Source organism: Patella vulgata, chromosome 6, assembly GCF_932274485.2.
Source record: "Patella vulgata chromosome 6, xgPatVulg1.2, whole genome shotgun sequence".
Classification (NCBI taxonomy): domain Eukaryota; kingdom Metazoa; phylum Mollusca; class Gastropoda; family Patellidae; genus Patella; species Patella vulgata.
This window is the reverse complement of record NC_065884.2, coordinates 55,520,887-55,581,834: the sequence shown is the minus strand read 5'-3', so window position 1 is coordinate 55,581,834 and position 60,948 is coordinate 55,520,887. Positions and strand designations below refer to the sequence as shown.

The following is a 60,948-nucleotide window of genomic DNA, read 5'->3' as shown; positions in this document are numbered from 1 at the left end:
AGGTTGTCAACTCACTATTATACGATCATAGGTGTCATTCTCACGCTTAAAACTCATTTACACCGGAAATAATAACACAATTACCTCCCTTGTTTTCTATTCTCCACCATGGAGTAGGCCTAGTTATCTTCAAACGTTGGAATTTGAAGATGAAAATGATATTTTTGCCAATTTCTCAACTGGCAATAGTGAATTATAGGATTAATAGGATTATTCTTTAACAAGGTAGGACTGTTTATAGATACCATCTATTTTAAGGCTTTATTTTAATAAATTTTAAAAATATAACTTAAAAATATGAAATTGCAACTTTAAATGTTGTATATCAGAAGTCCATCTTTTCCGGGTAAGATTACAACATCAATGTTGATTTAAATTGACAAAATGATCTGTGTTTTCAGTGTCCAAGACTTTGGATGATACTGAGTTGGATACGTAGCTACTTTAATTATCAGTAAAAATACGCCTCATAGCACACTGTATGGCGTATGCACGTCTTCAGTAGCCCATTTCGAAGCAGAATAGTACGGCGTTAAACTCCATTTCATTTCAGAGAGAGAGAGAGAGAGAGAAATGTGGTTTAACGTCCACTCGACACAAACTAGGTCATTTCGGGACTAACACATGGTTTAATTTTATTTCAATAATTCGCTTGCGCGTGGGGGTCTTTAGCTGTGAGAGGAAACCGGAGGACCCGGAGAAAACCCACGAGGTTGGACAGGCGACCCTACTCCTTGTCACGTACAACCGGGGAATCGAAACCCCGCCAGTTGACTCAATATCTTGTAATCTCATTAAAATTTCAAAACAACAAACATACAAAACATTGATTCATTATTGAAAGCTACCTGTTATACTATATTTTTATAATCCATTTAGTAGAACAAACAGAAACACAAAAAAGACTAAAAGCAAAAAAAAAAAACCAAACAAAAAAACATAAACAAAACAAAACACAAAGATAGCTATAGAGGTATGAAAGGAATACTAGAGGTATGCATAATAATAATCATATTGTATAATCCCATTTATATATTAAGGTTTCGTTTAATTCATTTTCTATCTGTTGTTTACTTTTCACGTAGTTTCGATATTAATAATTGTGGGTCTAATATTTTCGATTTGTATAGGTAATATTTTGTTAAAAATATTAAATGATTTACAAATAAGAATTCACGATATGATTTAAAACCTGTTTCTTTCAAAAAACCAAAATAATTTTTTTAACATTGATTTGGTCAAATTTGTTATTTTCGGAACATTTCGTCTCTATTACCACTTTGTATTGTAAAATTTTAATAAAAATCTATTTATTGTCCCACCAATGAAACGCACTGGTTACGAGATATATATCACACCTGGAGACCGCCATAAGTCATTGAATTATGTAAATTAAGTCACTTCGCCTTCGCAGTCTTCTGCGAATTTGAGTATGATGTTGTCAGATATAAGTATATGCTTTAACCAAACTAGATTGGTTTCTTTTGCAATTTATTTGGGGTCACGTTTGAGATTAACTTGCTCCGCCCATTGTCTATTTTTAGAACTATTATAGCAAGAACGACCAGCTCTTTTCCTATATCTTACATGATTCATCTTTTAAAAAAATATGTACAGCTGTAACAATTCCAAGCTATGCGTATATTTAAAAAAAAACCCAGAACATTGTGTTTTGATGTTTTATTTATCATTTTATGCAATTTTCCCGTCTAGATAAGTATCTGAAATTTGCAAAGAAATGACATGAAATGGAGTCAGTTTAACGTCCCGCTTTTCGACTGGGATAATGAAGATGGGCTTAAGCCATGCAATCAGTGCCGGATTAAGGCTCTGCTGGCCTTAAGGCACATTTTGATAGGTGGCCTGAAAATACAGATATGTTGGGCTCTGACACTCAACATAATCACTGTTCATAATCATTAATCATAACAGAGTATTTAACACTGGAAATATTACCCACACTTCTACTGCTGACTAGAGATTTACGAACGGCTGACCAGGCTGAGGATTATCTTTTCACAGAACCGCCATCGGAATTTTCACCTTGGCTTCCCTAGTCATATCAGCTTGTTTTCGACAATGTTTCACTCGTTATGTTGGTCTATGCATGTTTATAATTAGACCTACGTGAAATAGGCTACATCTAATGTCAATTGCGAAATCAATGAAAATTTTTAAAAAATATGAAATTACTTACGGATTCCTTCCCGCACAACAAATGTAAACAAACATCACGTGTGTAAAGGGACGAAACATCATGTCAACCCTTTGCCAGAGTATGGAAAGCTTTTAAGAACAAACGCGTAGACGAAGAAGGATGCAATTTATTTACATAAAAATAAAGGCAAGCATTTTTGTCACCACCTGATAATATTATCAAAAACGTTTTACTTTATTATTTTGTGGCCTGGATTTTTGGCTGGCCCTAAGGCACGTGCCTTATTTGCCTTATGGTTAATCCAGCACTGCATGCAATGTGCTGTAATTGAAATTTGACCGGACAGCGGCGCCACGGCCTGCTCTTATTTCGAATTCCAACTATCAAGGGTTCTTTTACGTACACGCCGATGTGTACACGGGACCTTGCATTTTTGTGCCATCCGAACGACTAGACACTGTACGTCCTTGACCAAATAACCCCTAAAACATATCGAGTGTTAATGATTTCAGGATCACAAAAGTGCAGCGATCCTTGTTAACAAAAAAAAAACCCAACCCAAAACATACTCAACATTAATATTTTTCTAGGTCTACTTTGCAAGAAGTCTATAATTATAATTGTGACGTCATAATACATGTGTTCTTCACTTTATAATATTTCTACTTATATTCGAGACAGATATTAAGCTGTCAAGATGTGATTCAGACATTTTCTAATAATTTTACTGATTCTAGCCTTACATTATGGAAACACAATTTGTAAGTAGACCCTACTGTATTTCAAATTTATTGTTTTCAATTTATTCTATGCGCAATAGGCTACTAATGAACTTCGAGTTAATTCAATGAATATCGGTAGTCTACTTGTATTGGATAGAATAAAAATCAACTCACTAAATCTAAGTTTTTCAATTTTATTATACATATAAAGCATACAGATCTAGATCTTTTATATATTTAAAGAAGTGAGGATGGGATACTTAGAACAGACATAGTTCAGCTGAAATATAGCCTATTAGTAGGCCTATTACGGAAATGAAAATGTGGTTCGGAGTCCTACTGTTCTGCACGATTGCGATGATGGATCTGTGAATCTATGTTGTTTTTTGGGTTTTTTTTGTTTTGTTTTTTTTTTTTTGGGGGGGGGTAGTAATTTCTTGGAGTAGGCCTAGTCTATAGAATTCTGTAGGAAATTGCACTCGGAACCAACTCAACTATCGGTAGCGATTCTATAATACTTTTAATAATATTAATAGTCGCGAAAAAATCTACAGAATGCATTCTTTTTCCTGTATTCAATAGAATCCAACAAAATTCTATAGGAAAATAAACTTTTTCCATAGGACTTTTTCATCTGAAGGGAACTGAATGATATGACAACAGTGCAGTGGGGGGTATGATAACGCGTGTCCTTTTATCAGTCACTGATCAAGGATTCATAAACTGCGGCTGTATTTTGAAGATCACATGGCTCGTGAACGAAACGCATGCGTAGAAACCTCTTGTTATCTCGACATGAGCACCGGTGTTTGCGATAAGCTCATTAACCTAGGCGATTTAACAGTGTGCAATAGTATACCTTTAGGTAATAGTGGTTCGCAGATAAGCAGCATGGAGACTCTACCTACACAAGACCTAGTCGATGGAGACCTAAGCGAGGAGGATGTCGATAGTAACGCATGGGGGAGACTATTCCCCCTTGGTTCCAGTTTTATGACATTCGGTATGCAACTCTTTGACGAACCGAACTTGATTAATGAATTGATGTGACAGTTCGTCCGATGTATCAATGGGCCTTCGACATGTCCAGGCTTGTCCAAAACTTTAACCTACTAATTTTAATTGACATACTTATTGTCGTTGCGAAATATGTCTGTATTTGAATGAAATAGTTTCTGAAGAAAATGGCTTCCTCAGCAATGTTTTGATTGGAGGATGTCGGTTGTTTAATGGTCGGTGGGGTGGGGAGTCGTCATGACCTGATCAAGTAGGGGGAGTAATAATGATATATATTATTCGATATTGACATAAATACATCAACAAGGCCTAGCTATGTGCATGTACCAAATGACTTGTTAGTGACAGTTATGGACTTGTAAATAAACTCTTATTCCCCAACATTCAATGCAAGCACGAAGCAAAGTATATGGCTAAATTACTGAGTTGAAAGACCATAGCACCAATACTGTGTATAACTCTTGATTAATAAACATTTTGAGCCAAAAATTTTTCAAATCCACCAGTTCTTATATATAAGTTATGACCGTCTGTTGATTAATTTTAATAATATTTGGATAATTTTATATGTTTTAGTTTGGTAAAAGTAGGCTATTGGTAGGCCTACTGCAGATTGTGCATTTATAAATTCTTGACTATTATTCTGGCATGTTCAAGCTTTAAAAATTCTACATACATGCCCCTGTATATGCACTGTGCAATATTAAACTTTTACTTAGCATAAACCAAACATAGCATAATTCTTTTGTTTAAAATTATTCTGTTATTGCAGATTTAGAAAAAGATGAATATACATTTGGCAGGGGAGATAACTGTGATATTATATTTAATGGAAATGCTGCCAAGAAAAATCAATGTTTTCAAGCCTACAGTAAAGTTCATTTTAAACTAATTAGGGTAAGTTTAATTGCATAGTTAAAGATACATTATGGAAGATTTTTATAGAGAATTGACCATTCTTGCTATAACAGTGAGTTCAAAAGTAGATGATGAAAGAAGAATATATTGAAAATTTCAGTCAAATTACTTTATTCTGAACATAGTTATCATCGTTGAAATATTTGACTAGAAATGGTAGTGAAATGTGCCATCACCTTGGCCGATCGTTTGATTAACAGGCGTTAACTCCACCTACATATCTCGATTATCAAGTAAAGTTTTCAATGGCATGCGGAAACACTCTACAGCGGCCTTGCCAAGTACACTCTATCATTTTGCCTCGATCTAACTGACGTATTCTCATCAGGATGCGCCTTATTTGAATTAATTAATAAGTGAAATCCTATTTAAATCCGAGCTGTAGCCGAGCCATCCGTGGGTCTACAGAGTTGATTTTGGGCTTGTTGTTTAAATAAAGATCTAATTTATAATCTCTATAACATCTGAAGCCTAAATTAAGACTTGCAATAATCAGATTTTGCTCTTGCATAATGTATGTTTAATCACTAGATCTGGCAAGACTTTCAGTAAAACCTGTCTTAACTAAGCACAACATAACTAAAAGGATTCGGAAATCCTGAACTCACAATAATTCCCCGTGAATACAAATAGGAAATAGAAACAATTTTGCACTTGAAGTGATTTAAGCCAAGATTGCTTACTATATTACATGTATATATATATATATATTCAAATATCTAGAAGAAATGATACACTCCATTGTTATTAATTTGATTGGACTGCAAATTGTATTATGATCACTGTGTCCTATCGCTTGAAAATGGTGGGAATATAACTGCAATTCTGTTGTGATTTTACTCCCCCCCCCCTCCCCCTGGAACTTGAATACCAGTTACCAGTATATTTTTAGATATTAAAACTGTTCCTTGTTTTTGTATTTTTTACTTACCAGCAAAGAACAACATCAGGAGTTCATGTATTTATAGAAGATACCAGTAGTAATGGTACATTTGTTAATGGCGAAAAAGTTGGTATGATGTTTTCCTGTTTTGAAGATAGAAATAGAAATAAATACATGAAAATGTGCATTTGCGAAAAGAAATAGTTCTAGTTTAGATTAAGGATCATAAAATTGAGCACCCTTGAGATGAAATGAAATGGGGTTTAACGTCCTACTGTTCTGCTCCGACTGGGCTAATGAAGACAGGCATATGCCATGCAGTGTGCAATAAGGTAAATTTTGCCCAGACAGCAGCACTATGTCCCACTCTTATATTGAATTCCTACTACCATAGGTTTATTTACGTGCATACCTTTTTGTCTCGTCCAAGTAACTAGAGCACACTTGAACTTTTGAATTGTCATTTGCTTATTTTGGTGGCTAAATTGGGGGTCTCTACTTTCCATATATACCAAAATGGCTCTACTTTGTGGGAAAAACTACCTGATAAATACTTTTGTGGGAATGTATCTTTAAATATTGTGTAATCATATTTTTTTTTCTGTAGGTAAAGGTAATAAACAAGTATTGAGTAATAATGATGAAATAGCACTGGCCATGAAAAAAAATAAAGGTGTGGATTAATTTATACTGAGCGCCATGGAAAACGCATCACTTAGTTTTTCGTATAACAAAATGATCCTGTAAACATATCTTATTTATTTTGCTTCTTATTGTGAACAATATTCAAATGGGAACACATCAGTAACAACACATTTGTATACTTATGGATGTTTAATCCGTAATCAAGGGTACAAAGTCAGAGGGGTCAAAACCAAAAGTACGACACAGATGTCAGTAGCACGTGTGTCCTCCACGGGCCATCATCAAGGTAGGCTACAGCATTAACGCGACCCCTGCAAATGTGTAGGGCGGTCCGGTGATGAAATGTGAAGCCTCTCCACACCATTACACTTCCCCCACCCCATCGATTCGTTTCGAAGACGCAGCAGTCCCCAAGATGTCTCCACACACGTTGACGGCCATCAGCGTGATAAAGATTAAAGCGACTCTCATCACTGAAGAGCACACTTTGCCAGTCTACTCTTCTATATGTCTGGTGTCCTTGAGCCCATATCAAACGCCACTGACGGTGATGATCCCTGAGGATAGCTCCAACATAAGGTCTTCGTGCACAGAGTCCTACTTCTCTTAGACGACGTCTTACGGTGTTGACACTTATTGGTCCTTGTCTTCTGACGACTGCTGCACCTGTTCGAGTCGCTGGGCGGAATCTGCCACGCAGATGAGTGACCCGGATGTAGCGGTCTTGAGCCTGGGTTGTAACGCGTTGTGGACCAGGACGTTGACGGTCACGCATTGATCCAGTAACTCGAACACGTTCCACCAACCTTACAATAGTGGACTGATGACCATTGAAGTGTCTGGCAATAGCATGTGTAGACATGCCAGCCCTGGACATTCCCATGGCTTCATTCCGTTGAATTTTCAGTAAGTCTCGGGATCTCTAGCTCGATTCCTTCACACGTCCAACAACAAATTACGACAGATTGACGGTTCACAGTTCATGTACTGCACATTAAGTTGAAAACATGCTTTTAAAGGGCTCACACACAATGCTGCACGTGAATATTGGGTTTTTCACGTGCATCTCGTGCAATTTTTTTTTTGTGCACACGGGCCGATATTTTTTGCGTTTGGGAGCATTGTGTGAAACAATAGTTCATAGTATTGCATAATATTATACATACAAAACCACCTAGTAATAAAATATTTGGGGAAAAAAACTGATGCGTTTTCCATGGCGCTCAGTATATAACAATAGAGTATAGTCTCTAGGATTAACTAAATTAAGGCATTTATAGCCTACACAGGACACAATTCTATTGAATACAATGACATGTCTCGTTCAGTAATTGTATTCCATAGAACTGTCTCCTATATGTATTTCCCATTCATTTACTAAATGCCTTTGAATGCATTTAAAAAGTTTATATTGGTAATGTTAGGAAAAGCATTTTGAATGAATTAGTAACTTTCACAAGCATAGTATTTTCTTAATGCCAGGTTTCCACTCTCGTGCAATGAGTTATGATAGGATTGTCCATATTGGATCCACGATCTGCTATGTACAGATACATTCGGATATGTTTCGGTACAATCAACACGATTGATACGACTGACCTCAATATATGGTAAGACCTGATAGGATCACCACAATTAAAACCACAATTTTTATCGTAGCGCAAATCATGATGGTGAGAACCTAGCATAATGCAGTTCATTAATGCTTAAAATGTTATAGATCTAGCATAATGTGTTTTTATACGCCCACATTTTTATGTGGACGTATATTGTCGTCGCCCCTTTCCGTCCGGATGTCTGTCCGTCCACAATTGTTTGTGGACACTCTACAGGTCACAATTTTTATCCGATTTCAATGAAACTTGAAATATATGTTTATCTCCCTAAGATCTTGGTTCCTTTCGATATTGGCATGTATCGGAACTTCATGGATTATGGCCCCTGATTGTACGAAAAATCACGTTTTTAGCTTGTGGACCCCTATAGAGGTCACAATTTTTATCTGATTTTGTTGATATTTGAAATGTAAGTTTATAATCCAAAGATCTTGGTTCCTTTCGATATTGGCGCATATCGGAATGTAACTTTCTGAATTATGGCCCCTGATTGTACGAAAAATCTTGTTTTTAGCTTGTGGAACCTATAGAGGTCATAATTTTTATCCGATTTAAAAATACGCTTGAATATATCACCGTTACACCCTAAGGATGGTTGAGTTCGAATTTCGTAAAAATCGGACCAAAACTGACAGACAAAATGGCCGCCCCTTGTACTCAAACAGCGTAAAAATATGGTATATTAATGTTGTAAACCCGCTAGAGGTCACAATTTTGATCTGATTTTGATGAAACTTGAAATACATCTTAATAACCCAAAGATATTGGTTCCTTTCGATATTCGCGCATATCGGATCATAACTTCCTGAATTATGGCCCTTGATTGTACGAAAAATCACGTTTTTAGCTTGTGATCCCTCTAGTCAAGGTCACAACTATTATTCGATTTAAAAAAACATTTGAATATATCACCGTTATACCATAATTTTGATTGAGTTTGGATTTTAAAAACCGTTTAAATATATCACCATACCACCATAATGAAGGTTGGATTTAAATTTCGGGAAAATCGAAATGAAACTGCCCGAGAAAATGGCCGCTCTTTATACGAAAATTGTGTAAAAGTATGCAATACGAAGGTTGTGGACCCTCTAGAGGTCACAATTTTTATCCGATTTTGATGAAACTTAAAACATATCTTTATATCCCAAAGATCTCAGTCCCTTTTGATATTTGTGCATTTCAGACCATAACTTTCTGGATTATTGCCCCTGATTGTACAAAAAATCCTGTTTGTTTTTAGCTTGTTCTCTATCCATCTCTTGCAAAATGTGGGCGTATCCTGCCTGGCAGCCGCTGGTTCAGATAAAATTTTGAATTAATATGCAGGTTTTTAAAATTTCTCTTGCAAGCAGTCTTCTAGTTCTTTTTTCCACTCTCACAGATTTTCTAATTACAAGTAGATAATTTTAAGTTTAATTGATATTTTATATTATTATTTTTCAGCTTATGTTTTTATGGATTTAGACTGTAATGAGGATAAAGATTTACCTTCAGAGCTAACAGATAAATATACACTAACTAAAGTTTTAGGCAGGTACGAACCAACAGTTTTATAATGTAAAATCTATATATAATAGTACATGTTATAAAGGGTGCAGTACAAGACTAAATTGAACGTTGTCCCCATTTTAGTAAGGACTTGAAAAGTGTTCCTTTAGGTGTTCATTTACTTTGAATATTAAGTATGGGTTAAATACTATTTGTCCTTTATTGATAGAAATGAGTTACTTATGATTTTTATAGATACAAGATTGGAAGGATAAGGTTTTAATAGTGACTTCATGTATACGCAGAGGTGCAATCCTTGAGAAATCTATCAGATTTATATTAGCTGGTAGATAGCACTAGAAGGTTTCTGTGGCTACTCCTACTTTGATTTTATTTATAGAGGTGCTTGTGGAGAAGTCAGGTTGGCATTTACAAAAGGTTCGTGTGAAAAATATGCCTGTAAAATTATCTCGAAAAAGAAGTTTTCAGTGGGAGGAAATTCACAAATTGTAAGTAAATTAATTTTGTTATAGTAGTTAAAAAGGATTTTATTCAGAACTTTTCAGTTGTAATGTGTGGTTTAATGGGTGAGAGCAAGACATTAAGTAATATATTGAAACAACATGAGAGACATTAGTTCCAAGTGTTGTTTCAATATATTACACAATGTCTTAATCTCGAGACCATTAAACAGCTTCAAATACAGACACTCGCACATGCTTTGCAATGAAATATGTCATGCGGGTCCAAAATTTCAACTAGTATATATGATATATGCTTGGAACATTGTCTGTACCATTATTTGATATAATGATATAATGATAAGCCATCATCAATGGATGATGTCACATCTGTATTTTAATTCATATTATTAGATGAATTCCAATAGTGGAACCTGTTTTGAGAAATAGTTCCCATTAATGCTCTTCTTATTATGAACAATTATGAATGTTTTCTACAAAAGGTCTAGTACTGTAAAAGTGAACAATTTATATAGATATAAACTGTATTTTTCAGAGTTTAGCATCCCAAGTAATGACAGAAGTCAAGATTCTTAAGGCATTAAAACATGTAAGTATACTATGGGTAATCAGATTTTATTTATATGATTGAATTTTTGTTTTGCATAGATATATTTTTGGCAAAAAACAAAGATAAAAGATTAATAAGACCTCATATATTTCGATACCATGTACCCCAATCTATATGCTACACTGTACTTACGCCCAATTAACATTTTATTTTGTTCCAGCCATGTATTATACGAATAGAAGATGTTATAGATACGCCAGATGTATTGTATATAGTATTAGAGCTGTAAGTTAAATATATATCATTTATACTTCCTGTCTATGTATGGGATAGTTAGTAGCTTAAAGAACATTATCAACAACTCTTTCTGTGTCTCATACCAGAAACAGGAAGTCCTTCTTTTAAACTTTGATTGTTCCGTAATGCAATAAATGTTTAACAAGGACTCCATAATCCTGTATAATATAATATTTCATACATGAGATCCTATTTGGATTATTTTGCCAATCATTGTTTGTAATTTAAAATGTCCAATTAACAAATCTAATATTTATTTGATAGCTTAAAAATAATGTGTTTTAACAAATTTAAATGTTAGAGATCTAGGCTCTTAATTTATTAATATTTAAACTAAAATATCTTTAAGGATGCAGCCTCATCATTTCAACTAGGATTTTAACTCTTACGTCAATGAAAAAGCTGCACCCTTAAAAATATATGTTATATGTTTATGTACATAAGGCATATTCATATACAGATTTCAATGATTAGAGATGTATAATTATATTATTTTACAGTGTTGAAGGAGGTGAATTATTTGATCGTGTTGTCAGTGTTAGTCAGTTCAGTGAACCTGTAGCTAAATTATTATTTTATCAGATGGTTGTGGCTATCAAGGTAAAGCTACTCTTCTCATATACAACAATCTTGATTAAAATAAAGATCTATATTTCGTTTCATTTTTTTTATAGTTTCGATGGCCTCTACTACATAAAGATCCGACCGGTTGTAGGGGAAGGTCGCATCAGTTGTCATACAATCGACTTTTTACCTTATCACGTCAGTCATTTGATTAACCAATCAGTGTTGATGTTTCTAGTGGGTTACCCACAGTTCCGTTTTATTTGCTAATCCCTCACATCATCCAGAACGCAGGTTAAATAACAACTCTTCTAGATCCCAGTGTAGTAAAGACAAGTAAAACAAAATTTTGAATTATTAAAAATGAAACGAAATAGGATCTGTGTTTTAATCAGATTACATACACAAGCAACTACATAACTATAGTATTCTTATGATGATGGGGATAAAAGGAACTATTTAATATAATGATGATAATGATGAATGTAAATAAAAAGCAAAGACAAATATATGCATTAAAGTAAAAATCGACACAGATAGTTAATCATAAGGTGAATTATACTTTACACCATTTTCTTATTTCAGTATTTACATGATCAAGGAATCACACACAGAGACTTAAAAGTAAGATTTATATATTTTTATTATTTTTTTTTTTAAAACTACCCTTTAAACATAGAAACGTTTTGTTTTTGTCTTGTATAAATCTTATTTGAATTATGTCATTACGTTTTTGACAAATATATATTATTGCATCAACACAGAATTGATGTAAATGTCAAATTGATGACATCTAGCTTATATAAGTTTTTATTGTACTGTTTTTCCACAGCCAGAAAATATTCTTCTGAGTGGAGAAAATAACGAAACTTTAATCAAAGTAAGTGTATTATAATTTCTGGTTGAGTATCAGTAAGTTTGTGTCCATACTCAGTTCAAGGCAGTTGCTGTATTTAATTTAGTAAAGACGGTTGTTTGAAACTGTGTTTCTGTCAATATCAGAAAGTTTTGAATAGGAAATGGAATACTATTTACCTCAAATTATTGAAATAAAATTGAACGTTAAACCCAATTTCATTCATTCCAATTGAATTTTTAGGTGACAGATTTTGGTTTGTCTAAGTTTGTTGATGGTGGAACTTTAATGAAGACATTTTGTGGAACACCAACTTATTTAGCTCCAGAAATTTTGGTGACTGCTGGCAGTGGAACCTACACTAAAGCTATAGATTGCTGGAGTTTAGGTGTTATTTTATTTATCTGGTAAATACTTCATTGATAGTAGGTCAGACCTGGTTTATTAGACATAAAATTACAGTTGTCAGATTGTACTGTTGTATAACTGTCAGCAAAATAAAAACATGAGTCTAAATTAATCAGTATTATTAAAATGCTCTTGATCTAAAGACATTTCTGTATAACATGTCATCCTTACAATCAAAACCTGTGAATTGTTTTGAAAGGCTTTGTTTATCGATATATTTGACTTGCTATCTATCAAGGGCAGTTCCAGAATGTGCTTTTCCTTAACATGTCTTTAGATCTACCCTTGTCAGTGGTGCAGGGCCTAGCAAGGACAGTGTCCAGTCTTTCGGATGGGACGTAAAACCAAGGTCCTGCGTGCATGTAAAAGAACCCTTGACAGTTGAAATTCAAAATGAAAGTAGGCTGTAGTGCTGCTGAACAGACAAAAGTTCCCTCATAGCACTGACTGTATGTCGGTGCAGAAAAGTAAGATGTTAAACCCCATTTCATTTCCAGACATTTTATAAAATGATTGCTAATAAGTGCCCTCTTCTTTAATGTTTTCGTGGAGACATTCATATTTTATTGATATATATTTTATGTAATATATATTTCAGTCTCTCTGGATATCCACCATTTTCTGATGAAATAAAAGATATTGATTTACCTAAACAGATTATGGGTGGCCATTACAGTTTCCCTAAAAAATATTGGGATAATATCTCAGAACAGGGTAATGAAACTTCTCATAAGACAATTCATTTTGAGATTAATATCACAACATTTTCCATTTGGGATTTTGAGATTAATAGAATCAGAGAAAAATGTTTTATTTGTTATCAGAACATTTTCCATTTGAGTGCAAATACATTACTGGTACCTGCTTTATAGATTTATATTCTTTGTACTAGAATATAGTAGAGTATAAAAAAAAACGGACTCGATACCTTTTCCACCAAATTACTTTGAGTTACTCCTAATTGCATCAAAGTGTCAAACTGACTCTTTACCACCAAATTAATTTAATTTAACTAGGCCCATTACATAAAAGAATCATGAAATGCCTAAAATCCAACTTATTTTGTATGCTGTTCATGTACTTTATTTCAGCTATTGATTTGATAAAAAAATTGATGACAGTTGATCCTAAAAAACGTATAACTATTGGTGACGCTCTACAACATCCCTGGTTTAAGGTAATTATTAATTTGAGTATCAAAAAAAAAAAAAATTGTAAAGATGGGCACTGAAATTTATTCTTTATGGAGGCTAAAATCACTGAATTCAAGTAGAAATTCTCCGTCTTTTCCATACAGTTGTAAAGGGCAAACAGATGAGAGAGAGCACTTATCACCTGAGGGTCAAAATCTTTAGAGTTCACAATCTTGGCCAGTCAAGGCTTCCCTGCGCATCTCCTCATGGTCCAGAAAATAGGTTAGAATGGATGTCAGTTCAATTTTGGCAAGACTGTGGACCCATTCCTGTCCCTCTATCATATCAAACTTAGCCATGAATTTGGTTGTGATTTTGTGGTTGAAACACAAAGTAGAAGCTAACTTAATCCCCTATTGTAGTAGCACTAGTGTTGCTTGTCATTACAAATTGTGTAATCTATTTGAAACATTGTATATACTTATACAGAAAAGTACCCTATTAGATGTCAGTTCCTGTTTGCGCTCGTTTTATTGAGATTCTATAAGAAAACTGATCGACCTGTGATCAGGATGCTTGTAGAATTTGTTTGTACTAATTATTTATTGAAGTACTTTAATCAATTTTATATCTTCAGGATGATGAAATGAAGACCAAAGCGAATAAATTGATGTACCCACAAGCAGATGGCATGGTACCACCGAGTTTATCTCATGTAGTAAGTTGACTTTTATTGTTTCAAGAAGGTGATATATATTAACACATCCAGGCCCTGGGAATCTAAAAATAAAAATTCAAGTTTATAAATCAGTGATTTAGTGAAGTGACTGGCATGATGTCTCATTCAGAGAAGATTTTTTATACTAAACATTCTTTGTACCATACCGTGACGTTTTTGTACGGTTACTTTTATTAAAAAATAAATTTTAACAATTTTATTTCCTAGATTGGAAGTTCTCCAACGAAAAAGGTGACACGATATAGAATTAATATTTCATGAATATGTTTATTTTTCACTTTTCACAAATTCTTTTTATCCAAAAATACTTAAAGTATTGTACTTATTGTTGCATTCTTTCAGCACAGAATTGCACTTTGTTAAATTTCTAACACAAATCAGGGCGCTCACAGGTTATTAAAATAACTTAATATGGTTATTGTTGTTAGTATTGAACACTGATGAAGTCTGTTTTACCCAAGGCTTTTTAATGATCACAATGAAGTCTAAAGATTTTAAAGTTCCCAGGCAATGGAGGCCAAATCACAACTCATACATGACAAGGAGTAGGGTTGCCTATGTCAATCCTCGTGGGTTTTCTCCAGGTAGTCTGGTATCCTCCCACAGCTAAAGAGCCCTTCATGCAAGTGAATTATTGATATAAAAAATGGATTCAGAATTTTGGTTAAGAGAAACATTATATGTTGTTAAATACTATGACATGGTTCATGGGAGATTTATGAAGATAAAACCCACTGTTTGTTACATTTCAGTAAAATAATTTAAAGCAAGATAACATTTAATGATTTTCTAAAATATTTGTAAATCAAGACTCCCAGACCCAGGAAAGTTAAATGCCCTCATAAAAAGTTTTAGGCTGGAAACCGATTAATAAAATTCTGTCAAAAGTCCAATAATTAACACTTCACAGTTTAATGAATTTTTATCAACACATAAATTTACTATGTGAAACTGGTCTTGAACTATATAATAATTAGCTACTGTTGTATTCAAATATGGCATCCAAGGTGATAGCTTGTTCATTATCAAGTAATCGTGGGGTTTTTTTCTTTCAAAAAGTCTTTCTGTATCTTTAGATAACAATAATTACTACTTAATTTTAGGAGCTCAAATTTTCAGTTTATTATTTATAAATGCCATAAAAATTGCCTGCATTTATTGCCTTATGTTCCTTTTATGAAACAGACAAAAATTGTCCCTTATAATACAAAAATATCAAACTTTACTACTCTTGCCAGAAATATGCCCATGTTCAACAATAAGAGAAACAATTCTTGATATTATTTTAATATATTTTCAGCCTGGTAAGAAGAGAGCATTAGACATAAATGAAGAATCTCCAAGTAAAATGCGCCGTGAATCCGACGAAACAGTTTCACCACCAGACACGCCTACTTTATAAATATTTAATGCAATATTCACGGTTATGTTGGATAAATGTGTAGATTGGCATTTCGATACAGTTTCAAAGTCGTATCAATGTTTATTTTGGATATTTTAACAACAATGATGTGCATAAAAGTTTCCTGTTACGAAATGGTTGAAAATAAGTACCTCGGCACTCAAACTGTAAATAACAGGGTTTAACACATATAGGAGTATGAACAGTAGAACTTGATTAGTATATAGTGGTCTGAACAAAATGATGTAACTTAACTTTCCACTATACCAGTCCAGCAGAACATCAATGGCCTCATTGTGAATGGAGCTTGTCTCATTTTTAATCGTAATTAATTCCAGAATAGCAGAATTTAAAAACTTAATTGGTATAGTTTTATTGATTTTGAACAAAAATGCAAAAAAGCTCAATTTACCTCTGTGATCCCTTGGTGCATGGACACAACTAAGAATAAGATGTTAAGAAGAGTAATACAGAGTGATAAAAGTAGCTGACCATCAATTCATTATATTATAATGACCATAAATTTATTATTATATTATGTTCAATTTGATAAATGAATACATTGAATTTTATATGTAGACTTAGAGCATGGGTGAGGATAATTAAAAGTCTTGTCATAATGTACCAAAAATACAATTGTATATATGAAGTAATATCATTCAGTATACTAAATTATAACCGGTTGTTGTGTCATTATACCATTTATACTATCTCTTGTTCATAAGGGGGGGTTGGATGGCTGAATGGTTAGCACTGCGCGCTGTGTCATAAAGTCTGTCATTGAGTCAACTGGCATTGTTTTGAATCCCCGGTTGTACGTGACAAGGAGTAGGGTCGCCTGTCCAACCTTGTGGTTTTTCTCGTCCGGTGTCCTCCCACTGCTAAAGACCCCTACGCGCATGCAAATTATGGAAATAAAATTGAACCATATGTTAGTCTCGAAATGACATAGTTTGTGTCGAGTGGACGTTAAACCCCATTTCTCTCTCTCTCTTGTTCATATGTCATTTAAAACAATTGATCATCATCTAGGATTTTGAATCCCTTGCTAGCTACAAAAGATGTATTATAAAGACATTTTGCAACAATCACCACCCTCTGCAGAAGGTATAAACAAACCAGCATCATCTAGTGTTGGGTTCAATCTTTTGATCAGCCACTTTTTAATCTGATTGTCTATCATAAATATTTTTCCTTTGTTTTGATTATTTTTTAGCGTATAATATGCCATGAAAAGATAGATCAGCTGCTTTATATATTATTTAGTATATGACAAACAAATCAAGCTTTATCATTTGCTTGATAAAGACGATTAATTCATTGTTGAAATATCACTTTAAGTAAATTCAGTAGTTATCCATAGAATTGTGTACAAGGTTAGTTCTAAGGTGTTTTTACGAGAAAAGTAATCGGTTTCGATTACCTATCTTGTTGTGTACATGTAGGTTTGGTGTTGGTATTCGAATCAGTTCTCATAAATACGATGAGTTTCCTCACACGATAGCTGAAAACTGAAGAATTGATGAAAAATCTGAAAAAAAATTTTTTTCTGTTCTTGAAGACGCCGACCAAAAATAAAAGCCAAAAGTTGTATCAGTTGACTGTTCCCACCTTATTCATATTAGGAATGTCCATAGTGTGTCTATTTTAACATGAAGTTCAAAAGAAAATGTACTAACATGGGGGACGCCATCACCGAAATCGAATCATCAATCCAGCAGGCGAGCTATTGGAAAGATTTGCATAATCGAGTTGTTAAATCGTTGTCGTAAATATGATGGTTATGTGAAACCAAATAGACTAATGTTTGCAGTGAATGGGATTTGCAAATCAATTAGCCATAATCGGTATCTTGTAAAAACACCTAAAATCTTGTTTATAACCATAATGACAATCTTCGCTAAACACTAATTAAAAGACTCCTTATCTAGAATTATGCTGTAAGTTGTGTTGATTAATCATTCCATATTTTTGTAGTTCTAACAGTTTTTAAGATTAATTTTAAACGGAACTTTATCAGTACTAGTATGGCATTAGTATGGCATTTATAATTTAGTCAACAATTTATTTGTAAATATTATGCATGTTTTATTTTGTATCACTTATATATAGAAGCCATTAGCTGATTCGTCACTTGTAAATATATTAGATATGGAATAGTCATTTATATTCTTTACTTATATAAAACAACTGAAATCTTTTTTTCAGTGGGTCAATCAATGACTGCAATTCACGGTATACTTATTTTATTATTATTTAGAAACCTTTTGGTTCTATATCTGCTAGTTAACAAGAGTTACTATACAAATTGGTTTGCACAAGGGGCTTTTATGTTGACAAAATTCGTTGGTAATTGAAAAATACTAGGGCCTGTTTCATGGAGTGTACATAAAGCTTCCATACATGTAAGTACATACATAGAATTACCGGAAGAAATCTTTTCAGGAAAGTGGGATCCCCCAGCCTCCAAAATTCTTCCCCATTCACATGTGGCTGTGATTATGTTATGCTTTTTACTGTATTATGTATGTAAAAGAAATAAAACACAAAGAGATGTAAATAGTGAAACTTATTGAAAAAATGTGTCTATTTATAATCAATTTTTATTGTTGACTGGTTTAAAATAGGATATATGATTGAAAGAGAATTGAAATAAGGTCAAATATGTCAGTCAGTTTTACTTTGTAAATAAAGCTTTATATGTAAACAGAATATTATTTTCTATATAGAAACAGTTTAAACAGAATCTAATTGATACAAAGATGGATGTATTTTTTAGCAATACAATTGTGAAATATTGTAGAGGACATAATTTCCATCTTTACTACCACATAACTACCTTTCATTACTTTACTGGATCCTGGCCCCATCCATTTTACAGTTTTGTCCTCTTATTATTTGTTATTCACAATTTATTGAAACAGGTACACAAAATAACAATTTTTTGCAACAGGTACCCAAAATAACAATTTTTTTAACGTTTTAAGGTATATGTATTTTAATATTAAGTGCAGGAGATCCGTACTACACGCAAGATAAACCCGATAAAACACACCCGTGGAAAGGACAAAACTACACATACTTTGCAAGAATTAGACAACAAATATCAATTCAAGTGAATGGATCCGGGGACCAGCCATAAATGTCCACTGCACCCTTCAATCCCGGGCCTGTATATACAGACTTCACTCAAAGATATAATGCGAATGGTCTTGATGGTGGTTGTTTTCTGTAAGGCGAGTCTGCCAGTTGATGTGAGTGATGATGTCAATTTTTTTTTTTTTAAAGTTAATAAGGGCGATAACCTGGATAGAATTAATAAATAAAGTATAAAGTTAGAATTGGCGAGTTATAAGCTGTATAAATTGCTGGACCTCAGGTTTACAGCCCATCCAAACCAGGCATACCCAGAGCCATATTAGAGTCAACAAAATCAACACATAAAAATTTAGTGAAATTAACATTTTTATTTTTGACCCAGGTCAAAGAGGGTGTGCTATTTTAGAAAGGAAAATAAACTGAAATCTGAGTGAAGATTCAAGAGATATCGTAGAGTATCATTTCATACCAAACACACAACATCTTATTATTCAATCTTCTCACAATATCAGTATGGTAATTCATTAATTAATATCTTAAATATATTTTTAAAAAATATGCAATAACAACTGACTATGTGAACATATGGAAAAGTTTCTGTCAGATAATGACAGACATAAAAATATCACAATAATTGAAAAACAACTCGCTTGGTTATTTACAGATCACTGTTAAAATACATCTCCACTAAATTCAAATTGATTTGGTAACTCGATAAAAAGGTCTATTATTATTAGCCCTTCGATGTCTTAAAAAATAAATTTGAGTTTCCCCAAAAAATAGGACACGAAATATTATTAGGTGTTCCAAAAATGTTTCAGTCGATGTGGCCTAAATTTTTCGGATTGTCCATTTTGAAAAGTTAGCTTTCTGTTCATATTTTTACTTTTAAAGCTTGGGACAGTTAATAGTGTCTCTTGTTTGGATATGGCTGAAATTAGAAACAAATTTTTGATTTACTTTTGAATTTGATCTTGTTTTTTAATGCTAAATGTTTACGAAAGGTAAGGTTAAAATATAAAAAAAAGTGATACGCCTTCGAAAAAGTCAATCTTGTGATTTTTTTACACATTTAAATCATATAACGGGAAGACGAAAATAAAATTCAAAACTAGAACTTCTGCATTTTGTGCACAATTAAGGATGCTTCCAAAAATATATCAATTACATTTACATAAAAAGTGCTTTTTTTGTCAGAAATTGGTGCCGACTGAAGACATTTTTGGCAATAAATTTTTTTTTTAATTTAACCTTTGCACCATAGAGCATATAAAATTCATTTTAGACACACAAGATAAGAAACAATGTAGCAAAAGCCCCAAACTCTTTACGAACTACAGATTGATATGTTTGGAACCTTCAGGCCATCTTATAACCTGATATAAAATGTTGTACAAAAATATTCATAAATAAAAGTTTTTGTAAAATTTCAAAATTTAATGCCAAATAACTAAAAAGATATGTTGAATATCCAAAAGATGCAAAAACTAAAGTTGTGTGCGTGGAGCCTGACTATGCAAAGGTGCAACAATATTTGAAATCAGACATTTTTTCCAAATTACAGCAATTTCGATTACAACACAAATTCCTCTTAAATAAAAGTTGTCATTGATCTTGAATAAAACATGTCGCTGATCTTGAATAAAACATGTCGCTGATCTTAAATCAAATATGTAGTTCATCTAAAATAAACCAAAAAAACTTTGCATTGATCTAAAAAATGTCATTTAATGTACAATAAATATAATAAGTTCTTAATGTAAAATAAATAAAATATGTCACTGGTGTAAAATAAAACATGCCATTGATCTCCATAAAACAATTTAAAATATAAGGCCACACAAAATAAATGTCTTGTTTCTCGGGCAACTGACAGCTGAAACTGTAGGGAGGGAGGGCGGTTTCTTTTTTTTTTTTACTCATTGATGGTGCAAAATAAAATTTGGCTTTTGCTGAAAATTGTTGGGGCGGGAGGGCGGTCTTTCTTTTTTTTTTTTAAAATGAGAAAGTCATTACTTGTTTACGTTTTTGCTTTCCGTTATATTCAACTTTATTGTACATACTTAAAACATAAACCCAAAATCAAGTCTACTAAAACACTGAGACTGAACACTGACTGAAAGGAAAATAATTTTCCATATTTAATTCACATAATTGAAATTGGTTTAAAATAAAATTCCATACGACTATGTAATAGCCCTCCATAAAGACAACAATATTTTTAAAAACTAAGCCTCTTTCACCAGGTGTATCAAAAATAATAATCATGGTAAACAGTATTTAAAACTAAATCTAGTGTCGCCGGGTTATTTATAATTATTTACCGAATTCCAACCAATGCATGTCACACCGTGTCATCGGTATTGGAGATTGCCGGAAATACTGTTTCTTGGGATATTCGGTGTGTTTCTCAGGATATTCGGTGTTCTATCCGGTGTTTATATTGAATGACTATTTAAATCTAACTAACAACTGGTCAGTAAAACCATCAAATCGGTAAACCAATTATTATTTTCCGGATTATCGAAACTACCGTAAATGTGCTTATAATGACCCAGATTCTAAGGTATGCATTATGACGACTATCGTCATCGTATCGTATTCTTAGCTATAATTAATTAACCTGTTCTACGGTTCATTATTTTATCAATAGGATTTTCCAAACAAGGACCGACTGAAGCCGGCAATAATGAGCCGATTACGATCGAATGATTGAAATATTTGTGTGAGTTAGTTTTATTTAACGTCCGCTTCCACCGAGGTGATATCGCAGACAATTTGAAATATTGTCGCCAATGACTTTTAACACGAATCAAATTCTAGTTTATCAGGGGAGGTAATTAATATCACGTGATACAAAATGGAGGTTCTTTCGATATCAATAAAAAAGGCAAATCTGCCAAACTTCGCCATTGTTCGGATAAAAAAGACAGCATGTTCATCTGAATCAGTTTTAATACATTTGAATAGATATACATGTATGGCGGATGTAGGTACATGCGGGATATTTTTTTTACGACTTGCTTGTCGATGTGCGGGCGGGCGTTACATATTTATTTTTTTTCATCAAGACTAATAAATAGACTGCACGCGCAACCAATTTTGCGTGCGGGCGGTGCCCGAGAAACAAGTTATTTTATTTGTGTTGCCTAAATTACAAACAACAAAATATTGCACGATATATCAAAAATAAATAAAAACAACTGTTAATTGCACAAGTAGTAAACTTTGAGAAACTAATGAACCTTGAATTCAGCTGAATGAATAATGGTTCAGAAAGATACCCTCGACTACAATGCCCTATATCAAGTAAAGATGGTATGTAAAGTTTTAAATTTATATTGTGAGTGGTGCTAATGTAACAATCAGATCAAATCTAATAATATATTTCAATAACAACTTTGTGAAATGCGATAAGATTAAATAAACAGTCGTGGATTTGAAAAAATTACAAGAACTGTAGTGTGTAGAGCATTTATTAAGAAAAATTGTGGTGTAAGAACAACTTAGTATGTTCTGTGCCTGGAAATATGGGTATAGTACTGTGCAATGTTAGTCAATTAATAGGTCCAAGAGACATGACCTGCAAAGGGAGGTAACAACATCACAGTATCTTCCGTGTCTGGATACTGAGGTAATGTATGCCATCTAGAGACTTCCAGAACTGGACCAAAAAATGTTAAATTGTCTTCATCACTCAGTATTATTGATTCTCTAAGCTCTGATACATGTATTTGATGTGCTTGATATTTAAATGTGTTAACATAGTGGATATGAATATAATATATGATATGACAAATCATCTATTATATTGAGAAGATTGGAAACCCGTGTCACAAAGTTGAAAGGAGATCACACAATGTGAATTATCTTTCAGTTACACTAACTCGGAATGGTTTGGGACGGATAAGAAAATCGAATTCTGGTTCAAGAATAAGAGGTGACTGTTCTGCTGTGAAGGTCAACTGTTGCATTATTGTGGTGAAGAATAAGAAGAGTTCAATCTCTGCTAAACTTTCACCAGCACATTGTCGTAAACCAGCACCATAAGGCATATAATAATCTGGAATCACTAAATCCTTGTCTTCATTTAGAAACCTGAAATACACAAATACAAAAGACAGGTTTAAATTATACTCCCAAAGCAGCTAAAAGTCATCCAAGATTCCATAAGGATTTTCACATTGTGATTCTTTAGGTGACTAAAAAGCTAAATTTTTGTACTGTAAAAGGGGCAATAACTCCATAACTAATTACCGAAAGCGAGATAGAAATGGTGTTTAACGTCCACTCGACACAAACTAGGTCATTTCGGGACAAACATATGGTTTAATTTTATTTCAATAATTCGCTTGCGCGTAGGGGTCTTTAGCGGTGGGAGGAAACCGGAGGACCCGGAGAAAACCCACGAGGTTGGACAGGCAACCCTACTCCTTGTCACGTACAACCGGGGATTCGAAACCACGCCAGTCGACTCAATGACAGACTTTATGATACAGCATGCGCACGCTAACCATTCAGCCATCCAACCCCCCACTAATTACCGGAAATTGTTGTAATTTAATTGACTGTAGAATGTTCAGAAGAATGTAGAATGTTCAGAAGAATGTGTTGATGATGGATGTATGGACTGACGGATAGGGCCAATGCCCATATACCAAAATATTTCAATATGGGTGTATAAAAATTAACAAAAGCTTCACCAAATGACATTTTCAATCCAAAAAAAATTACGTAGAATGTAAAGAAACAATCCAACCGAGTTTTAAAAACTCATATCCTGTATTTAGATTTCATGAAATTGAACATAAAATGGAAAGGCGGTTGATAATTGACAAAAATAAATGCAGTTCTTCATACCACAGTCCTATTGTTTTTAAAGACAGCTTGCCAGTCATATGCCTCAAAGCAACATTTGCATTAAAACCAGTGACAAAATAATGAATAATCAATGGAATTTTCATTATTATACACCCACAACCACAATTTCATGTGGACGTATTATGCTTATTTTCAAATTCGATGTGAAGTATTGGGATAAGGAGAGAGGATGAGGCCTTTTGATTTTCCCTGTTCTCCATCCATCTCTTGAAAATGTGGGCACATCTTGCATGGCAACCGCTTGTTAAAATGTTTTATTTACCTATTAGGATTAAATTTCATGGGATTTTTCCAATATCTTGTATCATGATGTAAACTCCATATATGGAATAAAACAGTTGTACCAGTTTTAATTGGATAACCTGGAAAAAAAAATCACAAACAACATCAAAAGAAGTTACAGATCTTTTACCAGCACTGGATACAGGATCTTAGTTTTCTATCCCTTCTGACTGATCAGATTCACTTACTTGTCAACCATCCACACAAAAACTTTCAATGAGAAATATCCTTGAAAAATCCTTTTTAGTAGCAATATCAGTCTTTACAGTGGAAAAGGGGGATAACTCTGCAAATGATGAAATATTCTGATGTTCCATAGTGAAAAAAAAAGCCACATGATTCAAGTGGGACATTCAAGTCTTCTTCTAAAACCACATACCCAACATGGCGCTGATAACCTTCAGCTTCACCAGATCTCTTGTGCCTTGCATGAGAATAAATAAAATTCTACAAAAAATGGAATGAATGATTATACACTAACAAGAGGAAACACAATGGAAAATCACGACAAACTTTCTCGGCCAACACCAAGATCGAACGCGGGACCACCAGGTTAGCTAGCATACATCTCACTCACTGAGCCACCACAGTTCCCTTCTTGTATATAAGAAGATATTGCACAGTACTTATAGAAACAATTACCTTGTAGAATTCTATTTTCTGTAACCACATGTGGAATAAGAAATGGAAAGACAGATGCCATTCTTTGTGTTTCTAGTATAACAGCTGTAGTGTATGGTAGAAATGGATGATCTCTTAAAGATGGTGGTCGATCTCTCTCCACGACCGAATCAATCTCCTCCTGAACATTGACCTGTATGTCGGGATTTGCTGCCATATAACCGATTAACCATGTGACTAGCACCGAAATGGCCTCGTAGCCATAGTTGACTAAGTCCAACAATAAATAATCCATGTCATCTTTATTTAATAACGCCAAATCTTGTCCACATTCAATAAATAGTAACAAATGATCCACCATATCGCGTAATTTGGATGGATCATAAGTGTCTTTATGCAAATTAATTAATTTACTCTGGTTTTCTATTTGTTTCGAAGTGATTGCTTTAATGTAATCTAGATGATCGTCAGTTTTGAAAGCTTTTAAGAGTGGAATATAATCATCTGGAGTGAAGGCTTTCAACAATGACCTCTCGTGAAATATTGTTAACAAATCGCTTGTTATCTTCTTCCGGGGATCCAACCTTTCGCCAAAGACTAACATCATGGTGATATTGAGACAGCTAGCTTCCAGCATGAAAAAAGGATCAATGGGTTCGTTCTTTTCCAAAAAGCTATCCATGACCTCAAGAACTTCGATGGTTATTTTATCTTCGATGGTTTCTATGTTCGAGCAATAGGCATCAAAACTGGCGTCAATAAAACTTCTCTTGATTTTCAACATTTCATGAAAATCTGCAGTGTCCACCCCTTAAAAATATAGAACAAATTTTCTTTCTACAAGTTTCATTTCAAGATCATATAATAACAAAGAGGCAATATTATTTTTATCAAGAAATATATTAAATGAAATGATCTGAGGTTTAACGTCCTACTCTTTTGCTCCATCTGGACTAATGAAGAGGAGCATACATGCATGCAGTATGCTATGGGGGAAATTTTGCTCTGACAGCAGTGCTATGGCCTAATCTTATTTCGAATTCCGAGTGTCAAGGGTCATTTTACATTCACGTCAATATGTGCACAGAACCTTGATTTTCCATATTTTCTGAATGATTAGCCACTGTTTCCTGTCAGGCTCTCCGTCATTCACTACGATTTAACATCCACTCGCACTGGACACAAACTAGGTCATTTCAGGACTATGGTTCAATTTTATTTCAATAATTTGCTTGTGTGTAGTGGTCTTTATTAGTGGGAGAAAACCAGAGGACCAGGAGGAAACCCACGAGGTTGGATTGGCGACCCTACTCTTTGTCACGTACAACTGGGGAATCAAAACCACGCCAGTTGACTCAATGACAGGACTTTATGATACAGCGCACACATGCTAACCATTCGGCCATCCACCAACCCTCCTATTTCACTACACACCACCAAGATAATTTTAAATAGAATAGTCCTAAACACATCTTACCTCTCTGTCGTCCACCTTTGTATAATATATCATAAGATATTATATCTGGTCTACCACAGTATGCCTTACCACTCCCAACTAACGCCTCTAATATACCTTCTAACGAACATACTACTATAAACTCTTGACTACCCAGTCTTAATTTATATACATCACCATATTTATCTTTTAAACGGAACAATCCGATATAATATTTATCTTTAAAATATTTGAGATGACCAATAAATGGCCATCCCCAAGGACCTGGAGGCTGCTTTCTTGATCTAGTCTTTAGTAAAACACCAATACTTGCAACGATTGTGATGACAGCTATAGCTCGAGGATATTTCCAAAGAAATATTTTAGTGTATGTCATCAAATCTTCAAAAATTGAAAAGTGAAGTATGTCCATTAGGCATTCCATTGTTCTAAAAGAAGAAAAAAAATAAACCATTATGTTATAGTTGAAACAAACAGAAACAAACATTTGACTTACTGTGCATGTGAAGCACTGTTACATTTACATGATAAATAAAGAATATACACAAGACACAATGCTTTGGATATATAATTAAGTACTGTTTATTACTGAACATTTGGCTAAATTTAAACAATGAATGGTTGACTTTTAACCAACGTATAGTTATCCATAGTTAAGCTATGTACAAAACAGACCTTCAATGTTGCCTTCCACCAATTATACATTATGTGACAGTGATTGATTAGATTAAATAGATTCCAGACATAATTTTATAGTAAAATCTACACGCAAGTTCTGGATGTGACTCAAATTTAAGTTATTGTTACTGACTGAAGTAGAAATCAGAAACCGGTACGTACATGTAATCCTGAATTGAGAAGTATTAAAATGAGACTGCACTGGATATCAGCTCAAAGCTGAATACCCACAAACTAATTTAATACTAGTAATAAACACTTGGGCTGTTCATGATAACCCCTTTTGAAGAGTGCTTCACTTCATGCAACAATATAAAAAAATAAAAATGAAACATCAAGCTCAATCAATTCTCAAACATTAGGTTCCATAAACCAAATACCGGTATGAAGCTGGGCGATGATTTTCACTCAAGTCTAATCTAACGCAAAGGAACCATGCCAAACACAATAATAGAAATGGCAACAATTAAAGCTGATTAGCCTAACCGATAATCCTGATGTTATTGTAGTATGTGCAAAAAAAACTTGGTACAGTTCTTTGTTGGATGAGGAAAAACATGAGTTGTCAATCATAACTAAAACAAAAAACAACTAACTATCAGCCTCACATAAAACGAACCCCCCCCCCCCCAAAAACAGCTGTTATATTTATATATTATATCACACAAATTTTCAACAGTCTTTTAATTATCAATCTGAGTCCGAAACATAGCCAGATTTTGTCCGAAAAGTCATCAAGTAAGTCTGAACCATCGTCAAACTGACGTGGGACCGAAATGTCGTGCTACCACACATCTTTCTTATGATCATCAATCAATATGACAATCAATACTATAATATAAGCAATCTGATTGTATTATCTATAGGTCTACCAGATCTAAATAAAAATTAATTTATATATTTAATATAATTATATAAATTTATTAATTTTATTATTAATAATGTACTGGTGTAGATCTACTTCATTATTTTTAATTTATTTAAAATTATTTTTTTATTAGCAATTTTCCTAATAAATTATAGGGCAATAGGCCTAAATGATTAGGAAAATTGCTAATAAAAAAATAATTCTAACCATTTATACTTTAAAGGTAACCTTTTCTTTGTGTTGAGTAATTATAATAATGTACTACATTACTCTCTAAATTTCAAAGCAAACAAAAAATCAATTGGCGAATGGAGTTTTGAATTGAAAATATTATTATCCAAAATAACATCGTCGTAGGTCAGCCATATTGTAAACAATGATAATAGTCGAGGTTGTCCAGATACGCAAGTTTTCTAAAAATGGAAAAAATTCAAAACAAAAAAATCACATTCGGAAATCTTCGGCTACAGGGTTTATCGATCGCAATCAATTTCATTTTATTTTTAATTTCCATTCATGGGTTTATAACATCCATTTTTTATAAACATTGTTATGCATAGATAACATTTAGAAATGTTCTTCATCTTGTAATTAAGCTCTCTTTGTGGAAATAATTTGGGTGAAACACACATTATGAATGGTGAACCGTTTAGGATTGCCACTGGTACACGGGGAGGCTACTCTATTTAACAAAGCTTGTCCAAATTTCCTGCTTGATCTACCAGTAGCTTCGCGTATTATAAATAAAAGAAAGATGGCGTCAAGAGGAAAAAATGGAAAACTTCCAAATCTTAAAATTTGTGTGGATAACACGGAAGATTTAGAGAGTGAAGACGACATATCAGAAGAAGAAGAAGTCCCGGGAGCCAGAGAAACGATATGTGAAAAAATCATTGTCACAAGAGAAGTGGTTTCTTCGTCATCAAGCAGCAGTAGTGGAAGCGACAGCGAGTCGTCGAGTGATAGTGAACAAGAAAGCGAAAGAAGTGACACAGAAAGTGTAGAATTTAATGTCAAAATTACTGGGTTAACAAAGAAAGACAGTGAATCTAAAAAACACGAGGTCAATAGTTCTAATATGTGTTATTCTACAAATTTACTAGATTATAGTGACTATTTCAATATTTATATTCAAGCTCATTGATAATAGTCACTATAAGTTAAAGTTATAACGGTCATGATATGACCATTTAATCATCCATAAATAATAGACTGAAAAATGCATGATACTGGATCTTGGTCGATTTGGAAAATATCCTTCCATGTTTATACCCACAATTCTAACCCTAACCCTTCAGTATAGTTTTACCGACAATTCCACCGTTTTTACAGAGCTTCAATTTTAAAACGTTTGACATGTAATAATCATGTAAATTGTAAACCTAACCCAAGAATTGTAGAAAGATATCTTCCAGATCGGCCAAGATCTAGTATTGTGCCTGAAAAATGGCTACGAGTGTTGGCCATAACATCCAGGCACTTTTGAGTTAAAAATAGGTTAGATGCCCTTGTTTTGAAATTAGTCTCGCTTAACCAGTCTACCAACCATTATATGTCTGATTGACAGGCCATGATAATCAAGACTACTTTTTTTACGAAACATAACAGAAAGCTGGAAGAAGAAATTGAATTTAGAAACACACATGTTAATTAGGCAACTCAACAATTGTTTTAAGAACCTTGTAAAAGTAAAATGAAACTACTGCTAGTATCATGTTCTTGCCTAACCTGAGTGTTTCAGAGGTATTATTTGTACTAAAACAAAAAATGACGTTCCTAACGGTAAAGCTGCTGTAATGACAAAAAGTTAATTACTGCTATTCAGAATCGTCAATAATAGATTTTTTACAACTGTAATATTTGAAAGATCTAATGATATTATTAGGTACATTTATACAGCTACGGCATGTATTAATAATATACATATCCAGGTCTATGGTTTCACTCAAATCCCATGTGCAAGGTACATGTATCAAGCCAAGCCGCGACACCCGTAACATGTACTCATAGAATTATTAACTATACTCACAGTAAAGTCTGAAAACTCAGCTGGTTTTATGGGAATTAACACATTGATTTAAAGAATTGAAATACATGTACATGTATTCTGTCAGATTATTATCTTGTGAACTCTACCATTCTACATTATTAGATTGACAATTACAATAGTCTTTTATATATTTTTTCAGGTTACGAAAAGATATGAAAATAAAACTGGTAATTTTGTAACAGGACTTGATTTAACATCTAAGGTAATGGCTAATCCCCACTTTTATCTGAAATGTAATTTTTTAATCGAATGGTGATTAACTCATTCTTTTGATAATTTCATTTAATGACTTATGGATCCAGGGGGGTTGGATGGCTGAATGGTTAGCGTGCGCGCGCTGTATCATAAAGCCTGTCATTGAGTCAACTGGCGTGGTTTCGAATCCCCCTGTTGTACGTGGCAAGGAGTAGGGTCGCCTGTCAAACCTCGTGGGTTTTCTCTGGGTCCTCCAGTTTCCTCCCACAGCTAAAGACCCCTACACGCATGTGAATTCTTGAAATAAAATTAAACCATATGTTAGTCCCGAAATGACCTAGTTTGTGTCGAGTGGACGTTAAACCCCATTTCTCTCTCTCTCTCTCTTATGGATCCAAATCGATCCAAACAAAACTCAATCTGATTAAAATACAGATCTATATTTCGTTTTGTTTTTTTATACTTTCGATGGCCTCTACTACGTGAAGATCTGACCGGTTGTATTGGAAGTTTGCATCAGGGGTCATACGAGCGACTTTTGAAACTATGACTTCAGACATTTGATTAATCATTCAGCTTTGATGTTTCTAGTGAAATATCCATAGTTCTGTGCACACCACACCAAGAATTCACCGTAACAGACCCATTTCATTTGGCAATCGGTCACATCAAACAGAAAGCAGGTTAAATACGGCGTAACAACTCTTCCAGATCATAGCTAGTGTAGTAAAGACAAGAAAAACAAAATTTTGATCCATAAAAAAATGAAACGAAATAGGATCTTTGTTTTAATCAGATTGAACAAAACTATAATTAGTTGATTCAGTGTTTTCTTTTTTGAAACGATATTATTTATTAGGTGTACTGAGTAGGCAGGCCTGTCATTTTATTTGTAGAAATGTCAGGATTTACATCACTTATTTTGTAACTAAAAACAGTAAAGTATCGAGCCAATCTGGGTGCACAATTAAACTTGAGACAGCATAAAATTATTATTTATAGTTTATGATTATAGAATACATGTATATAGTTTATGGGGAGTGTGGATGTAGGCTTTTAGAAACTTTCCTATTTGCATAAAAGTTATCAAAATGTATTTGTGTTTTACAGGAGGCTATAGAGAAGAAAGATGAAAGAGCTAAGAGGTTTGGTTTGCCTGTTGTTGAAAATAAACCGTTAGATCAGTCAGCTCTTCTGAAAAGGTATGTACATGTAGCAGGGGACACACTTTGTAATATTCCAACTGGACATTTTTCTGTGTACTGAAAAACAAGAAATAGATAAAGAAATTATTGTGAATTGAAGAAATGCCCATTGAAAGTAATGTGATCTGAAGAAATGCCTTTTTGAGGCTGAGTGGCTTCTTAAAATTTAAACAACAGAAATAGAAAATCGATTTCTTCTATTAATCACAGCATGTTAACGACACTGCTGACCTAAAAGGTGCACTATTATTTTTAACAGACTAATATATGGTGGAATAAAAGTTCTGTTTAAAAAATACTAAAAAAATTAAGTTAATATATTTACTCAGAAATCAGTTTCATTGTATACCATGGTACAGGAAAAATATATAACAGTATCATGTATGATTCCAAGTTGTGGTTCACATCTGTTGAAAATAGCGTCAATTTATTTGGGCAACTAACTGATACTTTATTTTATAGATTACAAAATAGAATGGGGTTAAACTTCCTACTTTTCTGCACCTACTTTTCTAATTAAGACGTGCATACTTCATGCAGTGTGCTATGGGGGAAATTTTGCCAGGACAGCACCATCAAGACCTACTTTTTTTTTTTTTCAAATTCCAACTGTGATGGTTTTATTACTTGTACACCAGTTACAAAGAAGAAAAAAATGTTGTCATACAATGAATAGAACCATTGTATCAAATAGAACCATTGTATTGTGTAAACAGTCGTCCAGTTATGTGTTGAATTCGATGGTTGTATGGATTGGTTGTAAAAGCCGCTTTACTCTAATTATGTATGTTACAATTGATATTTTTCAGCCTTGGTTTAAAACAAGAAGATGTTGATAAAGGTGAAAGAGGAATACGACTTGAAGCTATACACATCCGAGGAACAGACGAAATGAGCACCCAAGATCTCTATAAATATTTTGGTGAATTTGCTCCAGGGGGAATAGAATGGATAGATGATTCATCCTGTAAGACTTTCACATTCAAACTTTTGTTTTATATATCAAGTTAGAAATGGAAAGCTACCAAATAATTATTCTACTGTGTCAACCTAAAACAGTCATTGACACTTTAAGTTGATGATCCATCTTTTTCTATATTCTGATGTAACATTAATCAAAAAGGGCATTCATATTGAGGAAGATGCCATAATATCTAGACAATGACTTCAGCTACATAGGTTAACTTTTAGACGAATTCTACATGTAGGTACCAGAGCTATCCTTAATTAAAGAATGCATTAGTGATGTTTACAATGCTATCATATCTTTTAGTATGGCATCTCTTTTTCTCAAAGACTGTGGGCAAAGTTCAAATAAAAAATTGATCTTATTTATTTTACTTGTTAATAATTACTAGGTAACGTTGTTTGGTTTGATCCTGTGACGGCTGCTAGAGCCATGTCATCGTTAAGTCGGGATTATGATACTGTCATGGCTGAAGAAGAAGAAAAAATAAATGAAAAAGAAAAGAAAAAAAAATCAAATGTTGAAGGTAATTTTTTTTATTCAAAATATAAAATGTCACATAAGGTGAAACATGATATTATTACACCCAGAAAATATTGTAATGTAACTATGGTGGATTGGCATATGGTCATCATTTAAAAATTAAGTATTTAGTTTTTCATCTAAAAATCTTCAAGAGAAGTGAGTGGGCAAAATTTTAGGATGTTATATCTTTTTCATCATTTATTATTTACTGATTACCAAAAAATAAATGAATACAGCACTGTATTGGCAGTTGTAGTGTTCAGTCGATTATTGGTTCCATGTAGGTAATCGGCCTACAAATGCCCTGTCAACCTATAACTGGCTATTTTACCTGGCTACATTTTCAGTTGTTATCAGCACTGAATTCTTAGGGATTTATATATTATGTTTCATCGTCAGCAGTGATGTTGATCAATATCTGGCGGCATTGCATAGATATTTACATAAACACTTTTTTGCGTCATATCAATATTTTTAAATCCCTAAATGTTATGGAAGCCGAGAAATGTCAAGTCATTCATAATTTTGGTATTAATTTGGTTTTATATTTTCCATTTTGGAAAGTATGAACAGGCACAAAAGGACTGTCTTAATAAAAGGAGATGGTCCGACTGTTTCCATATTTTAATAACAGATAATACTTACTAGAATCAGCTTTTTAGTTAAAAAATAGATGATGTAAATAGAATATGCTGAAAATGTCTGTCAAATTGCTTCACTCTGAACCGAGATATTAGCAATTGAATTTTAGGCCTAGCCTCGATTATCATTATTAAAGTCGGTACAATAAAAAACAAAGTCTTGATTATCCATTTTGACGTTAAATTATCCGTCACAAAATGTATTCAAATCCAGTAAATATCTCCGGCTAATGATGGCGTCTAGAGTTGATTATGGTCTGGATAAGTTAATTAATGTCTGATTAATAATTTATATAACATTTCAGGCCTAAAGAAAGACCTGCAAGTGGCAGTTTTAGCGCTTGCATAATGTATGTTTTAATACCACACTAAATTGAAGATTGTGTTTGCCATGTCATTGGCATTTGACATTAGAAAGAGTAGAAACTTAAGTAAAAGATAATTTGGAAATAACACAATGATAGATCAGAAATTGTTGATGATGTCACTAGCACACCTAGACATTTTTGTTAAAGGTTGTCCATGGAGCCCTTGTCTACATTTTTGTTAGAATATAAAAACTGTTTTCTTCAAATCAGCTAAATAATGTTGGATTATTTATTATACTTTTTTATACTCTACTAGAGAAAGTTAAAACAGATACTGAAATGGTTGAGAAGGAAAGTGAAACTGTTGATACTGATGTGAAAAAAGAAGTAAAAATGGAAGTTGACGACGATGATTTAGATTTAGATGCTGCTAGCGATGACGAGTCACCAATAACGCAGAAAGATAAAGAAGATAAAGACTCTGAAATAAAGCTCGACAAAACTGATGAGGAAACAAAATCTGTATCTATGGATCATGGTTCTTCATCAAATGAAGTAAGATATGTAATGTAATAATGAAATAAGATATGTAATGTAATAATGAAGTAAGATATGTAATGTAATAATGAAGGAAGGTTGCTTTCTATATAATATCTACAGATAGAGATTCGTATGATGAATTATTTGTCCCAGAATTTTGTAATCTTGCTTAGAAACATGACGTAATAGTACTAGAGTTTAGACATAATACTTAGCCGCAGCTTTATGTTATTTTTTTTTTGAAAAAGATTTTTCATGTTACTACTGATACCTGTGTTGGGATAGCTAGTATCTCATTGTATTTTGCCCATTGTTATAAACAGATTACAAAAATTGTGATCCAAAATCTTGATAATTTGCATAATGCTTTTGCTACGCAAGTCCCACGACTGCATAGCAATTTTGTATACAGATTGTATTAAAAACTGTAAAAATTAAACCATAAATGTTTATTAAACATTAATAGACAGCGATATGCTTACAATGGTACGGAAGATATATATCTCAGCTCATCTCAAATATTAGGATTGAGGGGCATACGCCATACAGTGTGCTATGAGGGAAATTTTTCCCGGGCACCGGCCTACTCTTATATCAAATTCCAACTGCCAAGGGATCTTTTACGTGCACGCCAATGTGTACATGGGACCTCGGTTTTTCGTCCCATTCGAACAACTAGACAGCTGTCCTTGTCAGGCCCTCCGTCCTGCATCACTGACAAGGGGACGACGGGTTATCAAGTAATCATTCAAAATTTCAAATTGCACTGAATATACATCTTGTTTGTTGGATAGGATGGAGAACTATCCCATTGCATGTTTAGAAAGATATATATCTCAGCTCATCTCAATTATTAGGATTAATGAGTTATCAAGTAATCATTTAAAATTTCAAATTGTACTGAATATGTATCTAGTTTCTTGGATAGGATGGAAAACTGAGGTTCCATTGCATGTTAAGAATCTCCCGACAATTAGAAATCGATTTATTGGTCAGCCATAGTGCCTCTGTTAGTCCAGTTCGTGCAGAAAAGTAAGACATTGAACCCAATTTCAATTCACTTTATTCAATTCAGTCCAGAAATATTTGCCATCAGTTAATTATAAGCAATAAATTAAGGTACTGGAATTGTTTTAAATAGGAAAATATAAAAGAGGAAGAAATAAAGAAAGAGGAGAAAAATCACAGAAAAAGAAATGAAATAAGATGGCCTCCTGGAAAATGGCGGTTTGGTAATCCACATCCGAAATCAAAATTTATCTTTCTAAGATATGCCACCAAAGGTATGTTGGATTGTCTGATGTAATTGTTGTACCATCTTGTAAATTTGCAATCTGATTAAAACACAGATCCTATTTTGTTTCGTTTTTATTGTTCAAAATTTTGTTTCACTTGTCTTTACTACACTAGGATCTGGAAGAGTTATTATCATTGACATGTTCTGAATGGTGTGAGGAATTAACCAATGAAACTGTCTGTTACTGCGAGATTTAGGCGTGTTTTGCACAGTACTGTGGGTAATCCACTAGTAACATCAATGCTGATTCGTTAATCAAATGTCTGACTTCATAGGGTCAAAAGTCGCTCGTATGACGTCTGACGCGAACTATCGCTACAACTGGTCAGATCTTCATGTAGTCTAGGCCATCAAAAGTATAAAAAAACGAAACGAAATAGAGATCTGTAGTTTAATCAGATTGGTAAATTTGCCTACCTACATCATCCCATTGTTAGGATTAAACTGGCACTCGTATGAATTATAGTTCTACCACTAGATCATTAGAGTAATATTTTCAGGTAAATTATTTAGATAACAGTTTTAAATGATGGCTCCACTAATCTCTAGTGTTTCTACAATGGTATTGTCACATGAAGTTGTGATGTTATCATGGTTGATAAAGTTAGTTGTTAGGCGATTTTGTTGATTAGATTTTCCGGCGTGGTTTCCCCTTGTTAGTGGTGCAGGACAGAGGGCTATTGTTGTAATAACTGGCTTTTTCTATTACAGCTGATAAGAAAGTTATTGGTGCTGAGAATAAAAGTAAATATTATGTCAAATATGGAAACCCCAATTATGGTGGTAAGTATGGTACTTGACTGTTTAAAATTGATGAATGTTTTTTTTTTATATATTTGTCAAATGATAATGTCGTTAAATGACTTTATAACAAACATCACATATCAAGGTGTTACATTTATCTCACCAACTGTTCATTCAGCGAAAAACTGAGGTCCCATGTATGCTTTGGAGTGCACATAAAAGAACCCTTGACAGTTGGAATTTAAAATAAGAGTAGCATCGCTGTCCTGGCAAAATTTCCCTTATTTTATTGCACACTGCATGGTTACGCATGTCTTCATTTACCCACTCGGTGCAGAAAAGTAGGACGGTAAACTAATTGTGACCACATAACTCCAGTTTTATATAATTTACACTGGTTTCTGGTTAAATACTTACTATTAAATGTTTAAATAATTTAGCTCCTGTTTACCTCTCATATCTTTTCGAACTTTCTATATCTGGTTGAACATTACATACATCAGATCAACTATTTTTAAACCCTAAAACTGTTCATTGAATGTTCAATTATTCTCTTATGGTCAGCATTCTTTTAGTTTTCAGGGGGGTTGGATGGCCGAATGGTTAGCATGTGCACGCTGTATTATAAGGTCTGTCATTGAGTCAACTGGCGTGGTTTCGATTCCTCAGTTGTACGTGACAAGGAGTAGGGTCGCCTGTCCAACCTCGTGGGTTACCTCCGGGTTCTCTGGTTTCCTCCCACTGATAAAGCCCCTTATGCCAAGCGAATTATTGAAATAAAATTAAACCATATGTTAGTCCCGAAATGACCTAGTTTGTGTCGTGTGGACATTAATCTCCATTTCTCTGTCTCTCTTTTAGTTTTCAAGCCCCTGTTCTATGGAATAATCTACCATTAAGTTTGTGATGTTGCACATCTCTATATTCTTTTAAAAAACAACTTAAAACACAATTATTTAATCAGGCTTTTAACTGACTCTGTATACAATCGTTAACATGTCCATAATCATGTTGTTTATTTATGAAAGGGCACACTATAAATAATAATAATAATTGTTTCGTTTCATTTTCATTTTCATTTCATTTCCATTTCATTTCCATTTCATTTCCATTTCCATTTCCATTTTCATATCATATTGTAAAACAAATGTAAAGAGTAATAATTTATTTCAGGTCAGAAAGGTTTAATAAGTGGATCAAGGTGAGGAATGTATTATTGTTACTTTTATCCTTAACACAGAAATGACAAAATTTGTCAATCTAGTAAAAACTTAGACATGTTTTTTTTCGTTTCATTTATTCAGTTTATCACTCACAAAAAAAACCCACTGTAACATCAGTATTGACTAATCAAATCTCTAAAAAAAATGTCTTTCAAAAAATTTTGTAGAATTTCTCTGTATCACAGTTGATTGGTCGGTTGATCTGAAGTCTACCAATCACAGTCTTAGGGGTGATGATTTTCCGTTTCAGAAAATAGCAAATTCCGTTTTAAGTATTTTGAATTCCGTTATTTTCCGCTTCAGAGCTGAGCATATTCCGTTTTTTCGAGATAAAATGTTATTTTATGAATAAATGAATAAAACATCTTAAAATGCCTTTTATTACAAAACGGATCATTTTGAACCAATGATAACAAATGTTGAATTGGGAATGACTAGTTATTCTTTAAACCTGTTTCCCGAATTAAATAACAGAAAATTACATCTTGTGAGCTTGTTTCATCTTTTTAGCAGACAAAGCCATTTTTCTCAGCTGCTAGTTGTAGTCGCGATTTATACAGAAATCTTCGTAGTTACCGTTTCTTCTAGAATAAGGGCTGGATTCACAAGGCTACGGCATATTTGTGATGTCACATGGTTAATGCGGATAAACACGAGTCACGAGCCCGGCAGGAAAATAAGAAGTAAATGAAACAATTTTTACTTTTATGAAGTGACAGAAGTTTTTTTTAAGACAGATATATACATTACAATGTTTAATTCAAGTTCAACTACAGAGTAATTGTATACAGGGATACCTGAAAGCAGGGTTTTCGTTTCGAGTAAAATTATGATTCCTAAATGATGAAATGATAGTAGCTAAATACTAAAATAGACAGTAACAAAACCATGCGATATCATTCAATATTTCCGATTTTTATGAATAAAAAGATGAAATACTTGGATAACTGCAAAATTGTTTTGAGTTTGTGGTTAGTATCAACAAATATCAGCTTTTCCGTCTTTTTCCGTGTGAGATTTCAAATTCCGTGATTTCTGCGTTTTTTCTGTGATCACGGAAAATCATCACCCCTACAGTCTGCACAAATTTAGACCAATGTGACTTGAAGTAAACAGCCGTATATTATAACAAAAAGAACTGTTGATTATATAGCCACATTTAATATGAATATATTGTTGTCACTTGTCCAGCTACAATTTTCTGTGAACACTATAGGTCTCTTTCAAATTCACACAGATTTTTCATTTGGTCATAAGATTTCTGTATTTGTGAATTGGTGTATTAAAGATCATTTATCAAACATGCAGGCATTAAATTGTCAAAATTAGAGGGGTTTTTTGCAATCTGATTAAAATACAGATCACTACTACATAAATATCTGACCAGATGTAGTGGAAGGTTGTGTCACTCAGGGGTCATGTGAGTGGCTTTTGACCCTGTGAACTCGAACATTTGATAAACCAGTCAGCGTTGATGTTTCTAGTAGGTTATGCACAGTTCCGTGCATCGCACACCATGAACTCGCTGCAACAGACCTTTTCATTGGCTAATCCCTCCCATCAACCAGAACGCGGATGATATAACAACTCTTCCAGATCCAACGTGTAGTAAAGACAAATAAAACTAAAATTTTAACTATAAAAAACGAAACGAAATAGAATCTGTGTTTTAATCAGATTGTTTTTTTTGCTACATTTTTGTCTTCCTCTCCCGAACAATGTGATCGATTTCAACTCAATTTTAGTAGATATGGTTTACTGAGGCTATTTGGCATCAAAGTAATGTAAACATTGTAATTTATTAGTTTAAAGTTTTTGAATTTAAAATGTATTTTAGGAAGAGACGCTATCGAGCTGTCAAGAGAAATGAAGAATATGAACAAGTGAAGAATTCAAAGAGTAGTCGCGTGGAGGAGGAGGCAGAGGACGGGGAAATAATGGATGATGATGATGATGATAATGAAATAGTTGAAAAACCCAAAGCACTTTTTACAGACAAAAATAAACCTCGAGGTATAAAGTTTTTGATAATTATGAATATATGTTTATATCATTTATGTATCTTGCTTTTGGGAAGCCGATTTATATAAGCCTTTGGCTTGTTTCGGTATCCTGTGAATAAAGTATTGTTTAAATAAAAAAAAACCAGAACATTTTCTAGTAACGAGCTGATCATTGGTTAAACACTATCGACAATAAATGTATATACCAGAAAACTTTGGAAAGTATGGAGATTTGTCTGTTCATGCATACATGCTGCAGAGATGTTGTAAGTAAAAGCGGTGAACACACTAGCTGAATGATTCAGCCGAATCAATTGGCGTCAGAATTCGCCTAGTGTGTCCACTGTCATTCGACAGAATTTCTATTCGGCCGAATGATTTGGGCGATTCAAACAAGTTTGATATATTTGGCCGAATTATATTCGCCTAGTGTGTCCACTTTCGCCCCAATGTAGAATTCATTAGCCAATCACCACTCATCATCCCTCATATCGAGAAGTCACGTGATTGTTTGAAGACATGGGCGCCGCCATGTTTAATCATGTAACTTGAAAGGTGATGCAATCGACTGGTGAATCGAGTGTGTCCACCCATTTGGCACCGATTGATTCAGCCGCACGATTCAGCCGCATGATTAAGGTGTCCACTGCTTAAAGAAGAGACAAGACGCTTAATGCTTGCTTTACCTAAATGATGTTGGAGAAGTAGCTGATGCCCTACCCATCATATTTAAACACATCTATGTAGTTTGGACATATATTGTCGTCAACCCTGTCCCTCAGTTGGTCAAACTTTTCTTGTAAATACTCTAATAGTAAGTGCAGGGGGACTGCACCACACAAAATTTACACAAAAACAAATACACGGACAAGACATCACACTCAGGAAAACACAAACAGACAGACAATTCAAAAAAAGTGAATGGATCCGGGGGCTAGTCGTAAGTGTCCACTGCGCTGTTCAGTCTCGGATCTGTAGTGACACAGACTGATTTATATTTCTGATCATATTTTTACTTTTAGAACTTGTGACACCATACATGATCGTAATTTTTGAAATTGTTTTGCAGATTTTTAATTTTCACTCACATTTTGCTTATTTCAACTTGAGAACAAGTTTTCAGTGGAATTTTTTATCTTGTTTATCATGTCATATTGTACATGTGTTTACAAAGATGTGTTTACAGGGAAGAAAGTGAATACTTCTCGCAGGTCCCTTGATCGGAAATGGGTTTTTCTCTGATGCTCATACTCTTCCCTATGAAAATATAGTTATCATTTATTTCAGGAACAGCACCTTTAGAATTAGATGATGATGGGTTAGATATGGAAGCAGAATTACAAGAATTACTCGGACCCCCTGTCAAGAAACGTTCTATGAGAATGTATGCTGATGATATAGAGGCACAACAGAAAAAAACAAGGTAATTAAACCATTTTGTTGGAGTAGTTTTTTAATCCCACAGTAGTCTGTGCCAAGGATGCTTGGGGTTGTTTTGTCTTGTTGATCATCTTTCATTTTAGTGCAACAAACAAAAGCTGTATACACATGGAAATTGTTGAATTAAAGAATTACTGTAATTGCCTCAATTTCAGAAAATTCTTTCTACAAGTTTTAAAAAAAATGTAATTCAATTTTCAAGAATGATATTTGACAGGTTCTAAATTATTGTAGCACAGTAAATCATTTCCTTGTGCTACGGCTTTAGATATAGTAAAACAGAAATACAATTATTTTCAATACAAAGTCTTCCACTGCAGAAACATCTAGACTAGTTTTCTCTGAATTTCATATTAGCATGTCGTCAGAACGTCTAAGTGGATTTCAATCATAACCAGAGGGGAAAATTTATACTTTTTCACTTGGTTTTGATTTCTGCTTGTAATTCACTTGATTGATTTCAGCCGAATTTGGTAGGTATGTTCCTTGAGTGGTTTTTATTCAGATCTGTTCAAATACAATTTACAAGAAGTATAGGGGTGAGGCTTGGTGGGACATGTAGACATATTTTTCTTTTTTTTTTATCCATAACAATGGACTAGTTCAGACATTTTCACAAGGACAGGGAAATTATTAGTATATTAATAGTTTATCTTAAGGGGTCAGACTACCCGAAAAATGCTTTCTAAAATTCTAAAGCTAGTGAATTGAAGATGGCACAAGAAGTTAGGAAATGTGATAAACAGGGTAAACTAACATTAGTTTTTATAGTTTCTTGGAAAATGGTGTTTAAAACATGTGCCTCACAACAATATTTTGTCTTTGGAGAAATATTTTGATAATTTTTGAAATATTAAGGATAATTCAAATTACTTTCTGTCTGATTCTGTGGTAGATATTAGTTTATATACCCTGCAAATTTGGCGAAGATATCTTAATTAGTTACAGAGTTATAATGTACCTATGTTTTTCATAATTTTTTCCCCAAAAATGTGTTACCCTGGCAACAACTTTTGTTAAATGCTAGTTGTCCCTTGTTTATTACATTTCCTAACTACTTGTACTATTTTCAATTCAATAGCTTTAACATTTCAGAATGAAAAATTTCGGATAGCCTCCCCACTTAACACTCTGATGGGCGATTAGGTCCACTTGGGCCATTAATTATAAGGAAGTAATAAGGATATGTGACAAGAAAAATTGGTTACAATATGATCCATGTGATCTGAATAGCTAATTGGTTCAGATCAAACTATAAATCTAATTAACATTAGATCTTTAATTTGATCTAATTTGGTCTACTCTACATAATATCTAACGTTTTTACTGGGTAGTGATCTACTAAAACTTGGCGAAGGTGTTCACCAGGTGAATGCCTTGACTGTGTTTGAGGATTAGCACTTTATGATTTCTTTTAGCAAAGATAGGCAATTCCAGACTTCAAAACTTTGGGACATAACTGTTTATTAGACTGTCTGTCCGTCACACCCTTTGGAATATAATAACTCTGTTTCTAATTGATGTAGAATGTTCAAATTTTGGTGTAGATGTTCACTATGTGAATGCCCTGACATTTTTGGCACATACTAACAGAGATAAGGCATTTGAACACAATCATTTTGCTTTTAATCGGTACCTTAACTGAGTTCGATAATGAACATTTTTTGCTTAGTTTATGCATAGTGATAAACAATTTGATTATTAGATTAAATGAACCAGTTGTTAAAAATGTGTTATGTAACATTTAGATAAAGAGCTGGCTATTCCTGCTATAATGGTTCAAAAATAAATAATGCAAATAGAATATATTGAAAATTTCATTCAAATTACTTTATTCTGAGCGAAGATATTAGTCTTTGAAGGTTTGACAAGATGTGTGCAATTTTTGTAACCACCGTCCTGGTTGTTTGAGGCTAAGTCTCGCTCCTCCATTTTTAGATAAAATCAGAAAATGACCGAACCATTCTAATCTACTTATCCGACGGCATCATGCCTAGATTATGGGCCTATCATGTTCATAAATGCGTAATTAATAGTTTATGTAACATTCCAGGACTAAAGAAAGACCTGCAATAGGTAGATTTAGCTCTTGCATAATGTCTGTTTAATGAGACGGGAGGCATCAGTCTCAATATTGATCTGTTTCATCTTGTCATACCAACTCTATAAACCTCAGAATGCCTCGTTCGGCATTTCTGTCCAAACGAGGCAAAAACGTGTCAAAGTTTTTGCCCCGATTTTGCCACGTTGTAACGAGGTAAAAAGAATACCTCGTTTGTCTGGAGTTCCAAAAAAATACCTCGTTTGTCTGGAGTTCCAAATCGTGGTTTTTTAAATTGCCCTGTTTTTGGAACGAGGTATTTTGTTCAGAACGAGGCTGGGTAAAATTGCCTCGTTTACTAAACGAGGTATTTTATCCAAGATAATTAGGGTTTCACACTGCGTAGCTTGTGTGAAACACTATTGTTTTTGTTAAGATTATTATTCTTCTTCTTATTATTATTATTATTCCAAATTATTTTTGATTAGATCTCAGCAACTCCTTGTCGGATCGTTACGATTTCTTCGGTTTTACTGGAAAAGTGGGTGTGACTTAGAGGATAAAGCTATTTTGATCGTTCTGCGACAATGCGAAATGTCCGAAATCACCGAAGCTATCGTTTTTAGAAATATCGCAGTAATTTTAACAATAATCATTGGATTTTAACTTTCGATACATTTTGGCATAGCCGGACACAGGGCACATAGCTATGCTACTTTTGATTTTTGATTTTCGGCAAATCTTCACAGATATTAGGCGCCAAATTTCGAAAATTAAAATTTTTACAAAAAACTTTTTTATTTATGAATATTTTTTAGTCGTGCTTTACACGAAATTAACGAGTCATCTGACATGAGCAAAAATCTAAAAAAAAATTGTCTCCATAATATTCCTTGGCCGCCATTGGCTAATTCAGTTTTTCAGTCCTAGATTAATTATTTATTGTTCGATTTGTATAAAACAAAGTTCATATATATCCTGTTGTCTCAATTCCCATTTTTTTGTTCCCGATCGAGTTATCTGTCGGCACCGAAAGTGGCGTAATTTTGCCAAAAACTAAAATTTTGACAGTTAGGTACCACTTTTAGAAAGCAAATATTATTTTTTTCACAGTTTTATTAATTTCGATTCCGTTTTCGGGCTATTTCGATTAAAAGGTGAAAAAAGGTGTAAAATTAAGCTATTTACAACCCATCCAGCGTTTTCATATTTTAAAATATTACTTCGTAACTTTCATAAACTCGTTGCAATAATCTATATGGAGAGAATGTATGTGAAAATTAATTTGTAATATGCGCAGTTGCCGAGAAATGGTCAATTTTGCATGAGTCACTCTTTACGCTATTGTGCCTGTAAAAGAGTCAATTATTATTGGATTTCCATAAAAGTGACACCATTTGATGCATAATGTCAATTGTGACTTATTCAACTCAATTTTACATTTTCAATGTCACCGGAAATGACGAAATTTGGGCAAAAACTGTATTTATAGCCTTCGAAACAAATAATTTATTCAAATGAGTCGTATTTAGTGTTTGTTTAAGATTTTGATATTTGATTCTAATCAACTAAAAGAATGAACCCATACGATCATATAGATATCACAAAATGGTTTCTAACTTGTTCAGTTGCGGAGAAATAGGCAATTTTTAACAGGTCACTTTTCAAGGTTTTTTGTCCACAAAAGTGTCAATTATTATTCGATTTTCATAAAATTTTCACTGTGTGATACCTAATGCCATTTACGATTTCATACAAGTAATTTAAGATTTTCATTATCACCGTAAGTAACGTCATTTTGGCAAAAACTGTATTTTTAGCCTTCAAAACAGATATTTTATTCAAATGAGTCTTATTTGTATTGTTTTTAAAATTATGATATTTGATTCCAATCAGCAAATAGATCGAACCCATACGATCATACAGATACCAGAAAATGGTTTCTAACTTGTACGGTTGCAGAGAAATAGGCGATTTTCTACAAGTCACTTTTCAAGGTTTTTGGTCTATGAAAGTGGCAATTGTTATTCGATTTACATAAAATTTTCACCATGTGATGCCTTATGTCATTTCTGATTTCATAAAACTAATTGAACATTTTCATTATCACCGGAAGTACAGTACACATACATGTAACAAATGTATAAAATGAATTGATATTGCTGGATTTTGTTGATTCGGCGTCCATTTTATTTGATGTGTGCAATGCTTATGTGGAAACCTGTTTAATGGTTTCATTGGTACCGGAAGTAACATGTTTAGGGTAAAGTGGCACCGGTGAAACCCGTCATTACTGCATCGCAGTTCTAGTTATTAGCTGTTTTTGCTGTCAACAAATATAGCCATACAAATAATTTTCGGACCATCATGTGACCAATTGCAGATTTACAAATTAGATTATTTATTTGGGACATGATATTGTTCATAGTTATGGCTTACTACACTGGAGTTCTATTGTGTATAATAAACGCTTCCCAAGCGAAACAAAACATAACAATGTCACGTGACAATATTACATATGGCGGATACAAGCATTCTTTGATTACATGCTGTTTGGTTTGATTTTTAAATAATACGGCAATCTGTATTTATGGGAAAAGGAGAATGAATTTCCCCAAATCGAAAACTAGATGACTGGATTATTTATTGAATGGAAAGTGAATATTTTATAAACAAAAATATTCGGATTTGCAGTTTTCTAGCTTAGGTGGATTTGTGATTTGAATCTCGAACTCAGTGTTTTATACATTTTATTATAAAATTGTAATAAATGTTTTTCATGAATGAATAAAATCTACAATTTAAAACAGTACAATAACATTATGATTCGACGCTCTACAAATCACTAAAAGTATAACAATTGCTTGTTGAAAAAGTGTTACTAAAATGATTTTTTTAATGCAGCAAAACCTACTGGACTGTTTTACTTAACTTATTAGTTTTTAAACATATATTCAAAAAGAATGTGTCTTTTACAAATTTCAATATAACCACAAATGGTTGATTGTTTTAATGCTTAGATAAGTATTAATGCTTTGTATTTGAAAATCAAATTATATAAGCGAAAAATATTAAGATACATTATTTATATCTTAAAACAACGCCCTTACAATATTTATCAGTTCACTAGTTACAATAAAATCATGCATTATAGCTATTTTTATTTATTTATCCCTGGTGCTTCAAATTCAATTTAGGGTGCATCAACATATTTAAAAATATGTTTTAAAGCTTTAGCTCATTTTATTATATCTTTCTACCATAAATAATGCCCGAATTTAAGTATACCAAAGGTTAAAGAAGAAATATGAATAGTTTTTGAGTCATTCAGATATGACTGTCAAAATTGTCATCAGCACGCATGTTTTTTAGGCTAAAGTCTAACCAGAAAACTTAGTGTCAATACATAATAAAATTTATATTCCATTAATCAATTCCATTCCGCCATTGATTTGTCATAAACTCGTCATTTGTGTTCATGGGCATCAGGGTCGAGATGGCAACGTTATATGTTTTATTCGTCTAATTTACTATAAAACACCATTCGGTTCGCGTCACGGGTTAACGGCATATTAATACTTTATTCACTGAGATGGTTCCTTTACTTGTGGTTTATTTTTCGAATTGCTTTTTGTATTTTTTTTACAGAGGTTAAAAGTTTAAATGGAAACATTTAAGCACCTTCTTGTAAAACCGTTGAAAGATTTAAGTGTGTATTAGGGTGTTAAAGATTAAAAGTTATTCCCTACAAGGTGGTCCCCTACGGTTCTTACCATACAATTCAGCTGTGAAATAACACAGTTTCTTTCATTATGTGTACAACAATGAAACTAGTTCAATTGCAATTTGTCTAAACCACGGTGTTGTGATGTATGCATCTAAATGTTTCGACGACCCACCAATCAGTAGTAGCATGATGATTAAATTTATCGGACATGGAATGTGAAAATGCTTTGGAACTTTCAACTATAACACCTTGCACTAATTACTCAATATAAGCCAAAAGGATCCACCTTGTTCATTTATAGTCCGGCCCTGTCTTCAGTATTAAAATATTATAATGTCTTCAGTATTAAAATATTATAATGAACACAAAGTATATTAAGTAATCCGTATAGTAGTAATGTCAATCACGGATTGTGGTTTTTTTTTTGTTGTTTGTTTTTTTTGCAAAATCCAAAATAATTACGATGTTGTTTAACACTCACTTTACTTTGGTTACCGGCCATTCAGCCATTCGGGTCGTACATGTGTGAAGTATACAGTCATATATACAAACGCATAACTATAGAAGCCTATAACTACAATTCTTAATTTCTACTTTTCGCCCTCCAAAACACGAAAAGTCTTAAAGTAGCAGTCGCGACAAAATGTGAGGCGACAGCACGCTATACAAGCCAAAATCTTCTCGAAAATAGGAAATTAAGAAATAATACACTGCGATAATAGCGCCCCACGTTTTTTCCTAATTTCTTATTTTCGACTTGCAGTTTGGCTTGTATACCGTCTTGTCGACTTTCGACTTAGTCATATTTTTGTATTTATTGATGTTAGTAAAATGTTACTATGGAGAACGTAAATTTCAGATTATTAATTCCAGACTTCGTAATTGTAAAAGTGCTCTAAACTTCCATAGATTTGTAATGCATATTTCACATAATCCGACATGGAGATGTGGCCATACTCAAGAAGACAGCGACCATTATTTTCTGCACTGCCCAAATTATTCGTCTCAGCTTATCTCAACATTAAATACCATTCCATTTAAATCCATAAATACAAAAGCGTTCCTATATGGCGATACCAACGAAAGTAACTCGTACAACGAAGTGAGTTTTAGTAAAGTTCACAAGTGTTTAAAACTAACCGAGCTTTGAATAGATAAGGTAATTGGCAGGCGACGATGATTGATGTTAAATAGTGATGATGATGATGATGATGATGATGACGATGCTGACAATGAAGATGATTTATTTATATATTTATTTATATATTTATTTATTTGTATAAATGTAAGATATAATACCTTTAAACTATTCATCAAAGTAGTTTAAAATCCATCAAACGGTTCAGACGAAGCCGAAGATGTAAAAATTAACTGACTAACTATATTGAAATTTGTAAAAGACACATTCTTTTTGAATATATGTTTAAAAAATAATAAGGTAAGTACAACAGTCCAGTAGGTTTTGCAGCATTGGAAAAAAACATATTAGTAACACTTTTTCAACAAGCAATTGTTATACTTTTAGTGATTTGTAGAGCGTCAAATCACAATTTTATTGTACAGTTTTAAATTGTAGATTGTATTCATTCATGTAAAACATTTATTACAATTTTATAATAAAATGTATAAAACACTGAGTTCGAGATTCAAATCACAAATCCACCCAAGCTCGAAAACTGGAAATCTGAATATTTTTGTTTATAAAATATTCACTTTCCATTCAATAAATATTCCAGTCATCTAGTTTTCGATTTGGGGAAATTCATTCTCCTTTTCCCATAAATACAGATTGCCGTATTATTTAAAAATCAAACCAAACAGCATGTAACCAAAGAACGCTTATATCCGCCATATGTAATATTGTCACGTGACATTGTTATGTTTTGTTTCGCTTGGGAAGCGTTTATTATACACAATAGAACTCCAGTGTAGTAAGCCATAACTATGAACAATATCATGTCCCAAATAAATAACCTAATTTGTAAACCTGCAATTGGTCACATGATGGTCCGAAAATTATTTGTATGGCTCTATAGAGCGTACCCGATACATGACCTATATACATGCCGCCGCCATGTTGGTGGACAACAAAACGCGGCCTCTTCGTAATCATGGTAATAGATTTTAGTACCATCCAACATTGATTGTTTTTCAGAGTAAATAAATATAAATACGCCAGAAAATAATTTACATCTTTGAAAAGAGCTATGAACGTGCTTTTCAGTGATACGTAATATAATATCTGGAATTTTGTATTAAGACCCATATTTTTAATTTAAATACCCTATTCCCGTCAAATAATACGAGTTTCGTACCACACTGGACTTTCATCGCTTTTCAAGGCATGTAAATATGACTGTCCTGGAAAATTATTTATATACTTGAAAGGGGCAATAAACATGCTTTTCAGTGATAGGTAACATGATATATTATGTAATTTCGTATTCAATCTATATCAAATCGAGCAATGTAACAGCGCTTCACGTTTGAGGCGATCGATCGCTGTCGCTCAAATGTCATTTAAGACAGGTTTTTCATCGCTCTTCCGTAGATAAAATCGCTCTCGTCATTTCTTACAAAATTGTCCCCCCCCCCTCAAAAAAAAAGAAGAAAACCCCGAACCCCCAGACTGCAAATAAAGCCCAAGTTAACGAATCCACGAATATCGTCCAATGAAAATTTTATTTTTGGCACCTAAAATAAGTAGCCTTTCGCTGAATTCGATACTCGGTTCTGGAATCACGATGCCTAAAGTAAATATGTGCTTGAAATATTTTTGTTAACGTGAAATTATTCTATTAGTTCCTTTTTTTTTTTTTTTTTGTATAGGCCTTATGGCAAATTATATAGCAACTGCACATCTACGGTACTACATATTGGTCATTGAGGTTATCGATCTAAAATTAATTCCAGCCAATAATACTACAAAGTGTGCAATATGCAAATAAGATTGTTCGCCTTTGTGCTTGCACGCTGTTAGCTAATAGTTACTGGAAATTTTCCGGCGTTTAGACGGCTCTAACCAATGATAAAATAGTTGGCGACGCAGCGGAAAGTCTGCATTTTTACGATATTTCCTCTTGATTAAAGATGAATAACAGAAATAATAAAATGATTATATCGAATCAGTGAATAATTATTATACCTCAAATTAAAATTTACAAAAAAAGAAAGAAAATATATCCAGTGAGTCAGAACAGTTTTTCAAACGTTCGATTCATCATCACCCTACGTACGGTATCGAGCTTCTCACACGATTTTCTATAATAAGTGTGTGTGTGTGTGTGTGTGTGTGTGTTTAATTAATGGGTTTGTTTTGAAAAAAAATTAAATAAAAATAAAAACTGAATTTACATGGGTCTCGAAATGTCGCGTCAGCAACTAACCCATTAACTTATAATTTTCCACGTCAGACATTATCCATGTAGGTACACAAACACGATGCAGCTAGTTCGCCTATATAAATAAATATAATGGTAATTTTTTAAAAAATACTTAACGCCGTAGAAACAGAATTTTATATTATTTCATATTAACAAACACAACACCGCTCTGTCGCTATAAACGCGTTATATGCCACGATCGAATTCGGATTTTAAATAAAGAAATTATTTTATACCGGTTATAGCCTATAAACAAACATCGTTTTGTCGCTATAAACGCGTTATGTCACGGTCGAATTCGGATTTTAATAGAAATTAAATATAAAATTTAAAATACATAGACAAAATCTTTATTCAACATAAAAATCACATGACAAAAGCGCAACAATAATAATTCCAACTGCAATCACTTTGTAACTATCGGATCACGTGTAGTCTGGTTCTCCACCGAGATGGCGGCGGCCAATGTGTGTGACGTCATGTGAATTAACTCTTATTTGTTGACAGCAAATACAGCTAATAATTATCTTGGATAAAATACCTCGTTTAGTAAACAAGGCAATTTTACCCAGCATCGTTCTGAACAAAATACCTCGTTCCAAAAACAGGGCAATTTAAAAAACCACATTTTGGAACTCCAGACAAACGAGGTATCGGGGCAAAAATTTTGAAACGTTTTTGCCTCGTTTGGACAGAAATGCCGAACGAGGCATTCTGAGGTTTATAGTGCAATATCTCCATTTATACAAAAAATGTGAATTGAACATTCTGGAACTCAGACGGATATGTTAGTCCTAAAGTAACCTAATAAGGGGATACCTTCTATTTGTTTTATTTTTTAAAATTTTTGATTTTGTTTTAGTTTTTAATCCTGCATTCGTCTATGTTGTCTTTTACTCTTTCTCAAAAACCTGATTTACCTCATTATATATATATATATATATATATATATATATATATCTTTTTCAGACCAAAGGTATCAAGTGGAGGATTAACTATAGTAGCTGATGCCAGAGAGGGTATAGAGGCACGATTAGGTAGAGAGGTTGGCGACATGCGTGATGCCAGAGATCGAATATCGGATGCCAGACAAAAATTTTCTAGTGCTAAATCTAAACAAGATCGAGATGAGGACTTTTCTTTCTCTCATTCTTCAAATGATTTACGGTCTAAACTTAAAAGACGGAAACCAAGTTCTATGGACAATTTACCAGGAATTAAAATAGAGATATTTGATTAGCAGTTTGTGTGGATAACATGGTTATATTTACAACATTGTATGAAATAATTTTTAAGTTAAAATCATTTTTGTGTGAGTGAATTATTGTGTATGTGTCTTTTGGGTTGAATGCACAGCTATTGCTTAGCTAAAGTTGTCTGTTATCCATTTTGAATATCTAGTTATGGACAAGTCCAGCCTTTACAGATTCTTTATATTTTATTCATTATTTAGTATTAAAAAGTTTCATCAACCATGCTCAAGCTGAATTACAAATCAATTTGTCCTGTGGACCGGGTACAGATCCCCAGAAGCTATTCAGTAATATTCATCTTGATATTCTTAATTAACTTTAAAGAGGCATTAGGTAAGATTAGATAAAGGGTTAGTTCTTGCTATAATAGATAATGTAAACAGAATATGCTGAAAATTTCAGTCAAATTGCTTCACTCTGGACCGAGAGATTAGTGCTTCAATTTTAGTGTTAGTACGATAATAAACAAAGTCTCGATTATCCATTTATACATTAAATCATCCATCACAATATGTAATCAAATCCACTAAATATCTTGGGCTAATGATGGCGTCTAGAGTTGATTATGATCTTGATAAGTTAATTAATGTCTAGTTAATAACATTAACTAACATTTAGATAACATTTAAGGCCTAAATAAAGACCTGCATTAGGCAGATTTAGCTCTTGCTTAATGCATACTTATGTGTAATAACAAATACATGCCTGCTATGATATTCTGACAGTAACCTTCATCTCCACTATAAACAAACAAGAAGAGTCTTGATTACCCAGAGCCAGATGTTTACGAAAAGTAGCTCCAATAAGTGATGAGCACATGAACACAGACAGTTACCTTGATGACATCTTAGTTTATTTACCTAATTAAAGACGATATAATTTGTACTGTGAAAACTTATTTAATAATAGATTATACATAAAATATAAAAGAATCTGCATGTTTGTAAATATTAAAGACCCCTAGTGTGATTTTAGCGTTATAGGAATCCCTGGCAAACTACGGGTCTCTAATTGGAATGTCAGTCCAAAAATGGTTCAGTTCTGCTCATTATTTACAAAGCTATGATGAATTGAAATTCCATCGATCTATGCTGCTCGCTATGTAACAAGCCTGCCGTCATCTTTATCGGCCGCGAAACTAAACTGATTGAATCCAAGCCAGGTTATCTGGTGTGTTTTTTTTATTTGTTTTTTTAATTATATTTTCCGAAAAATTATCCATCGTTACTTTAATATTTTATAATTAAAATGTCATGTCCTTCAAGAATTATCAATATTGCATTTCTGGTTTATCAGCTTCTTAAATTGATAAAATGCTACTTTTAGCTACAGGATGATCTGTGCATTCGACTCAAGAGATTACATAGTGTGTGTATGTTATATGGGGAGAATGGTTCATTTTATTTTAAAGAGAGAAACAGGTGTCTTATAACATTGTCATTTATACATCACTGATTACTTCAGGGATCAATTTACCATGATCACATTTGTATGTTTGTACACAATAACGATTGTATATTTAAAGGAACTTGATGACGTTTCATTACAGCTTTAAAAATATAATGAATCGTAAGAATAGCATTGATTTATACATTGTTTTAGTGGTATTTTGTAACTGAATAACACATGACACAATTATTTGGAATACAAGTTACTTAAAAGTTTATTTCTGGCGAGGGGGGGGGGGGGGGGGGTGCCGAATGGTTAGCATGTGCGCGGTGTATCATACCATCTGTCATTGAGTCAACTGGCTGCGTTTTGATTCCCTGTTTTAGGTGACAAGGAGTAGAGTCGCCTGTCTAACATCGTGGATTTTCTGTGGGTCCTCATGTTTCCTCCCACTGCTGAAGACCCCTACGCACAAGCGAATTATTGAAATAAAATTGAACCATGTGTTAGTCCCGAAATGACCTAGTTTGTGTCGAGTTGACCTTAATACCCATTTCTCTCTTTCTCAGTCTTTATTTCTGGCGAGGGTTTTTTGTTTGATAAATATGAGAGAACCCTCATTGAAACGTCGTCAGAAATATACTTCTCTAAGTAACTTGTATTCCATATAATTATGTCATGAGTTATTTATTTATACCATTGGGTATCGACATCATTATGGGGACCAATTGTCTACATGAGAAATTTGGTCATATGGTGCATTCTAATGGCTTGGATGATTGTAAACAGATGATAAGATCTGATAATCTATTTAAGTTTAAAGAGTTCAAATTTTCGCAGTTTTTTTAAAGATCAGGACTGGTCTAAATACCACAGATTATTGCCAAATCGAAATGGCATGCTGCTATTTGCTACAAGTTCCTTTAGCAATTAAAAGAGGGAATTCTACAAACGTATATATAGTCGTGTTGGAGATTTATGTGGCCGTATGTCAGTGACATCTTGCTTGGATGCTATTTGTCTTATACACTTCCCATCAAAAATATCTTTTAAAGTTACAATTTCATATTTTTAAGTTATATTTTTAAAATGTATTAAAATAAAGCCCTAAAATAGATGGTATCTATAAACAGTCCTACCTTGTTAAAGAATAATCCTATTAATCCGATAATTCACTATTGCCAGTGGCAAAAATATCATTTTCAACTTCAAATTCAAATGTTTGAAGATAGCTCATGGTGGGGAATAGGAAAACAAGGGAGGTAATTGTGTTATTATTTCCGGTGTGATTTTTTAAGTGTGAGAAAGATAACCTATGATCGTATAATAGTGAGTTGACAACCTATTGAGCAAAAGACATAGAAATAATTATGTTTTGACTTTCTTAGAAAATATGAAATTGTAACTTTAAATGTCTGGGGTTCCATCTTTCTGTTTCTAGTGAAATTTGATATGGACTTTATATGCAGTAGACACAGGATAAGTTAAGTTATACCTCAATTCATCATTTATTATGAAGTTAATCCCTATTCTATATCTATGAATTACTAGATCATTTCAAATTTAAGTATATACTGTAATATATAGTCAAGCAGTAGTAAGAAGTTTTATTTTAATCCCTTCAAGTGCCTGGATGTTCAGTTTAGCCCTGTATTTTGCAGATGAGTGGATCCACTGGTCATTGTGGCTGGTCGTTATTATTTCCTACACATGGAATCATACATAATTTCACTTAATGGTCACCAATTTTCATTAGGTACCATGCCGAATACTACATTATGTAAGATTTAGATATAGAGATGGCCAATCTTGTAATAACAGTTCAAAAATAGATAATGAAAATTGAAAATGTTGAAATTGTCATTCAAATTACTTTATTCTGAGCAAAGTTATGGATGTTTGAAGATGTAGCAACGATACTTGACAATCGAGACAAAATCAAATCTTGATTATCCGTTTTATTGTTAATTTAAAATCTCGTGGGTGTTCTAATCCATTTAAATCTCAGCCATCCGATGGTCCAAAGAGTTGATTATAGGCTTGAGATGAGAATAAATGTCTAAAAAATAGTTTATATAAAATTTGAAGCCAAATAAAGGTCTGCAGTCGTCAGATTCAGGTCTGATATAATGCATTTCAATTATAAAAATAAGTTACTTTCTGCGTTCCAGTCAAGTTGTGACAACAAGCACTTCAGATTCAATCTAATTAAATAGTCTTTTTTAAAAAAAAAAATGATGAATGATTAAATTGTTGATGTCCTTGCAGTTTGCATTGAAATATTGTGGTTAAACGAACTTTATAACTTATTTTAAAAATGAAATTATTAAATGATTGTTTTTATATTAGAACTTTTACAATTACCTGTATTTTCCTTAAATGAAGATATGTTGATGTAATGGTTTATTTGTATAAAATCTTCAATAATATTAGCCGTGTTTAGTCGCCCTCATACCATCATACACCCCCCCCCCCCAGCCCCCAGCCCCCAAAAGAAAAGGGATAGTCCAGGCCTGTTGGAACCTTGTAACACATATTAATGTTATACACGTGTGTATGAAGTGTTTCACGTTTAATTTTACACAATCACCTTTGTACGTGGATGTATTTGTATTATGTTTTATTCGGGCCACAGTGGCTAAGTGAGTAATACGCTGGTTCGCTAGTCTGGAGGTCGCGTGTTTGATCCCTGCATTGGCCGAGAAAGTTCATCAGGGAGAAAGCTCATCATGACGGTTGGCCTGACAAGGACAGCTGTATTGTCGTTTGGATATGACTAAAAACCAAAGTCCTGTGTATACATTGGCATGCACGTCAAAGACCCCTTTGCAGTTGGATTTCGATATAATTTTAATTCAATTTGGATGAAACTTGAAATATATGTTTATATCCCAAAGATAGGTTCGATTTCGGCACCTATCGGACAGGAACTATAACTTCCTGAATTATTGTCTCTAATTATACTAAAATCTGCTCATGGAGAAATCCAATCATAAATATCAACAGCGCAATATACACATTACGGGGGCAATGGACATTTTAGGGGGAGAGTCCGATGGGGGGGGGGGTGCTACAAGGGTCGCGGTGGTTGTCATTATCAAAAGGTCCCGGGTTCCAATCAACGTTGGACTAAGTACGTAACATGTTATCCATCTGATTGGATGGAATACCGAATTACATACCAGAAAATGGCACATGGTTGGTATATTACGCAAGATTAATAAATCGTAAATAGCTTCAACGTCACTTGACTTCTTAATTTATATCCTAGACAGATAAAATCGTCCCGTCACTTTTATTCTACTTTTTCTTCAAGGCTACGTGAATATAAACACACGGTCTCGACGATAAGCTGTTAAATGCCAAACATTTCAGTTGTCTCTTGGACTTCGCAATGTTTTTGTGTCTTCTAATATGGTTTGTGCCTGGAATTTTGACATCAACGGTACACCTCTATGTAAGCCCGTTAGGTTCTGACTCTAATAATGGGTGAGTTGTCCAATTCTGTAGATTATTATACTAGCGGATGACCCGGTGCTGCATGGGTTAAAAGTACTATAATTCCAAAACCGGAAGCTAGCTACCCCTACACACCAGTTCAGTTCAGTACAGATTCGTAGCATTCAATTGAAAGAAAAGTAAAACTAGATGAAATAATAATTTTTGTTTTCACTTTGTCCGTCTGCTCGAAAAGTCAGATTGCCCGAAAGTTAGGAGGATGCTGCCCCCCGCAACCGTGGCTCGTACGCCTATGCTATTGGGGATTATATTTCCGGACTGTTAGTTAAAACCCATTCTATATCTCGAACATCAAGGCATTGCAGTAGACATAAATTTAAATGTATAATGACTTGCGTAACCAAGCAGGGTGTGGGTAGAATCAACACAGGGTGTCGGATAATCCCTCGGGGGCATTTAGGAACTGGATAGAACAATAAACCATATTTTCTACATTGAGTTGCTAAATCTTCATTTTGATGATGTAAATAACCGGTTATTCAGGAGACGTACCCTAAAAAAATAAGTAACATTTAATGTTTTCCAAGAGATATGTAATAGCGTTTTGCTCAATCCAGTTTATAGATGCCTTGAAGAAAGGAATCTTTCTATCGTCAGCATGACATCGAGACTAAATTGTCCTCCATAATATCGTTAAAAGACTGAAAGGAAAACAAACATCACCCCAGCACGTGACCACAAACGTGTCACCATTTGACTTTCACCAGCTCCGTACCACGCAGCGTAAGTACCTAAACGACACCAGAGAGACATCCGGCTATTAACGGTAAGTTTTGGCTATGGTTCTTTTTTATAGAACTAGTCGAACCACATTCCCGGGATCATGATATAGCAACCATATATATCAATTTGAGATGTGACAGTTTCGGCACACCACAGGGCATCGAAATGTTGTGCCTGGAATTGTAACGCACACCTTTATTATATAAACCAGTTCTCTCTATAGATTCTGTTTCCCGGTTTTAAACATTAAAACTGTGAATTTTTCATTCACAGACTTGATCCTTCAAATCCAGTGAAGACGTTACATAAAGCAAGGGATCTACTGGATGAACCGACAATTAGAGGCAAAGGTATGTGTGTCTTTAACACTCCCTGACAACTGGTCCTGGGATCTGATAAATGAGGGGAAGGGGGTGGTTTCACGTGGGTTTTAGATCACATGGTCTGTCAAGTGACGTGGTTTCGATTCCCCGCTTATATGTAAAAACGGGTCTTCCGTTTTTCTTCTACTGCTAATAAAGACACCTACGCGCAAGCGAATTATTAAAATAAAATTGAACCATATATGTTAGTACCGAAGTGACCTTGTTTATATCGAGTGGGCGTTAAACCCCATTTCTCTCTTCCCTGATAAATGTCGGCTAGAGGAATGTCAAAATCTTAAGCTCAATTGTTTTCAGACAAATATACATCTCCTCAAACAGTCGAAGCCCCCGTCTGATCGCAGAGCAATTTATATATTTCAGAAGTTTACGTTGAGTTGATGCAAGGCTATCATGATCTACCCACAGAGCTTAATTTTACCCATGGCTATTCAGCACCTGTTACATTCAGATCTTATCAACAACAAGAAGTTCATGTGGTGAGAACAACTGATAAGAATAATAATGTTTTGCATGACTTCCCAATATCATTTGACACCATCTATATTAATTTTTACATAAAAATTATTATTTCTATTTTATGACTTTTATGAATATAAATTAGTATGCATTATTCAATAATTAAACTTCAATCGTCCAGACCATTGTTCACAAAGAGGTCCTATGCACATATTGGCCTGCACGTAAAATAAATCTCGATAGCTGGAATTTGAAATAAGAGTAGGCCGTAGCGCTGCTCTCCGAGCAAAACTGTCCTCATAGCACACTGCATGGCGTATATATAGCCATCTTTATTAAGCCATGTGGTGCAGAAATGTAGGACGTTAAACCTCATTTCATTTCATTTCGTTGGAATCGCTAGGACGAAGATATAACTACAGAAGCAAAATCTAATAATTATTGGCGGATGCCTTTAATAGACTGACGATACATGCTTAATTATTGCATGTGAGGTCTAATAACAATGAACTAGAAGCCAAAAAATCCATAAAACGTCTTTGTTCATGTGACCAAAGCGCAGTCATTTTCATTATCAACAACCTGTCCGGTTAACCAAAGTCGTCTGTAGTGCTGATAGTTGAAAAAAAGAGCCAAGAGAATTAAACATTAAAAAGGAGCTTTGGTGGATCCAAACGAAATGGTAGAGGAAAAAATTGGGATGGTAAGAATAAAATAAGGAATTTGTGGTTGATATAAGGTATAAATGAGGCTGGGGGTGGTACAATTTACATATGAATCCGAGAAAAAGGAAACAAGAATCTGGGAGTGATTAAAACGAAAATGGTTTATGGGTACAATGTCTATTATGAGTTGGGTCTATTTATAGGTTAAGATGGGGTTTTGGTTGATTTAAATTGATTGTATCTCATGATTTTGAGATTATAATTTGTCATTATTTCAGACGGGCGGGAAAAGAGTAGCATCTGACTTCTTTCGTCCGGTAACAGATCCAGTCATACTCGGCAGAATACCACAGATTGCTCATGAAAAGGTAAGCTATATATGTAATAAACTAATAGACACATTTAGCAAGCATCTACATAATTTATGTTAGCCGTTACATCAATATAAGATAAAACAAATAAATACAAGTATAGGTCTAAAATACACTGTTTAGCTTCAGTTTGTCCGAACAATATCATTATTTGAAGGTTAAAATGAAACATAGAGTTGTGTACATATAAGTGGAATTATATGCGGTATTTTCTAACAATTGCACCAGTGGCTTTATGGATAGATTACATGTAAATAGTAGGGCACAAGGACGGAACCTTGGGGAACACCATCTGCCAGGGATCTTTGTGATTATGATGTGCCATTCAGAGAAACACCCTATTTCTATCAATGTTGTAAGATTCTAATAGTTTCAGTGCAACACCGGTAGCGAATCCGCATCCTCCAGGCTAGCGAGTCAGCGTCTTACTCACTTACTCACCGTGGCTCCATATATTTCACGAATAACCTTGTGGCACAAGCTCCCATGCCGTATAACAGTTGAGTTTCTAGTTTATATAGCCAAGTTTCAGTTAGGGCAACAATAAAATAGTTCATCTCTGCTATACTAGCGTGAACTACCTTTTGAAATGTTCTCACCCGTTATCATCATACAGGTGTAGTAAAGTAAACTTCTAGTTATAGAAATCCAAATGTTCATGCTTCACTTATCACTATTACAGTCAATATAAATATAAAATTTCAAATCTTGCAAAATACAAATTTTTTTCAAGCTAATGAAATATCAATACTGCTGCACAAGGTTGAGGTGATAGAAGTTAGAATGTTAAAATCCTTGAGAGAGCTTGTGTGGAGCAGCCGGGGGTCAAGGTAAGACGCTGGCTCGCTAGCCTGGAGGTCGGGCTTCGATCCCTGCATTGGCCGAGAAAGTTCCGGCGTTGTTCCCTCTTGTCAGTGATGCAGGACTAGCTGTCTAGTCGTTCGGATAGGACGAAAAACCGAGGCCCCGTGTACACATTGGCGTGCACGTAAAAGATCCCTTGGCAGTTGGAATTCGATATAAGAGTAGGCCGTAGTGTCGCTGTCCGGGCAAAATTTCCCTCATAGCACACTATGGCATATGCCCGTCTTCGTTAGCCAACTTCTGAGCAGAACACTAGGACGTTAAACCCCATTCCTTTTCATCCCATTTTCATTTCGTGTGGAGCAGCCATTTACGCTCACACACAACACTCAAGTTTTTGAAGCAGATAACACCCGCATCTTTTATAAAGTACTACATTGACAAGGAAAACGAAAGTTGAACTAAAAAACTATATTTAACAAATTCAATCATTTTTTCGAAACGTTCACAGAAAAGCAGACATATTGTTGGCCCTTATTTATCTATAATTTCAAGAATTACGATTACCTTTTGTAATAAAGCCATTTATATTTCCTATTGCAAGGTCCGCCAGATTCATTTGCCTGACGCCAATGTTACCGATTTTGGTACCATGTCTGTTTATGGATTTTATCGTCTAAGACTTGCACCATTAGAAATATTCATTAATGGCGCTCCACTCAGACTTGCAAGATGGCCAAACGAGGTAAGAAAATACAAAACAGTAGTAGTGGGGCGGGAACCCGGTTGGCTGGGTTGGAGTTTGCCGACCAGTTTTTACAGGTGGTCAATGTCGAGGTACATTTTTAATAAATGATCCCAAACGGACACCCATTAAAGTTTTGGTGCTTCTATCCTACTTTCAAGATTGTCGCCTCACTATACAGTGATTTCCCAGACAAACGCCCGTCTTAAGCTGTTGGCTTCTTCATGTCTCTGAATACACTGTTTGCATACAGCTTCGATAATTCAGATCGTGAAATACGGCGCTAGACCCATGCTCGGAGAGGCAGTTCATAACGGGCTTTGAAGACTAATACCCCTCCCCCACATCACACTGGCACACTCACTCACCTACCCATCTTTATACACACACAGGGTCAAATATCATTGGTTTAGTTGAAAAACTAAAAGCTTAGCTTTCCTGGGCCGTAACTTTGGTTCATTGCACGTGTAGATAAAGTGAGTGGTGAACAGATTCTGTTATCGAACTATTATCTTTATCTCCAATCAATGACAAAGACTAAGTGTAATATTTAATCAAACTAATCGTATTTAATATTTGCCG

At 33.8% G+C, this 60,948-nt stretch overlaps 3 protein-coding genes and 1 long non-coding RNA gene across 8 annotated transcripts in view; 3 read left to right on the top strand and 1 right to left on the bottom strand.

Moving 5' to 3' along the window:
- The first annotated feature begins 3,644 nt into the window (after positions 1 to 3,644).
- LOC126825193 (serine/threonine-protein kinase Chk2) lies at positions 3,645 to 18,603 on the top strand. 2 transcript variants are annotated; one of them, XM_050554691.2, is made up of 17 exons: positions 3,645 to 3,883; positions 4,670 to 4,794; positions 5,750 to 5,828; positions 6,306 to 6,371; positions 9,406 to 9,496; positions 9,851 to 9,959; positions 10,468 to 10,521; positions 10,703 to 10,767; positions 11,280 to 11,379; positions 11,929 to 11,967; positions 12,176 to 12,223; positions 12,443 to 12,606; positions 13,206 to 13,321; positions 13,699 to 13,784; positions 14,378 to 14,458; positions 14,687 to 14,710; positions 15,780 to 18,603. In XM_050554691.2, the coding sequence occupies exons 1-17, from the start codon at positions 3,676 to 3,678 to the stop codon at positions 15,879 to 15,881; spliced, it is 1,557 nt and encodes a 518-aa protein (XP_050410648.1). In that variant the 5' UTR covers positions 3,645 to 3,675; the 3' UTR covers positions 15,882 to 18,603. The 2 variants fall into 2 exon arrangements, with proteins under 2 accessions (XP_050410648.1, XP_050410649.1); XM_050554692.2 differs by lacking the exon at positions 14,687 to 14,710.
- Positions 18,604 to 22,136: 3,533 nt separating this feature from the next.
- Positions 22,137 to 28,122, bottom strand: LOC126825192 (cytochrome P450 1A1). Of its 4 annotated transcripts, none has more exons than XM_050554687.1 (5): positions 27,974 to 28,122; positions 26,242 to 26,648; positions 24,786 to 25,574; positions 24,124 to 24,223; positions 22,137 to 23,078 (listed from the first exon to the last, which is right to left on the bottom strand). In XM_050554687.1, exons 2-5 carry the CDS (start codon positions 26,642 to 26,644, stop codon positions 22,847 to 22,849), a joined length of 1,524 nt encoding a protein of 507 aa, XP_050410644.1. In that variant the 5' UTR covers positions 26,645 to 26,648; positions 27,974 to 28,122; the 3' UTR covers positions 22,137 to 22,846. The 4 variants fall into 4 exon arrangements, with proteins under 4 accessions (XP_050410644.1, XP_050410645.1, XP_050410647.1 ...); XM_050554688.1 differs by having other exon boundaries at positions 27,995 to 28,122; XM_050554690.1 differs by having other exon boundaries at positions 28,037 to 28,122.
- A 399-nt stretch (positions 28,123 to 28,521) lies between these two features.
- LOC126825191 (nuclear cap-binding protein subunit 3) lies at positions 28,522 to 55,126 on the top strand. The gene is made up of 12 exons (XM_050554686.2): positions 28,522 to 28,829; positions 29,956 to 30,018; positions 31,122 to 31,213; positions 32,026 to 32,183; positions 32,575 to 32,709; positions 33,974 to 34,212; positions 35,339 to 35,480; positions 36,206 to 36,277; positions 37,412 to 37,439; positions 39,299 to 39,474; positions 40,752 to 40,887; positions 51,025 to 55,126. Exons 4-12 carry the CDS (start codon positions 32,108 to 32,110, stop codon positions 51,293 to 51,295), a joined length of 1,275 nt encoding a protein of 424 aa, XP_050410643.1. The 5' UTR covers positions 28,522 to 28,829; positions 29,956 to 30,018; positions 31,122 to 31,213; positions 32,026 to 32,107; the 3' UTR covers positions 51,296 to 55,126.
- A 2,611-nt stretch (positions 55,127 to 57,737) lies between these two features.
- The window catches only part of LOC126825189 (uncharacterized), a 4,486-nt gene continuing 1,275 nt past the window's right edge, over positions 57,738 to 60,948 (top strand). The window contains exons 1-3 of the long non-coding RNA XR_007681839.2: positions 57,738 to 57,801; positions 58,725 to 58,814; positions 60,226 to 60,366. This is a non-coding gene — a long non-coding RNA (uncharacterized LOC126825189). The remainder of the gene's footprint in view (positions 57,802 to 58,724; positions 58,815 to 60,225; positions 60,367 to 60,948) is intronic.

Coding starts and splice junctions, on each gene's coding strand:
- LOC126825193 (XM_050554691.2), top strand. CDS start 3,676: ATGAGCACCGGTGTTTGCGATAAGCTCATTAACCTAGGCGATTTAACA. Junction 5,829..6,305: donor TGTTAATGGCGAAAAAGTTG/GTATGATGTTTT, acceptor TTTTTTCTGTAG/GTAAAGGTAATAAACAAGTA. Junction 12,607..13,205: donor GGTGTTATTTTATTTATCTG/GTAAATACTTCA, acceptor TATATATTTCAG/TCTCTCTGGATATCCACCAT.
- LOC126825192 (XM_050554687.1), bottom strand. CDS start 26,644: ATGGAATGCCTAATGGACATACTTCACTTTTCAATTTTTGAAGATTTG. Junction 25,575..26,241: donor CAAAGGTGGACGACAGAGAG/GTAAGATGTGTT, acceptor TATATTTTTAAG/GGGTGGACACTGCAGATTTT. Junction 23,079..24,123: donor ATGAAATTTAATCCTAATAG/GTAAATAAAACA, acceptor TGTGTATTTCAG/GTTTCTAAATGAAGACAAGG.
- LOC126825191 (XM_050554686.2), top strand. CDS start 32,108: ATGAGCACCCAAGATCTCTATAAATATTTTGGTGAATTTGCTCCAGGG. Junction 32,184..32,574: donor ATGGATAGATGATTCATCCT/GTAAGACTTTCA, acceptor AATAATTACTAG/GTAACGTTGTTTGGTTTGAT. Junction 35,481..36,205: donor TCTAAGATATGCCACCAAAG/GTATGTTGGATT, acceptor TTTCTATTACAG/CTGATAAGAAAGTTATTGGT.